The sequence below is a fragment of the Lycium ferocissimum genome, unplaced genomic scaffold (assembly GCF_029784015.1).
Source record: "Lycium ferocissimum isolate CSIRO_LF1 unplaced genomic scaffold, AGI_CSIRO_Lferr_CH_V1 ctg9282, whole genome shotgun sequence".
Lineage (NCBI taxonomy): Eukaryota > Viridiplantae > Streptophyta > Magnoliopsida > Solanales > Solanaceae > Lycium > Lycium ferocissimum.
Window position 1 is genome coordinate 1 of NW_026727660.1, and position 53,026 is coordinate 53,026.

At 38.7% G+C, this 53,026-nt stretch overlaps 2 protein-coding genes and 1 long non-coding RNA gene across 4 annotated transcripts; 2 read left to right on the forward strand and 1 right to left on the reverse strand.

The window, feature by feature from the left end:
• The first annotated feature begins 1,964 nt into the window (after nt 1–1,964).
• On the forward strand, nt 1,965–9,215 carry LOC132046070 (ABSCISIC ACID-INSENSITIVE 5-like protein 5). Of its 2 annotated transcripts, XM_059436614.1 has the most exons (5): nt 1,965–3,304; nt 3,425–3,583; nt 7,813–7,884; nt 7,958–7,987; nt 8,850–9,215. In XM_059436614.1, the coding sequence occupies exons 1-5, from the start codon at nt 2,555–2,557 to the stop codon at nt 8,922–8,924; spliced, it is 1,086 nt and encodes a 361-aa protein (XP_059292597.1). In that variant the 5' UTR covers nt 1,965–2,554; the 3' UTR covers nt 8,925–9,215. The 2 variants fall into 2 exon arrangements, with proteins under 2 accessions (XP_059292597.1, XP_059292596.1); XM_059436613.1 differs by having other exon boundaries at nt 1,966–3,583.
• A 583-nt stretch (nt 9,216–9,798) lies between these two features.
• Nucleotides 9,799–10,992, forward strand: LOC132046071 (uncharacterized). The gene is made up of 2 exons (XR_009412592.1): nt 9,799–10,155; nt 10,672–10,992. It is a non-coding gene; the product is annotated as an uncharacterized LOC132046071 (long non-coding RNA).
• Nucleotides 10,993–15,905: 4,913 nt separating this feature from the next.
• Nucleotides 15,906–19,766, reverse strand: LOC132046072 (uncharacterized). The gene is made up of 6 exons (XM_059436615.1): nt 19,643–19,766; nt 18,892–19,533; nt 18,747–18,838; nt 18,181–18,657; nt 17,055–18,131; nt 15,906–16,685 (listed from the first exon to the last, which is right to left on the reverse strand). Exons 1-6 carry the CDS (start codon nt 19,764–19,766, stop codon nt 15,906–15,908), a joined length of 3,192 nt encoding a protein of 1,063 aa, XP_059292598.1.
• Nucleotides 19,767–53,026: the final 33,260 nt, after the last annotated feature.

Sequence of the window (53,026 nt, forward strand, 5' to 3'; positions counted from 1 at the left end):
CATTGTCCTTAACTTGTCTCACAAAATCCCAAGGTGTCCAAAGGTGTAAAATACGAGTTATAACATTTCTTTCCATCATCCGGTACACACACGTTCGGACATTAACGAATCGTGACTCGTGAGGGACTCGCGAGGTCCATATACCACCCGTAATATTAGATCTCCCAGATCACATCGGGTCCTTAGCCATATTAGGCTTTAAATCCCATAACTTTGCCCCGTAGGCTCCAAATACCTGTCTCTTAGCCAATCGGCTCAAAAATCATCATCACTCCGTCTGGAACCAGTTTTCCACGGACCCACAATTGTACCCTCAATAATAATAGGGATGAGATAGAAAATAAGCATGAATATGACATGTAACACAATAAGAAGCAGGAATATGCAACCAAGATTCCATTTAGATTAGCATAAGTCATAAAGGTCCCACCATAGCTTCTTATTCACTTTTAACAAGTATTTAGGAGTGATGTACCACACACATATCAAATAAGACAGGCATATAATCAAAAGACAGTAAGTACTGGCTTCAGAACCCAATCACATATCCATAGGATCGTACTATCTACCAGCTAGTGCCCAAAGTATGGCATTCAGACCGACTATGCAATTTAAGTACACAATTACCCATATCATGGCACCGGTACCCGATACGGGACCCCCTTATTAACCCATTATCCTTCTTAGTTAGATTCATTTAGACCAACATGATACTCTATATAACCTACAAAGTCTCAACTTGCTTGGAATATAGGAGTCTGAATCACAAAGCCCACTTGCCTTTTCGTACGGCCTCCGAATGGTCCCAATCTGGTCAAATATGGACTACACATTAGAACATGAGTCTATCAGTACCCATAGTAACATAGTATAAATTCGGACCCAAAACGATACCCAAAATAGGATTCCGAGTCAAAAAGGGCAAAATAGGAAATGTAGTCCAAAATTGGTCTACCCATGATCTATAGAACCTATATACCAAAAATCAATCAAACTCTTCCACCAAATCATGCTTAATTGAAGAATCTCCTAATTTAAGCCTAGGGTTTCAAATCCGCAATTTACCTCTTTTAAATCGAGAATCTTAGCATGAAAAGCTTTACTAAACTATGGGTTAATCATAAATAGATGGTTAGAATCTTGCTCACGAGATGATCCTAAAAAGGGCAGCCCGTTATACTAAGCTCCCGCTATGCGCGCGGGGGTGCGGGTAAGGCGGACCACAAGTGGTCTATTGTACGCGACCTTACCTTGCATTTACGCAAGAAAATTTACATTTCCACGGCTCCAACCCGTGACCTCTCGGTCACGTGGCGACAAAGAACTTTACCGCCTACGCTGCGCTCCCCTTCACCCACGAGATGATCCTAAAAAGTTATTTTTCTTTTTTTGTTGTGATATCTCTCTCTTTCCATTTTCTTGTATGTATCTACCATGATTAATACATTCCTTCAATTAATAAGACACACAATTTAAGGAAAAAATAATTTGAAACTTACAATGTAAATATGCCATGATATTTTAGTTAATATAAAATTATATTATAGGAAGTAAATGAAAATAAAATGAAATATTTTTTAATATAAAAATATGGCAATTTAGAATATACTACTCCCTCCGTCCCATAATAAGTGTCACCTTAGAAAACCAGACATAAATTGACTAGTTTTTTTCAATTCTACCCTTAGACAATAAAGTAACATCTAAATGTTGAAAGCCACATAGTAACTTGGTATCGTTGGATTCTCAATGTCAAAAGGTTTACTTCTTGTGCATGCTCTAATTAAAAGGTAAAAGTAATTTATTTTTATTATATAGGGTAATTTGGTAAACTTCACATTGCATTATTAATTTTTTAATATGTGTGTTTTTTTTATTAAAGTGACACGTATTTTGGGACGGAGGAAGTAATAAGGAATTATAGTAAGTATTCAAAGATTAGCTTATCAAGTGGGTATCTTTCCTTCAAATCTTCAGATAAGCATGTAAGACACTCTAGTAACAGTAACCATTCAAAGATTAGCTTTTGAAGTGGGGTATCATTCCATCAAATCTTCAGATATGTGCTTGATTTTTGAGTTTTTGTACTTTGTGAATGTGGAGTAGGTACTTATGTACATGTGAAAAGCATGTGCGCAGCAGCTACGTCTACATGGGTTTCTTGTTCTTATCTAAAACTGCATCCAGCTATATGGAAATGAAGTGAATTTCAACTAGAGTTTTTCACTTTTAAGAGAATTTTCTGATCTTGGGTTGGTGAATTTTAGCTTCCATCTGATTTTCTAACCTTTCCAAGTGTTTAGCTATTTTCCACGAAAAGCTTAAGGAGCAGTAACCACACAACTTATTGATCTGAATAAAAGAGTGAACTTTGAAGTACTATTGGTGGAGAGTTAGCCATAAAAGTCAAGCCCGTGAACTAGTGTTTGTGGTTTAAATTTAAGATTAAATTTAAGGCTAATTTTGCAATTTCAAAACTGAAACAGCTATATAGTTTTGCTAGAACTTTGAGGCCCTCCTTATAGCTTGAAGCAAAGATTAGAGTTTGAGGTAAATGGGGAGTAATTTGCATTTACAGAAGTATGGAAATGAGCCACCAGGGGAGGATGGACATCCGTTGGCACGACAATCGTCTGTTTATTCATTGACATTTGATGAGTTTCTAAGAGGGAGTGGAAAGGATTTTGGGTCAATGAACATGGATGAGTTGTTAAAGAACATATGTAGTGCAGAAGAGATTGGCGGACAAGAATTGGGTGTTTCAAGTGGGAATTTGCAGAGGCAAGGGTCATTAACTTTACCTAGGACACTGAGTCACAAGACTGTTGATCAAGTGTGGAAGGATATATCAAAAGAGTATGATGGTGGAAATGATGTTGGGATATCGTCGAATATGCCTAGTAGGCAACAGACTTTAGGGGAGATTACACTTGAGGATTTCTTGGTTAGAGCTGGTGTTGTGAGAGAAGAGGCACAGTTAGCTGCCAAAGCTAGTAACTTTAGTGATAATAATCTTGGAATGGGATTTGGATATCAACAGAGCAATAAGAATACAACTCTGATGGCTAGTAGGAACATTGATAATAATAGTGAAAGTGGTATTCAGTCTGCTACTTTACCAGTGAATGTGAATGGGATCAGATCTGTGCAACAACAGCAAGGAACAATGCAACAGCAGCAACCCCTTTTCCCAAAGCAACCTGGTGTGGCTTATGGCGCTCCGATGACCTTTCCGAGTAGTGGTCAATTAGGCAGTCCAGGGATGAGGGGTGGTATTGTTGGTATATCTGATCCAGCATTTAGTAGTAATTTAGTACAGGGTTCGGCTCTAACAGGTGGAGGAATGAGTATGGTTGGTTTTGGAGCTGGGGGTGTAATCGGTGCGACAGCATCTCCAGCGGTTTCATCAGATGGACTCGGGAGGAGTAATGGAGATACATCTTCTATATCTCCAGTTCCTTATGTCTTTAATGGTGGTTTGAGAGGAAGGAAAGGCGGTACCGTGGAGAAAGTTGTTGAAAGGAGGCAGAGGAGAATGATAAAAAATAGAGAGTCTGCAGCACGATCTAGAGCTAGGAAGCAGGTAAATCCCTTACCTCTTACAAATAAGCTCATAGTTTTTTATTGTCTCTGTGCATTCCTGGCTTATTTGAGAAACAATTGGTGAGTGATCTTTCTCACTAAGTGTATACAAGTGGCTCATAAAATCTGCTCTTTTAAGAGTTCATAGAGAAACTACTATCATTTACGCAGGATTAGTCAAGATATTTCTACAACTTCGTTGGGGTTTCCACTTCTTAAAGTTTATATTTTCACCTAATCTGTTGAAGATGGGTAGTTAGGTTTTGGTAACCATAATGGTGTGAGTGAAGAAACGTTTGTTCGTTTGTTCTTTTTCAGGTAGCTGTGTGCTCCAGTTGAGAAAAAACACTTATACCCTTTTATGCTTCCATCTTATTTGGTTCCATGATTAAATTGTCACAAACTTGCTTATCCAATATTTTTGAACTTCCTGTTTTGCTGACCATATGCAACTTCCTGTTCTGCTAACCATATGGTATTTGTATTTGGTTCTTTTGATGGATATAACTCGCTCTTCCACTTTTCTGATGAAACTCAATTTAGTGTCTAGACAAATCATGTTAAGAAAATCATGTGGACGGTTATTTCTCCTCAACCGCCAAAATTCAGAAGGGAAGGACTCAAGTTTCTGATCAAGGAATGTTATCACTTTTTCCTTTGGTGTGTACAATATTTTGCTCATCAAAAGTTTAGTCCATAATGATTTCTGAGGTTCTGGGGCTATGATAGACGGAAAGCAGTTCCTTGAGCCTACCATTACGCAGATACATATATCTGCTCTGTAGTAGTTTGTGATACTAGGTACTGCTGTTCATGATCTGATGCAATACCATCCATGGTTGATAATGACTATGAGCAACATGAACAACAAAATTTGGTTCTAATTTGCATTTGTTTCATTAGCTGGTAGGCTAGGTTCTTTTTCCATTCTTCTTTTTATTTTTTCCAGGGTAAGAAAATAGGAAGGAGGAACTTAAAATTGTCTCTCAAAGGCAACTACTGACATTTTCCCCTGGCTAGCTTTTTTAAAACATCAAATTTGGCTTGTGGTTGCGACCATGATTGACCGGTTACTCTGTGACTTGTTGGCTTCTCCTGGAGTGCACCCTTTTTTCACTTTGATGACTGGGAAGAAATGCTAGACTAGCATATAATTTGGTTAGGGGTGAATTACAGGGTATTCTACCTGTATATATAAGTGGTCTAGGTCAGATTGCAATTATAGGCTGGTAAGGATATGATTACTGCGAACTGATTGAGTGGGTTGGTATGTCGGGGCTTGGTATTGAGGGTGCAATCTCGGGTTTCAGGCAGAGGTTTGATCAACGGTCTTTAGTGAGCTGACAACCTTTGGTAGTATCTTAAAATATAAAACATCAATAAAACATATACATGAGTAACACTCAAAGATGGCTCATCTTCACTTGACTCCACAAAATATCTTTTTGTCACTGCATCTAGGGGTGTGACCTAGTGATCAATGAAGTGGGTTGAGAATCATGAGGTCTCAGGTTCAAATCCCGGCAGAGATAAAAACACACTAGGTGATTTCTTTCCATTTGTCCCAGCCTTGGTGGACAGAATTACCTGATACCTACTGCTGGTGGGAGGTGATAGGTATCCCGTGGAATTAGACGAGGTGCGCACAAGCTGGCCCGGACACCACGTTTATAAAAAAAATCCTGTTTGTCACTTTCAATGTGTTCGAAGATTTCTGTATGATCACACAATTTAATCCCGGCTTTTCGTAGAACAATATATCAAGAGGAGATATGTCCATTTACCAAATAGTGAAAGGAGAAAAACACCCAAGGCTGTGGATTAGTGGTTAATGAAATGGGTGCAAATTTTGGAGATTAGGGTTCAAATACAACAGGGACAAACACTAGGTGATTTCTTCCAATCTACCTAAGCTTGGTGGGTAGATTATCTGGTACCTGTATTGATGGGTGGTATGAGGTACCTGATGGAATAGTTGAGGTGGGCGCAAGTTGGCCCCGAAATAACCATTATTAAAAATGAATATATAACAAGAAGAGATACATCCATTTACCAAACTATATTGGAGTACTTCCTTTTGTACACTATTTCCTTGCAGAAGCAATATCCTATAGTTAGTATTCCTTTTGTCTCATTTTAGGTGATCCCTTCCATCTGCCTAAACCTTGGTGAGTAGAGTTACTCGGTCCCTATGTTGGTGGGTAGTAACAGGTATCCGGTGGAATAGTCGAAGTGCAGGCAAGTTGACTCAAACAACATTGTTATAAAAGAATATATAGCAAGAGAAGGTAGAATGTTCTTATTGATGTCATCCAGTTTACTGTGTGAAGTACAACCTCCTAGGAGAACGAGCTGAAGACAAGCGATATCTAGAGGTTTTGTGTAAAATAGGGGTAAGAACAGTCTTCTCTATCCATTTACCAAATTGTATCGGAGTACTTCCTACACTTATACACCGTTTCGTTGTAGACACAATATCCTATAGTTATTATTCCTTTTGTCCCATCTTAGGTATCACTCTTTTCTTTTTAGTCCCAGAAAAAATTGGCTCGCTTCTGTATCATCTTTCATTATACTCTTTTTACTAACATGACTGTTATAACCTCTCATTTAATTATTAAGGCAAAGTTTGGTAATATATTTAGCTTCTATGTCAAAAGTCTTCCGTTGTTTCTTAATCTCCATGTCAAGTCCAACACCTTCACATAAAATGGGATATAGAGGAGTAGTTCTCGATTTTCAATTGTCTTTATCCGGAAATAAGAGAGCAGAGCATAGAGAACAAACTAAATTGGCTGAATATTATCTTATGACGAAGGAGTACCATCTGAGGTGCACATAGGATTGCTTATGCTGTGCATTTATAGAGGTCAATGTAACTATGTTTCAAGTTTCTTGTTATCTGGTATGGATGTTACAAAGTCCTAAACTGGAAATATTATACCTTTCTTACCTCTTGTGGAGTTGTGGTGACTACTGTTACACACAAGAAAGAGTTGCAAGCATTAGATCATAAGTGAAGACGACCATATGTCTATTATTTATTCGATTTACTGGGAAAAATGACTAAAAAGTCCATTCATTTGGAAACTTCACTTTGTCCTCTTAAGTTTTATTGGAGGAGAGAATGGACTAAACCATATTTCCAAAGAAATTATTCATTTCCCCATATGTAGGAGATGAACATTTTATTATTTGGAAAATCAGAAATTAGATAGTTTATCCATGTGAATTCTGGCACCCCCGTTCATTTTCTTCTTTCAAAGTTTGCACACTAGTTTACTTTTCTACATGCCAAAGAAAACCATGTCCTCTATTCATTATCCATTGTGTTGCTTGTAAGAGGTAGATAAATGGTCTTAAAAGTGCCTCTAAACCCGCCTTTCCCCCAGAAAAAACGGAGGGTGTTTCTAAACACATATAATGCGCTGAGGACGAGCAGAACGTGAAGGAAAAATAGAATTTAGCTTCATCTTCTTGTCACTTCAACCATCACAGGAGTTAACATTCTGCTTTTATTATGCACGGACATGGTGGATCTTTCAAATACACAAAAAAAAAGGATATCTTAAGCAGCAGGACCGTAATATGATAGCGATCTAACATGACAAGACATGGAAGATACACTTCATGAGAAGCTTTAGAGATCTCGTTCAATACAAGGTAATGTTGGGTTAGAGTCTCATAATGGTTGGGGAATAGACTGGTAGTCTGCTTATATGGACTTGGGCAATCCTCCCCTCTTGATCTAGCTTTTGTGGTTGAGTTAGGCCCAAGTGCCATATCTTTACATGATATCAGAGCCAGGTCCTTATTTAAAAAAAAAAAAAAATCAAAGATAGAGCCAGGTCCATCCCTGTTTGGGCTCCCGGTCCACGCTCCAGTTGGGCCTGGGCGTCAAGGGGGGGCTCTTAGAGTGGGTTAGATTCCCACATTGGTTGGGGTCTGGACTAGTGGTCTGCTTATATGGACTTGGGTAGTCCTCCCCTTTTGAGCTAGACTTTGGGGTTGAGTTAGGGCCAAGTGCCATATCTTTACAGGAGCAATCATAATATGTGGGTAAAAAGCTATGACAAACTTTGAATAACTCAAAACTTTGTACACTATGTAAATATAGGAAACATTGAAAACTACCCCCACAACAGTTCCTTTAGTTACAAGAATAATGCTTATTTGAATATGGTCTTTACTTCAGTTTTTTGCTGATTCCACATGTTTAACTTACTGTAGGCCTACACTATGGAGCTAGAAGCAGAAATTGCAAAACTTAAAGAAGAAAACGAAGAGTTGCAGAAGAAACAGGTGATGTTTTGTATAGCGAATTCATCGGTGTTATTCTTAAAGAGGCATCACTAACTAGACTGTGTTGCTGCAGGCAGAGATGATGGAAATGCAGAAGAATCCGGTACTTCAAACTATTGTTTTCCTCTACTTCTACGTCAAACCCCTCATGCTCTACTATCTTGTTGACGAGAAAAATTACTGTCTTCATGTAGCTTGTCTGTATAAAGTTTGAACTCACAGATATAGTTGAATGATTCCGTCAAATTGGTACCAGAGCATACTGTGTTATATCCATTAGAAACCTGTCTGTACATCTGTGCGTAAGACTAGTATTTTTTGTGTAATGTGTCAAACTTCCATTACAATTGTCCGAGTTACTTACAGGTGTACCAAGTTAACATCTTCTTCAATCAGCAAGTATTTTTTAGGTGTCAGTAACTTTAGAAACGTTTCCAAGCATTTTTGTGTGTGAAAGATTCATTGTTGTTTCCTTGCTCACAAAGAAAAAACAATGTCACTTGACCATATCCAGTTTCTTATGGTTTGCCATTTGCTAAAACTAGTGGAGGTAGTAGGTACACAGCGAAATAGTCGAGGGAGGGCACAAGCTGATCTGGTCACCACCATTAAAAAAACTGATGATAAACGTTGATTTCACTTTGTATTTCCATGCTAGACTTCAAAATTATCCTATTAAAAGGTTGAAGTGGCTTAAAAGGTACTATTTCTGTTGGTACATGAATTCCATCCAAATATCTTTAAAATTTATCTACCTTGGCTTTTCCTCCATATCCCGAAAGAATAAAACAGATTGTAGGTTTAATTACATTAGCTCCATTTCTCCAACCAGCATTTTTATGTATCAAAGCTCAACGATGCTTTGCTCCTTCTGCGAGTTATTAAATTTCGAAATTGAGTTTGTACAGGCATTTTGGCTGCTTCAGTTCAATTGACACCTGAAATATTTGCATTTGATGTTACAGGTTCAGGAGATGATGAACCTTCAACGAGGAGCTAAAAGGCGATGCTTGAGAAGGACACAGACAGGTCCATGGTAAAAATGGGGTTCAGGAATTAGTGGCTTAGCTGCGGCTATGTTTTGGTGTAGTAATTAGTGCCTGTACATAGAGGGAACATATTTCCATTGTAGATCAGAAGAGAAGAGTTATCTTTTTGCTATAGCCTTTTCCTTCTATATTTCCAAAGCATTCTCCCTTGTTGACAATGTCATGAATAAAACTACAGCGAAAGTAGAATACTTACATGCTTTGCACAGATATACCTATTGTTTGTTTGTAACTGTAACTCTTTTTATGATGTAACGACCCGTTTGGTCGTTATTGCGTTTTTACCGTTTTTGCCCCCGTTGACTCGTCCCCCAGCCTTGTTAGTACTATTTTGATCCGCGGGGACCGGTGGCACAGTTCCCTAGGCATCGTTTTGGGTTTTGGAGTGACTTTTAGAAAATTTGGTCTTAAAGCGAAAACCGTTTGGCTCGAAGTTGACTTTTGGGTAAACGTGCCTGTAATCAAATTCCGACATTTCCATGAGGTCCGGAGGGTGATTTATGACTTAGAGGTGTCATTGGTTTGGTTCCCGAAGGGTTCGGGTGTGATTTGAGTCATTGGTTGAGAAACTAGTTAAGTTAGAATTGGAGTTGACCACGGTCAACATCGGGTCAAGATGATCCCGTGTCAATGTTTTGAAAGTTCCAATAAGTTTGCATGATGATTTTGTACATGTCCACAAAGTTTGGTTAGATTCCGATGAGTTTTGGATAAGTTTGGGTTGTATGGTGATTGTTTTCGGTTTCGACGTCGATTTGAGCATAAAGGGTACCATATTGAGCAAACGGTTTTTTATTCGTGTTTCCATTAAACCATTATATCCCTAGTGTAATTTCGAAACCATAGTAACTGAAATCATCAAATTTTGACATCGTATAAGGGATTTATGGTCATTTTTCTAAGAATTGGGTTGCCAGGCTTTTCAGATTAATTATGAAATTGCCACTGAATTCGTATTTAAAAATCTGCGCTATTCCAAATATTGAAACCAACATATCTCATTCATTATAAGGTCAAATGGAGTAATTCAAAAGCCTAACTTAACTGGAATTTCACAAGGAATCCATTGGAGGCATCAAAAGCGAGTTTTGGGATCGTTTGGCACCAGAAACGAGGCAGAACAGCTGGGCGTTTTTGCTATTTAATGTTGTTTGGGTTTCTCTCATCTTGAAAGCTTGGGTTTGGGAGAATTCAAGGATGTTCTTCAAGTTTCTTCCATGTGGTAAGGTCTAAACTATAATCTAAGTATTTCCCTTTGATTCATTCCCTTGGTTTAAGCTTTAATCCATGATTTCTAAAATAGGAAATTGGGGTTTTTCATGAAAGTGGATTTAATGGGTCTTTCTTGAGAAGTTCATAAAATTGGTTAGACTTCATAAGTTGCTTTAAATGATGAAATTGATTGGGTTTATGTTAGATTATGATGTATTTAAGGTTGTTAATCATATACCTTCCATTATTAGTGATGAATTCTTGAATTTAAAAGTTAGGGTTTATATCCAAAATTTGGGGTTTTGATTGGATTTTGAAATTGGATGAATCTTTGAGTTAATTTAGCAATTAGTTGATGGGTTTTGATCACCTAGTGTTTAATTGGATAATTTACCCCCGAATTTTCCTTTTTGCCCTTGTGGGCCCCGTTTCCCCAAATTCTAGGGTTGGTTTTGACCCAATTTGAATGATAGCAATATAGGTATCGATCTTCATGATTTCTAATCTAGATTTCGAATATGCCTAGACTTTCTTGGTCTTAAGGCTCAACGGGAGGGAAAGGCTAAGGAGTGATTGTTGGTGTATTGCTGTTCGGCCATCCAGGTAGGTTATGGCTTACCTTTGGTGAGACTTCGTGTAGCGAAGCATATATTTTGATGATATTGTCGGAGAAAGCATGTAAACCTTCGTGTATGAAGTTGGGTTGGATATTGTCTTAGGTTGGGCCTTGTTGCGTGATTGGGGCTAGCCACCCCGTTGTGTTGTGACTTGATTGCTCTATTGTTATTGGCTTGATGCTGCGTGGTAATAGTAGATATTGGAGACTATTGATATATCTTGTTCATGATATTGTGGTACCTTACTTGTTGATGTTGATACGAGGATAGTATTCCATATGACTTGTGTAGTCTTTCATGATATGGTTGGCGTACCCATGCTTGGTACTTGTGATATTGACCTGATTATTGACGTTGATTCATTTATTGCACGCATTCGCTTCTCTCATGATATCTTTTGTTGATACATTGTTGATACTTGATGAAACACTATAATGAGCTGGGCTCAGTTTGCATGAGGTGATGTGAGAAGTCCGATATCCGATAGTTGTCCCAAAATCGTGGATTGTGTGATATGATGTGAGAAGTCCGATATCCGATAGTTGTCCCGGAATCATGGATTGTGTGGAGTGATGTGAGAAGTCCGATATCCGATGGCTGTCTCGAAATCGTGGATTGTGTGGAGTAATGTGAGAGTCCGATATCCGATGGTTGGCCCGGACTCATGAATTGAGTGAGTACATGGACTTCGCGGGTCCCCCATGGGTTGTGCTACCGAATACTTCGATACTTGATACGTAGTACATGTGTATTTGACATTGCATTGCATTTGCATTCATACATTATTGCATTGCATTGCATTATGGCTTATATTGTGATGATCTGGTGATTTACTTGTGTTGTTGGGTCCGGATTGGATATATTAAGACTTGGTACACTTGGGTTTAGATGCTTCCACCTAGGTGATGACATGTACTTGGTTCTGTTGTGGTTGACTTATACTCGTTGATTTATCTGCCTATCTTGCTTTATTGTCTGAATTATGTTAGCTATACTTAGTCGGTCTATAATACCTACCAGTACTATGGTTTTGTACCGATCTTCAGTTGCTGCATTCTTTTATGAATGCAGTGTTCCAGGTTAGATCTACTTCTGTTTCTCGTGGATGATAGTCGCTCCGAGATTTGCTTAGAGTCTACAGGGTAAGCACGAGACGTCCGCCGCCTTGAAGATTCTATTTTATTTATGTCTTATTTTCTATTCCAAGACATAATCAGTGTTGATGTATTATTGATATTCCAGACTTGTAGATTCTAGTTAGATGCTCTTGTATGGATTAGATCAGACTCTGGGGTGTATTTTCTTATTTCCGCAGTTGTTCTATATTATTATGGTCAGACTTACGTGATTTATTCTCTTTCGCTTATATAGTTGTTTATTTACTTTTTTACTATCGTTGGGTTCAGGGTTGGCTTACCGAGGTGGGAAAGGTAGGTGCCCGCACGACTTAGCTAAATTGGGTCGTGACATATGAGTTCTGTAGTAGTAGTTTACAGAGTATTGTCTTGACTTTCTGAAAGTCCAAATTTTTCCTATGTTAAAATGTATTTATCCAAATTTTTCCCATGTTAAAATGTATTTACTCCCTCCATTCCAATTTACGTATCTTAGTTTGACTAGACACGGAGTTTAAAAAATAAAGAGACTTTTGAATCTTGTGGTCCTAAATTAAAGATGAGTATATTGTACTAAAATGTCTTTGAATCTTATGGTTATAGATTTGAAATGTCAATTCTTAAATATAGAAAGAGGCATTCTTTTTCGACAGACTAAAAAGAAAAGGAAGTCACTTAAATTGGGACGGAATGAGTAATTTTTTAAATGGGGAGTACATGTTTTTGGCACTAGGTACATATACAAAATGTATATTACCTATAACAAGATCACATCCACTCTGAAAAGTGAAAAAGATGACTTTCTTGTCTCGTGTGTGATTCAGTGGCTTGATGTGCTTTCTAATTCAAAAGGGACTCATTGCTGTCGAGTATTGGTTGGAAAATAAGAGGTATACTCTGGAAAAACATGGTGTCGCATGATAGATGCTTCTCTCAAACTTCACGTGTTGCGTCATTTCTTTTATTTTCTTTCTTTTTAAACATTTGTTTTTTTCTTTTGAGTTAAAAGCAGCTCTTGATTTGGCTGGGAAATTGTTCAAATATTTCTGTGAGAAAGTCGAGGTATTACTCCCATTAGCTTTTACTATGTGTTGAATCTGGGCTGGCAATTCATTTATTTTCGCCAAAAAGTTGCAATAAATTGCAAACTAGTTAACAACCAAAGCCACGCTTAAACTTGTAGATACCTTATTATTCATACTGAATGTATTAATATCAAAGTCCTGGACCTGTTTTGCCACTACTGTGAGATCATGGGCAGATCCGTCCTTTTAGGCAACAATTGTGACTGTCCCAACTGTTTTCTGCCCAAGCTAATATCAGTATTCTATCTGCCGTAGGATTCGAACATGTTTGTGTGCTCTTACGGCCATTTGGATCAAAATCCTAAAGGATAGTCTTGTTTAGGGATAAAGGCATGGAAACGTAAACCTAAACTATGGTGAAATTGTCAACTACACATCTAAACTATGCGAGGGTCCTATGACCCCCATGAACTTATTTTTTCATATTAGCACCCCCTTGAACTTATTTTTTCTTATTATTTACTCCCGTCACTAATTACCTGATTAAAAAAAAAAAAAGAGTTAAACACAACATGTGCAAACACGTGTTTATTTAAAACAAAAATAAAAAGGTCTTAATATCTTTTTTCATTTGATCTTTCAAACTAAACAACCAAACCCTCATCCTTTCTCAACCCCTTTGTCGTCCTTCTTTCACTGTTACGATCTCCATCTTTTCTTTTAATTCTTTTTCTTTTTTGATCACATGATCAAATTGTCGCCCTTCATTACCTTTTTGTGTACTCAAGCTTAGTTCTTTATTTGCAGTTGTAATTTCGTCGAAACAGTGAAAGGAGGACGAAGGATTTGAGAAGACGAGGGTCCGATTTTTTGAGTTTGAAAGAATCAAATGGAAAAAAAAGAAAAAAGTTAAAGACCCATTTATATTAGTTTTGAATAAGTGTGTGTTTATCATGATGTGTTCTAACATATTTTTTAACGGGTAATTAGTAAAGAGGGTAAATAATACGACAAAAATAAGTTCAAGGGGTAGATAACACGAAAATAAGCTTTAATGTGGGGTGGGGGGGGGGGGTGTTATAGGATCCTTTAATAGTTTAGGTGTGTAGCTGGCAATTTCACCATAGTTGGGTGTGTTTCTTCGCACATGGTATGGACAATCTCTTCACGTCGAGCATGAGTCCTTTTTTTTTTTTTTTTTTTTTTTTTTTTGCAAGATTTAAATTATGAGTCTCTTTTGTAAAATATAAACTTATGGGTCAAGTTTTAAATTTTTCTAAAAAAATTGAAATCACAAACTTGGAATTTGAAATACTACCTTTTAGGAGAATTTGAGTTTTGAAATTAGAATTTCAAATTGAAGTTGAAGTGTTATTCAAATGTCATAAACAAATATTGATTTCAAATCAAAACTTTAAATTTGAGCTCCAAATTGCATAGCCAAACACCTACTAAATCATACCATCATTGTTTGTCCCTTATATTATAGTCAGGCCCGTTTGGATATGATTTGAAATCATGATATGAAATCAGGTTGATTTGAAGTTGAAGTTTTGTTTGGACATGCAATTTGAATTTCTTAATTTATATTTTTTCTCATAAACCTGAAAACTCCACAAGTTGTTAAAACTATCAAAACTTTCCCATCTCTTATACAATCTTACCAAATGAGCAAATCACAGTTTATAAGTCATAACAAAGTTAATACGCTACCAAAAGGCCTTTCTAAGAAATACAATATATATTGATCGAACTTTAGTTCAATAAAAAGGAAAATTGAACATGAGTTGTAGCGTAACTACACTTTAATATAATCCTCACATATGGTACGGACAATCTCTTGACTAGCATGCATTTTCGATCAGATGACCGAGTAGACGAGCCAACATTGTTACTTTGAGTCAAATTTTACATTTAAAAAATATATTTACCAATTTATGGATCTTCTTACAAAATAAAAACTTATGGGTCAAGTTTTACATTTAAAAAAAATTTGAAATCATGATTTGAAATCCCAAATCATGTCTTTTTGGAGAATTTGAGATTTGAAATCATGATATGAAGTTGAAGTTGAAATTTTGTGCTAATTGCATAAATAAATGCTGATTTGAAATCAAAATAAGAAATCGCATACAACGCCACGAGATGGTGCAAGTAAGGCAGCCATTGCAGACAATGCTCCAGTGTAACTTTAGCGTCTATTTTCATGCAATTAATTTTAGTACTTTGAACCCACACAAATTGTCTGAGAAACTTCAGTCATTACAACTGTAATTTGAACATGCAAGAACATCAAAAAAGCCTAGAAATTTGATGAAGACGACGAAGTAGAGAGAGGGCTAAAAGAGTATCTTACTTTTTTTTTTTTTAAGACCATCTAGCTGGATGCTAGTGATATTTTATTCCAAAATCAAAGTATGTACAAAGATAGGAAAAAAGAAGAATAAAGCAACAAACTATAAAAGAACTACTCTAAGCTAAAGAAATTGTAATCAGGATCATAGTTTTGCAAACTGAATGCTCATGTTGCAAGATCTCTTGTTCTGGGATGATAACACTATCAGACACCTCAAAGCTCTCACCAGGTGCTATGTTATCAGACCCTATGATCATTCAAACAAGAGTGTGGCTGCATATGCAAACTGCTATTGACCATAATCCTGTGTATCCCGGATGAATCCAACTCACTACCTTTATTGACCATAACATGTCTTGTAAACTCCTAATCCAAACCTGCTAGAAGAATGAGCAGTAGCACTGCTAATACCACTATCTAGCTAGGCCAGTTTTAGTAGTTACTATTCATATTACAGTCTAAGGAAGTAGTGAACTTGAATTAGAGTGCAACATCCTTCTTCAATCTGGTTCCCTTTCCTTATATGTTTTGAATCTGAAGTTAGGCATCATGGATTTATCCATATTTAGCAATCTTTTCCCTGTAGGTGTGAGCTCCTGGAAATTGTTAACTTCTAATGTACCTACATAATTGAACACCTTTGTTAGCTAAAAAATCTGCCATTGTATTGTTTTGTCCTCCCTCAGAACATGGACAAACTGGACTTGTCCTCTCTTTCTCCATTCTTTAATCTTTTGCACCTCCATACTAACTTTCAAAGGAGTTTCCCAGTCTCCTTGAATGATGTTCACCGTATCTAGAGAGTCAGTTTCCATGATCACAGGTAACACATGGTTATTAACACAATATTGCAGACCATCATGAATTGCAGTTGCTTCTGCACATATATTTGTTGTGTTGCTTAATCTTCTAGCAGCAGCATGAATCAGATCACCTCTTTCATCTCTAATGCAAAATGCAGCTGAACTTTGGCCTGGATTACCCCTTGATGCACCATCAGTATTACATTTATACCACCCTGCACTTGGGCATCTCCATTGTACCATTTGACTTCCTGATCTAGGATTGAGTCCTTCTAAAAGCTGTACCATCTGAGGCCAAGTATGTGGAACATTCTTCAACCATGGATATAGGCTACTTATCAGGTTGTGAATGTTCTGATTGATGCAGTAGATGACTTTACTCTTACTCATCTGTGCTCCATTCATCAGTGCATTTCTTCTCTTCCACAACTGCCAACAGATGAATGATGGCATTGCTTCAAAAATCGGTTTTAACTTAACTGCACACTTCATATTCCACCATTTTACCACTGCTTGATGTAACTGTATTAGAGGGTCTATGATACATGCTACTGTGGTATAGTACTGCCACACTTCTGCTGCACAATTACTAGTTAAGAAAAGATGTTGCAATGTTTCCTCTGACTGTGAATTTAGACAACATCTGCATCTTGATACAATGGAAATATTCATTCTTTTGAGTACATCATCACTTTGGGATTTTAGCTTTCCACATCCTCCATAAAAAGAATGAAATTTTGAATGGCACTCCTTTGCTCCATATTCTTTGATAGTTCAATGACTCTTGCTCTCTTCGCCTCATTAAGTTCCATGCTGCTTACTCGCTCATCGTAAATTTACCAGAATTAGTTAAGGTCCACCATGGTACATCTGCATACTTGTTGATTGCCCCATTATGCTCAGTTCAGACTTAACATGATTCGCCACATGCTCTGGTAACACTGCATTCATCTTTTGTAAGTCCCAACCTTCTTAGTTCATGAGTTCAGTCACCTCTTCTAAATTGTGATCTGAGCTTGAAACCTCCCTGAGAGGCCCCAACCTAGTCCAGTTATCTTCCCAGATATCACATGAACCACTTCTAGGTTCCCACCAAATAAAGTGATCCATTTGATCCCTGGCTTCCAACATCTTTTTCCATACTTGTGAACCACCCTTCCATTGTACCTTTGTTGGTTTAAGCTTCTTACAATATTTATTCCATAGAAAAGTAGACCATAAGGAATTTGAAGTCCTAAATCTCCACCATAGCTTAGCAAACAAAGCTTTGTAAATATCAAAAAAGGACCTAAATCCTAGTCCACCCTCAGCTTTAGGCATGCAAATCTTCTTCCATGATACCCAATGTTTGCTTTTATCCTCTTCCTTATTACTCCAGAAAAACCTAGCAAAGATCCTATGGAGTTCATTTAGAGTGTATTTAGTAGGTACTACAGCAGATAGCACATACACTGGCACACTTTGAAGAACACTCCCTATCAACACAGCCTTACCACCATATGACAGCAACTTGCCCTTCCAACTCTGCAATTTATCCTTCACTTTCTTGATGAGATCTTGGTAGTAGACTTTCTTCCTTCTAGCATGAAAAATGGGACACCCTAAGTACTTGAAAGGGAATTGTCCCTTTGTGAAACCTGTCACCTGCTGCACATCCTGCATCACTCTATCTGCCACTTTATGGTACATGTAGAAGGCACTTTTTTCAATATTAATCAGTTGACCAGATATAGCTTCATAGTCTCTGAGAATATCCATGATCATCTTTAAGGAATTCCTCTCAGCAGATGCAAATATTATGGTATCATCTGCATATGCAAGATGATTGATGTTGGCACTCCATTTAGGCAATCCATACCCCACATACAAACTGTTGTCATGCAATGAGTTCAATGCCCTTGAAAGCACTTCTGCTGTCAATATAAACAAGGCTAGTGACAAAGGATCACCTTGTTTGACTCCCCTTGTGGAGTGAAAGAAACCTCTAGCTTTTCCATTAAACAAAATTGAATACCAGTTGTTTGCTATCAGTCTCCATATCTTATCAATGAACCCTTCTGAAAATCCCATCTGATTTAGCACTTTTGTCAAAAAAACTCCAGGAAATTCTATCATATGCCTTTGCCATATCTAGCTTTAGGACCACATTAGCTGGTTTGCCCCTCTTCCTAATATCTGTGACAATTTCTTGTGTGAGCAAAACATTTTCAATTATACTCCCACCCTTCACAAAACATGCCTGATGAGGAGAGATTAGAGTAGGAAGGACCTTCTCTAACCTGTCATGCAGAACTCTGGATAAGACTTTATTAATGAAGTTACTCAGACTTATTGGCCTTAAATCTGAATAACTTTGTACCATCTCTTTCTTAGGAATCAGGACCACATTAGTATGTGTGATTGACTTTGGAAGAGTAGCACCTTGGAAAAAGGCAAGTACCATCCTGATCACATCTGCTTCTACAATAGACCAACAAACTTGATAGAATAAACCTGAAAAGCCATCTGGTCCACTGGCACTAGAACCACTGAGGTTGAACACAGCTGCTTTCACTTCCTCATTAGAAGGAACCTTACATAACATTTCATTACTCTCCTAATCCAGCAAGCATGGAATATGTTGTAGAATATCCTCATTTGTATGGCCCATTTCCTATGAGTAAACAGCTTGTGATAAAACTTTACTGCTTCATTTGCCATTTCCTCTTCATTATCTAACCAGTTGCCATCAAGATCTTGAATTCTCTGGATTTGTAGCCTTTTCCTCCTGCCTTTCACTAGATTATGAAAAAATTGGTGTTTCTATCACCCTCCACAAACCAATCAATACCTGGCTTTTGTCTCCAATATTCCTCCTCATAGTGTAAGTACTGTTTGAGTTCAGCTTGGGATTGTTGAAGCACACTTCCGTTCCCACTACTAGGACATTCTTCAAACAAATTCTCCTTAATTCTAACTATTTCCTCCCTGATGATTAGTTGCTTGAAGATATCACCATAAGTAGCTCTACTCCATTGAGATAACACCCCTTTCATATGCTTCAACTTCAGCTTGAAACTGATAAAAGGGTCTTCATGCATCCAAGTAGGCCAATTCTGCTGAACTGTGTCAAGGAATGATTCATGTTCCACCCAAAACTTGAGAAATTTAAAAGGTCTGTATTGATTCTGAGTGTCTTCCCCATAAGTGCATAAGAGTGGAGCATGGTCTGATCCAGTTCTAGCCAAGTGTTCCACCTCCATATGACTAAACCAGCTTTGTAACTCTGTATTCACCAGCATTCTATCTAATCTTTCAAAGATACAGTCATTAGATGCTCTCCCATTCCACCAAGTGAAAGGGCTGCCCTTGAACTGAATTTCCTCCAATTCACAAGAGTTGATACAAAAAGCAAAATCTTCAATATCTTGAGCAAGAACAGGTATCCCTCCAATTTTCTCTTCCTCATTCAACACCACATTGAAGTCTCCCCCTATCATCCAAGGAAGTGACATACCATTTGCCAAATTATAAATGTTATCCCATAGTTGCAATCTCTCCACTACATTTGGCATAAACTAAGGTAGTAACCAAAGTTTTACCAGTATCTTGAAAGAGCAATTTTAGAGAAATATGTTGCTCACTATCTGAAAGAACTTCCACCTCTATATTGTCTGCTACAAAAAACCAGATCTTTCCATTACAATTAGCTCCAGCCTGACTCATTCTCAGTCTTCTCCTATAAAACTGCAGGTGCCTAACATGCTGGAATGGTTCCATAAGAGCCACAAGGAAAAATTTATGATGTCTATGAAGCATTTGAACTCTTTGAAAAGCCTTTTGAGTCCTCACTGACCTGATATTCCAAATTAATGACTTTATCATCATTTAAAGTAGGCTTTAGTTGCTGTTCTCTTTGGCACCACCCTAGTAGGCTGTTGAATATCTGCTGGTACAGTCTTACCACTCTTCTTCTGACTCTTATTAGTAACAATACCAGCTGATTTTTTATTTCCCTTTTTATTACTGCCTTGATCCTCTTCATTGACTACTGCTTCCTTTTCCACTTCCCTCCCCTTATTTGGTGACAACATCTTTGATATATCTGTATTCTCCACATTAGGAGATGGCTCATGACCTGGATCTTCTCCATCTTTAATCACATTATCATCAATGTTTTCCTTCAATAGACTACTGTGATCATTTACAAGATTGTGTGAAACCAAATCATGTAAATTTCTCATAGGAGAGCTCTTTTTCATTGAAGACACCTTCCCACCACTTTGACTAGATTCAATCCCTTCTATAGACTCCACCAGCTTACCATCTGAAGATTTTGAAGGAAACCATTGTACTGATGAACCAACATTTATCTTTTCCTGTGACTGATCTGCATCTAGATTCTGTTGAGGAGATACCACTATAGTAGCATCTTGATCCACCAACTCACTCTCCCTCTGGATAACCTCCTCAGACAATGCTCTTTCTTCCACTTCTCCCTTCTCTAATTCATCTTCCACTCTATCACCCCATTTAGAAGGGGATGATGCTTTTTCAACTTTAGATGAATCAGTATTCACCAACTCTTTCATCATAGCTTGTTCTTCTTCTTGAGACTTCACCTTGTCATCAACACAACTATTCTCTTTGACTTGATCACCACAGTCCTGAACATCAACTGTGTTGTCTTCTATATCCTTCTCCTCCACTTTCTCCATCATATCATTATTTTTAACCACAATTTTTGCCCTTTCTCCTTCTGTCATCTCTTCTTCATTGATCAGAACAACAAATTTGTTTTGCATAGTAATTCTTTGGTTCCAATCCTTCCTTGTCAGCATCATTGGACTTCATTGGACTTTTCTCCTTTGTTACCACTCTATTATCTTTGACTGGATTAAATTTAACAGCATTCCCAAACACCTTTCCCCTTGTTAAATATTTATCATGTCTAACTTTATTCCATGCACTCCCATCAGTCTTGAGGATAACCTCTCCATTTAGTTGTTCTTCTACTTTCTCCTTCTCTTCAAAGTGATTATTCTTTAATTCAGGATGCAGAATTCTACACCCCTCCTCATTATGACCTTGTAGTTTACACTTTTTGCAGTACTTTGGTAAAACATCATATTGAATCTTGACATCCACATCCCTAATCTTCTTATTCTCTTTGTCCACAATCTCCATAGTTATAGACTCAGGGAGTTCATCAATTAAATCAACTAGAACCTTAACCCTAGCACAACTAGGTCGTGTTTTATTAATGGTAGCCATGTCCAGTTGTAGTGGTTTACCTACAGCAGATGCCAATGAAAATAAGGACTCTCGGACAAAGAAAGTAGGTAACAGATGTGGGAATGAAATCCATGCCATGGCTTTCGTAGTTTCTTCTTCCACTTTAAAAGTTGGATCATAAATCAAAGGTCTCATTGGATAATAATATCCATCCTTTGACTGAATATTATGTACACCTTTAGATGTCATGGTGATAAAGTCTTCAAGTCTCTCCAATCTCATCAAAATATGATGATGCCTAAACAAACCAATTCTACAATCACCTTTAATACCACATTGTTTAGGAATTTGAACTCTCAATTCTTCAAGTTACGACGACCATGAGAGAACTTTCCTGTTTGCATAATCAAGTTCTTCAATAGAATTCATACGTAAAACTTCATCCTCTGTCCAAGTAACCACTTTCTTTCCATCTTTTGTTACTACAGGCTTGATCTCTATGGGTTGAACATCTTCTTTTTGGTCGTGTGCATGGCTAAATCCCGCGGCTGCATGTTAACAAGATTGACATACTTTAGGGTTTTATCTAGGGTTTTGTTTTGATTCCCTACTGTTGAAGGATTTGTGCGCAAGGTTGAAGGTTGTAATGGAGGAAATTGAGATGAGGAAGCAATATCATGACCAACCACCGGTGGTGGGTGGCCGCCGGCCACCATCATGAAACTAGGGTTTACTCTCTTTTAGGGTTTTGCATGGAGAGAGAAGAGAGCGATATTATTCGTTACTGTGAATTTCGAGGAAACCCATAAGAGTATCTTACTTCTTATTCAATGTTACGATGATATAATAGTTTATGTTGTCACCTATATATTGGAGAACCAGGTTCCTCAGCAACTATGCAAGAAGTAAATTGTGGAATAAGAAATCAACACAAGGATTTTACGTAAATATTCTTTGCTCAGGGGTGGCAAAAACCATGACCTATCTTCAATAGGATTTCCCAAATCCTCCCCTATAACTCGAGCAATTTTAAGGTCACAGTTGACCTACTTTTCACTGCATAAGACGCGTATTTTAATTTTCAAAATTCTGAGTCAAAGACGGAGCAAGGATGCACCTTTAAAATTAAAAATTTAAAAATCCCGAGAAAATTGCAAAAATTGACGTTTAATTATTATTATTTTCATAAAAATTAACAATTACAAGAAATTACGAGTTATTTACTGTCACAAACGTAATTTGAAAAAAAGATACATATCCCGCTCCGTCCGACTTGGGAAAATTGTTAATTAAAGATGATGTATAAACTACCGCTCATTTTTACTGCATTTGTTTCCATTTTTAAATATTTCTCAAAAGTATATCAATATTGGGCTCGTTTCGAAGCTCGTATTTTAAAACGACGTATTATGATTTTTATTTCGTCAAAATGTTATTTTACGAAGGCATTTTAAGCTAATTAACTTAAATTATGTGTTATATTTTTAAAGTTGTGTTATATTTCATCAAAGGGAGGGAGTAATTAATATACTTACCCCCCCCCCCCCTTTATCATTTACGCGTCATTTTACCCCCTTTCTACCCTAATTTTATTTCTCTCTCTTTGAGAGATTCTGATGGCGGCGCCAGGGTTTTCCACCACCAGCCACCGTCTCTCCGCCACGTTCCCACCATTTCTAGCCTATAACGGGTATTTCACCACCCCCTTTGTGGTGTGGGATGCCATGGGCGAGCCTTTAAGGCTTTAGCCACCTTGTGCCACCACACCACCACAAAAAGAGGGTGTGTGGTGATTGTGTGTGTGTGCTGTGTGTGTGTGTGTGTGTGTGTGTGTGTGTGTGTGTTGTTTGGCTACATGTACGCATGGATAAGGTTTTTAACGGTCATATTTGTTTGTTTGTTGATATGATTTTGTTGTTTTGTGATCTTTGGCGTATTATTTTTCCATATGTTTGTACAATCTGATTTTATTTTTGTTATTCCTCGTACAATATGTGAAAAAGTAGGGATTTAGTACTGTTTAGTACAATGTGCTGTATTTTTTTTTTTTTGTCATTATTCATTTTTTGAAATGGAATATGTGGAGGATTTGGGAATTTAGGAGGGAAATCTGGTTGAAAAACCTAGAACCTTTCACATCCTTACCCTAAGATGATTGGCATGCTATAAATAGAAAGTATGAGTAGAGGAGGAGAGACTTTTCTTTTCTCGAAAAACCTGTTAAGGCACGACTGCTAGGGTTTGAATACCTTGATAATTTATCCCAAAAAATACACTACATATAGACCTATCTTACCAAAATATATAGATATATTACAATATATTACCATAATACATAGGATATTTACCAAAAGTAGTATATTATACCTCGAAAAAATCAAAGAGAAAAGGCTGAAAAAAGGTTTTTGGGTGTTTGTTGTTGAAGGGTTGATTCAATCTCTCCATTTGATCTTTAGGTTGCCTTTGTAAGAGATAATACTCCTATACTACTATCTATTTCAATTCCAATCTTCATATGAATTTAAGTGATTACATTGTTGTTTAAATGTGTGTTTGAAGCTTTATTTCACTAATTTGGATATATTTCTGCCTAGTTTAGTTGATGGTAAATTGTTGATGTTGGTTGTTTAATTTGATATAATGTGATGGAGTCTGCATTTGAATCATGATTGAGGGTTTGTTATGTTGTTTTCTTCTTGGAATTTACAAGCAAAGTGTGATATAGAGAATGGTGTTTTGAGGTTTAGTTTTATGGTGCTAGGTTGTTTAAGGCTTTAGCTTTGTTATATGGTACTGTTTTATTGGAAGTTTAAGTGTTTAGTCTTGTTTTGGTGATTCCTGCTCATAATGTTGTAAGGATGGTTTTGTCTGATAATAATGGAACAATTTAGTCTACTAGCTTATTTGTATGATATGGCTGTGATTCTAGATATAACTTCAGATTGATTTTGTTATAAAAGTTGAATCTTTTCTCTAAGAAATTTGTCAAGTTTGTGAGTTTAAAAGGTAAGATTTGACCCTGTTTCATCATTTGGAGGTTTTGAATTACCTTTAATAAGTTTAGCATATTTTAAAAGAGGTAACTTAAGGTTTTTTTTTTGAAGTCTCATTGTTAGTTGAATCCTTTGAAGTCTTAAGCTTACTTCTGAACCAGTGTACTGCTAATGTTTGCCTAGAATCTCTTTAAAAAGGAAAGTAGGAGGTGTTTTGCTTAAACTATTGTGTGTGGACCTCATTTTGTGACAATAAGCCTCATCCTCTTTTCTTAAGCCGTTACCTAGACTATCATGGAAAGGCATTATGATCCTAGTTTGGATTTTGAAGTGTTAGATGGGCAGACTTTACATATTCTTGTTGTTGAATAAGTAGGAGTATAAAAGGGGTTAAACTAAAACAAAAAAAAAAAAAAAAAAAAAAAAAACTTAGTAGTAGCTCAGTTCCCTGTTCCTTCCCTCTATGTGTGTCACACCCCGACCTTACTAGGGTGTGATGGGCACCCGACTCTCCTCAGAGTCGAGCGAACCCTCAAACGTTCGCGTTACTAAAACCTGTCATTTCAAAATTTTTTAAGAAACATGAAACTTTTAGAAATAAAGATCACTATCTTTTTACAGATTATGAAAACCTTTAGGCAATCACATAATTTTTACCAACTGATAACATCTGAAAATGCGCACTCTTTTAACATCTACAACTGTTTCGCGCTTCCCGACACCCTATCCACAGGACACTGTCTGCAAAGTCTCTAGGATGTATAAGTACCATGACATAAGTGCTTGGCTCGGCAACACTCCGAACTGAAATGGAGCTCGCCCATTCCGCGGGAACGACTTCTAGTAAAGTCTTCTCTTCGTCTGGGTGTACCTGCGTGGCATGAAACGCAGCCCCCGAAGACAGGGGGTCAGTACGGAAAATGTACTGAATATGTAAAGCATGGCTGAATCGTAAATCAGAAAAGTGCAACAGTAAACAAGTGTGGAAGTCAAGATATAAGTAACCTGAAGCCGCATTCCGAACCAAGTCCTGTAACCTTTTACCCAACTCCTAGCATACTTCAGATAAAATAGTCCCTTCGGACGGCCGCTTCCGGCTTTACAATAATAATAACATTAAGTAATAGCAAAATTAATAATAATACCCCCTTCGGGCGTTCCGGTTCCGACATACGTCTATCCTGGCCCCTTCGGGCATGCCAGTCCCGGAGTAAAATGATGGCCCCTTCGGGCATGCCGGTCCAGAAGATACGTCTATCCCCGGCCCCTTCGGGCATGCGGCCCCGACTTAATAATAGTAGTAATGGCCCCTTCGGGCATGCCACCCGTGACATACGGCTATCCCGGCCCCTTCGGGCATGGGGGGGGCGACATAATAATCGTCCTAGCCCCCGCCGGGCATGCCACTCGTGACATACGGCTACCCTGGCCCCTTCGGGCATGCCACTCGCGACATTAATACTAACGAACTTAATCCACAAATATCAATATAAAGAAATATTGCTATGGAGTGTAAACATAAATCGTTATCGAAACAAAGTAGAAAAATCTCGCCCCCCCTTCGGAGTGGTTTTGGGAAATCTGAATAATAAAATATCGCACTCCCTTCGGAGTGGTTTTTGAAAGTTTAAATAATAAAATATCGCACTCCCTTCGGAGTGGTTTAAAATCAATTTTATGCTTCTTTGTACAAAACTAGTTCTTTAAAAATCATTAGTGAACTACAAACGCGTTTCCGAAGCCATTTTTGGAAAACCGAAGTAACAATTATATTAGTAACGTTGTTACACAAAGAAAGTATACTATAGAACATAATGAAGTAGTTCAACAACTTTCGTCCTTTAATTATTGTACCAAAATAAGTCGAACGAAGCAATACAAGAGTCTCGGGACTGTGGGCCCACCTCGGGTCAAGTCGAGGCGGCGAACATAAATTACAAGGATTAGGCTCCCTAAAGCCATCCAAAGGAGTTTCGGAACGATCCAGATACGTTTGCAATGGTTACAAAGGTTTAAACTTTCTTTTAATCAAATATAAGGATTATAGTTCAATTGCGCTGAATGAATAGTACGCAAAATCAAACTCGGATTTCTAGGAGCAGGATTATCCCCAAGGTCCCGTTTTCAGCCTAGTAGGTCTAGGACATGCCATAAAAAGAATAGGTAAGCTTTACATACCTTTTCCATCTCTCACGCTTCTCCAAATCCAAGTTCAAAACTCTCCAAAATCTATAAATGGTCACATTTACCAAACATTGATTAGAGCCTTTAGAAATTAAATCTTAAAGTAACACTTGTCTACAGAAATTTCGGCAGCATTTCCCCTGTAAATGCGCCATCCCCGAGAATTAGCTCGGCCCAATATGTCAACAACAACAACCCAACAACACAAACAATGCCAAGAATAGCAATAATCGTCACAAAACACACTATAACATAAATAGTCTTCTTTTCTGCATAAGGCAACAAATTTCATTCCAACTTGACAATATCCAACTAATATCATTATTCTCATATCCACTTGCTAACTCAAGGTTATTCAAACATATTTCAATAACTTTCCGAACAATATTCACGAATTCGAATATTTCTACTAATTCCATATTCTATCCAAAATTTCCACAATTGCCACAACATTAACAACTAGCATCGTTTCCTTCCAAATTCATTCACAACAACATAGTTTGCATTCTAACAAGTCCATTCCCATAATTACATAAATTTCCCATAACATTACTAAACTTCCTACAACAACTTAACAACGATTTTCATGCAAGTTTTGGCTCATATTCTTCCACTTACACCACAAAACTACATCAACACCATTACCATACTAAATAAAATAAGTTCATGCCCTCTCCAACCATAATACCACACGGTCACATATACATAAAACACATCCACCCGGCCATGCACACACATACACACCAAAATTTCATGATTTCTATGCACTTTACACATGCTACATCATATAAGTAATTCTTCCAACATAAAAGAATAAAGTTCTTACCTTTTCTAATTTTTCCACTTGCCACCAAAGTCTCTTGCTTGCCAAGATAATTATACCACCTTGAAGAGGATCTTGAGCTTGATAAGAATACAAGAGAATTACAATTTTTGGACCAAGATTGAAGGCTAGAATTTTTTGTTGTTTTTTTTTTTTTTCTCTTTCTCTCTTGGCCGAATGGCCTTCTCCTTTGCTCTTCATCTTTCTTCTTTTTTTTCTTGCTTTGTCTTCAATTGAAAGATGAACAAATATGTATATATACATATAATTCTCATGCATGTGAGGGGCACATGCCCCTCTCTAGAAATTTCCCTAATTTCTCTAGAAAAGATGACTAAATTTTGTCATCTTTTTATTATTCCCTTTTCTTTTTCTTTCTTTTAGTCACATGGCCAATATGGGCTCTTTGGAGGTTTCATGAAACTTGGGTGAAATTCCCATTTTGCCCCTCGACTTTTCGCATTATTACCGTTTCGCCCCTAGCCTTCCACATTATTTCCATTAGCCATTTTGCAAATTCCTCACCGTTTACCCTTGGCCTTTCCCAATATTTTCATACTAATAATGTTCATAAGCAACATTCATAACCACTGGTGTATTAAAATAATTTTTGAAAATCGTCTCGCCCGTAACTTTCCACGACAGCCTTGAAATTTCCAAACGTACAAGATGCGGGCTATAACAATGTGTTTGAGTCTTGGAACTGGATCTCTGATTAAAACTTCCTTTCCAAAACAATGCTATGAGTCTGATTGAGATTTGAACTTTGTTGAGCTTAGTATCATGCTAAAACTGAGACTAAAAGTTGCTCTAAAAAACAAATAGAATACGTGTTTGCTTATATCTGTTTTGCTACTTGTTTGGGAATTCCACATACATACATGTATATGATTCCTGCTCCTTTTTGTTTTGTTCAAATTAAGTTTGATGTTTTGTGCTTAAGGGTAGTAACCCTTTTTGGTCACAGTTTAAAGCTTCTTTGAACTTGCATTTGTTCCATGTGAGCCTCTCATTATCTGTGGCTTGCTGTGACTTTAATTGACTCATATCTGCACCTAGGATAAATTCATGCTCCCATGACCCTTATGGACTTGTTTAATTTTGTTTTGAGCACCCTCTTTGACTAAGTAAGACCTCTAATGTCTTCTTTACTTTGTTTTGGACTTTTGTATGTAAGCTTAAATAAAAATAAAAAAATGTAGAATTCTGTTTGTTTTATAAAGTTGACCAGGATGTAAAATGACTTTGGTAAATAGTTAAGACCTCAAACAGGCTAAGATTAGAAATTTAGAAGCCATGACCTTGCACTAGCTACCTGATCTTGTAGTACCTTGCTTGATATAAGTATAACCAGTCAACTCCCTGCTATTTAGTTAGTCTAGGAGTTGGTCAAAAGAGGTAATCCTTATAAATTATGTGGCATTTGCTTGTTTTGATTAAGGCCAGAACTGATTGCTTGCTTTTTTGCTTGTTTGCTTACCTTGCCTTGCCATTTCTGAACCTTGCTAATTTATGTGAAGACAAAAAGGGTCTTTCTTGGAACTTGTTGGATATATTTGGGACTACCTAGATAGAAGGTTAATAGAAATGTGAAAGATGTAAGGTTTGTGGTTGATCCCTGATCCTAGAAAGAGTGTAAGGGACATTTTGAACACTATGTGTGCTTGTCAATACCTACTCTGTTGACTTATCTAGGAAAGGTTGAAGTGTAGGGGGTTTACAGATTAGATTTCTGTCAAAACCAAGTATAAAAGTCTAAACTAGTTCTTAAGATTACTGAGTGACTTGTTTTCCCCTATTATCTGCTATTTACCCAAAATTTGATGCAGTTTATTCTTTCTTATAAAATTATGCTCTTTGAGTTGGTTATTGAATGTGGTTTTCTGGGAATTGTTATGCCTAGTATTTCAAACATAGAAGAATGAATATAGGAGGCTTAAAACTAACCAAAAATTGTAGGAAAGTGTTAAAATCAGTCTGTGTAGTTGTCTTTTTGTTTCTTTGCCATTTACTTGATCAGTTCTTGGATTTTATGACATTACCTTGGCTGTGCTTGTTGCTTGGGAGTACCATGACCTAATTCATTACTTAGAATTTAAATAAAGCACCACAAAATCATTCTATCTCCCTTAACTGGAATAAGATTTAATCTCCTCCTAGAAAGTTCAGAAAAGAGGACCATAAGTATGGTCCCTGGCTTGTTCTCTGTCTCACTTGCTTCAACCTTGAACTGCTTTACTTCCTTGCCTTTCTACTATCACACTACTTGTCTAGCCTTCTAAAAGTGTGCCATGACTTCCTTGATTATGCTATGTGTGGTTCTAAATTTTGGTACTCAATGACATGCTAAAACTAAGATCAAAACTGCTATTACTAGAATAAATATGATACCTGCACACTTGCACCTATGGCTGATTTGTGAATATCTATAGCCTATGTATATGAGTTCCTACTTCTGCCTGCTGGTTGGTGCCCATACTTATTCTAGTATAGTATTTTGAGCCTAGGACAGTGTCATGAACCCATTTTGGACACAGTTGGGATTAAGTGAATCTGTAATTGCCCTCATGAAAGTCTTTTTGTTATTTGAGATTTGTCATGCCTATAGTTGAACTATGTTTGCACTTATGATGGTTTCACCCTCCCTAGAAATTTGTTGACCCTGCCTTAGCCATTCTTTATGCTGTAGTTAAGCTCTGTTGGACTTTTTATTCATGTTAAACCTTCATGTTCTTCCTAGTTATGCCATGGTTATCTTCTGAGCCTTAAATACTTGTTGTCCCTCACCTTGAGTTATCTTTGCATTGCCTAAAGCTATGTATTTCCTTCCTTTGTGTCTGATGGACCACCCAGTGGTATTTTGCTTTTGTGTTTTACTGTTCAAACTTTAGGCAGTAGCTAGAACTTGATGCCTGCAATTGTGTGGATTTCTGGTAAATTTGTGGTTTGTGCATGACTTGAATGTGGTGTTTAGAGTCAAGGTTAAACAGAATATATAGTGTATATCAAGTGTATATGGAGGGTATGCCCTTTAAAGGGTTTTGCTCTTCATGTATAAGTGATACATTGGTAGTATATCCCGTATATTAGAGTCTTGACACGTAGAAAAATTTGAGAAAATTAGAGCAGTATACCTGTGGTATATCATGTATAAAACCCCTTAATACTTAGGAAATTTTCAGCCTGGGCTAATCATTTGGGCCTGTTGCCTGTGTGGCTTATTATTAATGTTATCTCTGGGCCTATTTCATATATGGGCCGTTTTCGTTATTTGCTGTCACAAAGTATTAAGTGGGCTAAGCCCAATAAATTGTAATTAATTTTTTGGCATTTTAATAGTTATTGTAGCATTTAATTCTTGTACCTAGTTTAATCCATTGATGTATTCTAATATTGAGTATACCCTTCTATGTCTTTGTCCACCTAAACCCGTTGGTGGGCCCCAACGGGGCTCACTAACATGTCTAGATCGAGTCAACTCAACTTGAAGCGAAATGGAACATACATTGGAATTAAGGCGAACCCAATTGCATAAACATTCTCCTTTTGGGCTTGGTTGGCCCAAATTCTCTATCTCCCTTGATTACGTGCTTTAAATTATTATTTGCGCAATTATTATGTCAATTGGAACTCTTATGAGATTGTCGTATTTTAAAGTTGCCAAAAGGGAATTTATTATAAAAGTCAAGACTAATTTTGGGGCATTGATGCAAACTTGGGACTTATGTGAATAAAAGGACCAAAACTGCTGATTTTTATGAAATTTGGGATTGATTTGAACATTTATGAAACCTGTGGACTTATGACATATGGACAGATTTGGACCAATATTCAAAACTTGTGGGAATAATTGTGATTATTTAGACTTAGACTAAAAAATAATAAAATTTGACTAAAACTTAGCAAAAGATAGAATAAAAATGGACTATATATGTAGAATGCTATATGGATTATAATAGTATGCTTAAATTATTTTCTCAAAAACTATTTTTTCTATACCTTAAAAATACTTTTCAAAAACTATTTTTCGGGTGGACTTACGTAGAGTCCTACTTAGGCTAAGAGCCTTCGGGTATTAGCCTAAGTGTTCTAGTCCGACATCCTAAATGCCCAATTTTGGATAAAATTTTACCACTTTTGATTCTTGAACGGGGTTATATTTTGCATAAATGACTAATTTCTGTTTGCAGAAATAAGAAACAAAAACTGTTTTTATCACAATCAATTTATATCCACATAGACATATTATTAGAACCCATAGGTCAACTGTATTTTACAGATCCTTAATACCAGGGTGCCTGACACCTTCCCCGGGGGATCACGTAACCCTTACCCATACTTTAGTTAGATTAGGATTCTTTTAAGACCTAACTGCTTTAAATGAACCCTTTTCGAGCTGGTTTTTCCTAATTTCCTAAAAATTAGGTGGCGACTCTAAAATAAGTCCATTTTAAGCACCATCCTCATAGAAGTATATTTTTTTCCTTTTTTCCTGTACGATTGACAACCGTACTTTCCCGGGACACTTTTCTTTTCAAATGAGGCAAGTGCAAATACGAATCGGAAAAAATAGAACCGCTACAGATGGTGACTCCGCTAGCGACAATATAAGGTTTTAACCATAAGAGTTCCAATAATTTGTGTGTTTATGTTATAAATTGTCTAAGTGATATAAATTGTTTATGTGTTTAAATTTTCGCAAAATATAACTGTCATTCATGCATGCATACTCCGCCACTCCTGGCATTTATTTTTACATTTTTCTAAGGGTGACGACGCGGGATGAGCTGCGGTCATACCTTCACTAAAAAACCTTTAATATATTTCTTTGGAGGTCTCTAAGGTCGAGTGGGCATGCGGTCATCCCACAGCCTTAGAGAGCCCACCCCCAGCTTGTCCGCTTGGGTAACCTATGTCATTCATTTGAAAATCACTCTAGAATAATTAGCGTAGAGCGAAGCCAAATCCCTACTGATATAGCGCATGCTGACCATAGACCGATTTGGGTATCTCAGACCTACCTGAATCGGACAGGAAAGACACCTTACTGTGTCCAGATGGTGTAAAAACCTGAAGACACTGCATCCCACTATTTGCTATTTGGAAGCATTATTGTGCCATGTGTGAAATAAATGCATGTTCCTGGGGGATGGGGAGGGGGGGGAACTAACAGTGTTTTGCTTTGTAGATGTCTCCTGATGTACAGTTTGATATGGTTATGGGTCCACCACCAGGTTTAGTGATATGGTGGAAAGGTTTGACTAATGATCAGAAGAAAAAGATAAAAGGTTGTATAGGGCATCTACCTTCACTGATGGATATGACTGGGGATTCGGTTCTGCTGGAGATTATTACTAGCTATTGGGACAACGACAGAATGGTGTTCAGATTTGGAGAGATCGAGATGAATCCCACTTTAGAGGAGATTAGAGATGTCCTGGAAAGCATTGGAAACAGATCCAAAAAGAAATTAGCCCAGAATATCCTTATCCCTTACAAACCTACCCCAAAAGAAATCAAAGACATGCTTGCTGTCAACAAAGCCGATTGGGCACAGGGACCTATTATATCCTTTAGAGAGTTATATGGGAGGTATTCATCCAAACAGGGGTACGAGAACCACATTCTTGAGTTTTCCTCACCCCAATCCTGGGATGCTAATCAAACACTAGCCTTTATCACCTGCCTATTAGGAACCATGGTATTTCCACAAAATGCCTCCCTAGCTATTGATACCCGAGTTGTCGTTATTGCACATGCTGTTGTTAGGGGAGTTATAACAAATGGGCTTACCAAATATTTTGACATCATCCCTATCAGATATATATCGAGATTTGGGGGAATACCGCAACAATTATTATTATTTCCAGGGTTGCAATCTCTTAGTCCAATGGTGGATACTTAAGCATTTAGATAAGAGCGGCTTATCTACCCACCGAGATCCAGCCCTAAGAGAGGATGATTTAGGAGTCGTTGCTGTGCCTTATGGGGTTCAAAATAAAAGAGGATGGGCTCACATCTTTTACATCGAGAGAAGAACATATCAGGTGGAGGGTACCTAATTTTCATTCCAATACTATTTGTGTTAAAAGCCGTAGACATCCATATCTCTTGCTTATGGGCATTAGGGGAATCAGACCTTACGTACCATTGATAGTACTTAGACAGTTTGGTATGAGATAGGTTATTCCGAATATAGGTAATATAGGAGAGTTTGTACGAGATTATGAAGAAGGTCGCATCGAGGATATAAAAGATGCTCAGAAAGATTGGAAGAATGTGATAATGGAAGATAAGTTGGATGAAGATCCAAACAATCCAAGTCATGATGAAAACCACTACGAGTGGCTTACGGCTGAGATAATTGGTATTGCCGCTCCAGGACCGTACCTGTACAAATTTCCTGAGGATAGGGAAGCCGCGAATGCAATTCAAGTTAGAAGAATGAAACGACGAATAGAAGGAAGAGAAATAGATCATCAAGCAAAGATAGAATATGATCAAAAGATAATTGAGAGTTTGACAGACGAGGCAGATGCTTCATTGAAGAGCTTGGAATGGCTTGACACTTTTGTTAGAGGATCCATGGATACAGGGACGTCATTTCCTGATGATCAGAGGGGTCAATGGATTGGGACAGCATTGATGCCAGCCCATGTAGCCATTTAGACTGCCATTCGAAGGGTAAAGAAGGCACGAGATGATAGAGAGCAAATTTCTGTCCGTGGAGTGGAATTTTTCAGATTATTGCATTTACTTTAAAAAGCCTTGTAATCCCACTTGGGAAAATACTATTAATAAAAAGCATTGGGATTTTTATTTTTGGGAACAATACATGTGTTTTACATATGACACAATTTTGCTTCATACGCTAGTAGCCTCGGAGAAACAAGGTATAGGAAAGCGAATTATACGTTGTTTAAATGCTTATTTGATATAACTTCTTTGTGTGAAAATCATATATATTGTTGAAACTCTTGATTGGTCCACATTCCGGTCACTACCCAAAAGAAAAACCAAAGAAAATAACCACCAAAACAAATTTAGCTCCACTTTTAAAAGGTTGATTTGCTAATAGGAAATGGAGACTCCAGACAGCATGAGTGCAACTTCACCTTACGTCAACCTAGTCAGTGACGACGAGAGCGCGGAAGCAACAAGTGAGAAAAATCGACAATGGGACGACAGAATGGCCCTAGCCACTGCTAGAATGAAAGAGGCTGTACAAACCACTAAGGCAGCCAATGAAAAAATGAAAGAAGCAGAAACTCTCCTGGCTTATGTTGAAGAACTAACAAAGCAACACCCGGCCAATCGGGTAAAACTGGGAAAGTGTAACATCCCATAAATCCGTTTAGAGTGTGAAAGCATTGTATGAGTCCTTTGGAACCTTATATGTTGGGTTATGTGCATGACTTTAGGCTAAAGACCCAAGAGGAGATGGTCAAAATGAAAATTCTCTGCAGTTTCGCAAAAAGGAGGTTTGACGATCGTCCTTTGTACCGTCGATCTGTTCGACGCTCCGTCCTTTGCATCGTAGAAAGTAAGGAAGAGAAAGTTGCTCACTGGAAATTTCATGACATTGACGGAGCAGATCGACGCTCCGTCGATCTATTAGACACTCCGTCGTTTGTACCGTAGAATTGACCTAACACAAAGACCATTCGACGGAGCAGATCGACGCTCCGTCGCTTGTACCGTAGAATGTGCCTGACGGGCTAAAATTATATAAGTTGCAAAATTTTAGTTTTCTTCCATTCCTTTCACTCTCAAAAATCCTAAGGACGAAAATCTCTCTCTGGGGCTCCAACACTAAGGTAAGGACCTCATCATTGATTATCAATCCTAACATCAAACCCATGATTCTTAACATGATTCTTGTGACTAAAACCTAGGGTTTGCAACATAATTCTTCCTAAAGTGATTCAGGCTAGGGTTTGAGTGTTCTTCACTAGAAAAGTGAATTGTTAAACTTTGTTTAACATATTAAGGTATGTCTCTCCTTTGAAATATAAATAACCTTTTGAAACAATTGTTGGGAGTATAAATTGCATTCAATGTTCTTTAATGAATAAAAAGGTAACCTTTTCATGTTTCTTGAACTCTAATTCATGTCTAAACGGTGGTTAATATGTGTGAGGGGACAAACTCACATTAAACTTAGTTTGTAATATACTCTATATATGTATATGAAATCATAATTGTTTTCCTCTATAAGAGATGATCATAATTGAAGGCTAATTGTTGATAATGGTGTTCATGATGAAACAATGATAATTAAATCTTGTTTAAAGAATTGCAAACGTTTTCAATGCTAACCATGAGATGATATAATTTCATAATGTCATAATGAACTTTAATGCAAATTGATAAAGTGACTACCTTGAGATGAAATATGATTCGGCTTCTATGCTATGAATTTCATTGTTGCGTTTGGCCTAGCTACTCGGGAGGAAGGGTAGTCACTATGGATCCTAGTGTGATAATGCCTGGCCATTCGGGAGGAAGAGTGGCCACTTCCGGGTTCACTACCTGGGGTGTGATTATGCCTAGCTATTCGGGAGGAAGGATAGCCACCGTTGAATTTCATATTCCGGTGTGGTGCGCTTTGACAAGGGAACCTCTACGGTCACCCATTCGATGTGCTTGATTCTTGGGCCTGTATTGGCATGTGTGATATTCTTATTTTCTCATGGAATTGTTTTTCTTAATTATGATCAATTGAAAGGCATATTTGAAGTTGTACCTTGACAAGAGGCCTTATAATCGGTTTTGATAATTCTTATTGAGAAACGCAAACTGAATAACTGTTCTTACATTGGTTTCACATGATTTTCAGGTCTGATTTCTTTATGTATTATTCTACTCTATTTTCTTATTACTTATTGTCCCTGAGGCACTCATTGAGTACGAAGTACTAAAGCATACCATTGTTGTTTTTGATGGTATGTTAGGTAATGGAGAAGAGCAAGTTCTTGATACTCCGGGCGTGTTGGAAGGACTTGCTGTTGCTGTTGATTTGGTGAGCCCACACGTTCATTCGTGGGACACTCTATTTATTTGTTCATTCATTTTATTAGTTTTCCGGGCTGCATCCCGATGAGTCGAAGTATTATTCCTTTATCTTAGAAGCTCCATAGTATACATTCTTGTGGGTTGTTGTTGAGTTACTGATTAACTCTCGGGCACGTATTACGTTTGACTAAGTATTTGATTAATAAAGAGTTCCGCTGATTTAATTCATATATTCATGATTTGTTTACATTTATTTTATAAACTGTTGGAGGCGAATATTGAACCTGGCGGGTTCAAGTACTGTTATTGCATCTTTTAGGTTCTTCCGATATTATTCATAACGTCGGATGCCGGTCGCGTGTAGGGTGGGTTTTGGGCCGTGACAAGTTTGGTATCAGAGCCTAGATTTAAATACGTCCTAGGATTATTGTCGGTGTCTGTGGAGCTGTGTCTCGTGGAGTTTTCCTTGTGCAGCCTAATCACCTGCATGACTGAGAAACCGCCAGGACATTTATAAGTGTTTCTCATTCTTCTTGATTCTAGATTGTGCTATAGACCTTGAACTTCCTTTAGGATCATTCTAACGTGTTCGTTGACTCGTGCCTCGCGGTTCTGGCTTTAACTCGTCTTTTGAGTTTCTAACCTAGTGAACAATGGTGGTATGAGATGCACATTGGTTATGATTTATAAGTCGATAGATGGTGCAAGGTCGCTTGGAATTCTGTAGTAGTGTTTGGTGGTGATTGTAAGGTATGGTCGTTGATATTTTAGACAGGTATTCCCACTATTTTGTCACGACCCAACCCCGTAGGCCGAGACTAGTGCCCGAGCTGGGCACTCGTACCTCTACTAACCATAATCAGCTCATAGCAAACATACTAAGAACTGAACCTTAAGCTGGCGGCTCACCCAAACGAGTATCTGTACCTGCGCGGCATGAAACGCAGCCCCCGAAGAAAGGGGGTCAGTACGGAATATGTACTGAGCATGTAAAGCATGAAATACAGTAAACAAGATCGTACGGAAATAAGGAGGACAGAAAAGTAGTACAGTAACCAGAAACTCATAAAGCTTACCTTGAAACATAAATCATGCATTTCAAAATCGTAAATAGACTGAGTGACATAAATGGAAAATCATCATGAACATATGCAAGCATGACGTGCCCGGCCCTCTAACGAGGGACGCGGTAAGTAAAATCATCATATGCATGTACATGTAACGTGCCCCGGCCCTCTAGTGAGGGACGCGGTGAATAGAGTCATCATATGCCATCCTGGCCGCCTCCCCCATATCATCATATCATATATATATATATATATATATAACGTGCCCCGGCCCTCTAGTGAGGGACGCGGTGAACAATGCAGTGGAATTGCACGAATACATGCCCTGGCCCGGGACGCAGTGAAAGAAGTAATAATAGCTCGTACGAGCAGAGTAGTGAGAAACCGTGCACATAAAACATCATTACAGACTCGATGGAATGATCCAAACGAATTCCCAAGTTAAAGCCAGGATAATAATCAAATCAAGTCTCCCCGAATGTCATTCGGGAATACATCGAATAGAACTTTAGACATCACGAGTACGTATCAGAATCATGTAAAATAGTTTGCGGAAATCAAAACATGATTATCATTACAGACTCGGTAGATAAGTAACAAATCAACTATCGAGTATCAAACGAGGGTCACGGCAAGTCCGTTCTGAATATCATATCCTTAGGGCTGCATTAAAAGAAATCCGAGGGACCGTAGACCTATACTAAACCAATCCGAGCCCGTCCATATAAGTTACGGGCATTACTCGTCATAGAACTTCATACGAGCATATCGAAGCGATCCGAGCCCTTTTGTGAAAGTTATGGTCGTTCGTAGTTTCAGACCCTCTTTTTTAAGAACAAAATTCTTTATGTAACACTTGAAATTCAAACATACAAAGGACACAAGGATCATAACATGACTACATTAAGAAGGTTAATATCAAGAGGTGAATAAAAGTCGTAAACACGCTCGGATCATAAGAATAGAATTTCCCCGAGGCTCGTATGACATTTCCCTTACGTCTAGGACATGCCAAAGAAAGAAAGGGTGAGCTTTACATACCTCGTCCGCTCTCCAAGCTAATCCAAAATTACGTCGTGGACTTCCCAAGATCTACAATACGTCATTAAATACCAAACATCAGCTAAAGGCATTTAGGAACCCGATTCCAAGTGAACACCAAATTCTACAGAAATTTGGGCAGCATTTCTCCTATAAATACAACAACTCCGAGAATTCAACTCGGCCAATTTCATCAACAACCATACCAAAAACATACTAGCAACATCAATAATCAATTCCAAACGTATTCTAACATTAGCAACCCTTTACTACATAATTCAACAACATTCATTATATTCAATTTAACCACTTACATTCAAACCAATATTCATGCTCATACGTTCAATTACTAATCCGAAACCATTCAAACAATATTGAAGAACACTTTAAACAATTCACACAATATTTCCAACAATCCAACCATACCACCCTCCTACCCGAAACCTCCTCACCTCAACATAAACAACACTAACACATTTCTTTCTTCCAAAACTCATGAACTACACCAACCATCCACACATTAGCAACATTATTCTTATAAATGCAAGAAACTATATTAGAATTCCATCAACTTCGACAACAAACTACAACCGAATATAACTTCCACTTAAATCATTAAACCTTCATTTCCACCATAGAATCCACAACACAACATTCCAAACATTCTAAATAAAATTGGTTCTTCACTTCACACAATACAACATATACACGGCACACACACACACACCGCTACACTTCAACATCCACATTTTCATGAATTTCATTCATTTCCACACTTCACAACATACACAAACCATGCATAACATATAAAAAGGAAGATTGAACCTTACCTTCTTCACTTGATTCTTCAACTTGGCTAGAGTTTGTTCTTGCAAAATTGAATGCCTTGTTTGCTCCAACAACTACCCCAAGTTATAGAGGACCTTCCAATTGGTAGAAAAACTAGAAGAAAATATTTTTTTGTGATCAATTTTTGGAACTCAAATTCCCTTGGTCATGGCCGAATGGCCTCTTATTTTTTTCTCTCCAAATTTTCTTGAAATTTCTAGATGATGAAGATGAGAATTATGATGACTTAGTCATCCTTTTACTACATATATTAGCCAACCATGTGGCCATGGCCCACACAACATGTGGCCGGCCACATGGCCCACACAACATGTGGCCGGCCACATGGCCCCTTATTTTCATGAATTAAAAGTTTCCCATAATGCACTTTTGGCCCCCAAATTTCCTTAATATTCCATGCCACAATATCATGAACAACTTATGTCTTAAAACACTCTTGCGGTTAAAATCTCGACTTCGTATTCCGAAATAGTCTTGTCCCTAACTTATCGTGGTTGACCCGGATTATCCCGACGTACAAAATACGGGATATAACATCCTTCCCCCCTTTAGAACATTCGTCCTCGAATAATGTTCAACTATTCCCGTTAGATCTTGTAGGGATCTCGGCGGGGGGGGGTTCCCTTTAGCGCCATAACGCACAATCTCATTTGTTAATCATATTTCCGCTTCATCTTCTCTTCAGCTGCTCAAGTTATCTCCTCCCTGTTATTGTTTCGCCGCACTATCTTAACGGGGCCACGCCTTTATTACACACCCTTCTGACCTCACGAACAATGTGATAAGGTCCAATATGTCTCGGGTCGAGCTTCTCCTTCTCATCGAATCTCGTTACCCCTTCCAAGGGTGATATCTCCAAGCGTATCCACACGCCAATCTGGGATTCTAAGTGCCGACGCCGTTGGTCGTCATATGATTTCTATCGTCTCTGAGCTGCCAATAGCCATTCCCTGTTTTATAATTCCGCCAGAGGTTGGCGTATAAATTCACCTTCCTTCAGCAGCCCGCCAGTTCCAATCGTTTCGCCTAGATTATCTCATAGTCTCCTTTACTCAATTCATGTCATTCCTCTATCTTTAATTCCATCTCTTCTATTGTCCCTTTGTTCAGGTCTTGCTTTCAACTTTCCGATTACGCGTTGTGTGGCAGTCTTAACAAGGATATGCAAAAGTGCTCAATTTAGCCCAAAATATCTTAGCATGGCTTCACTAATCCTTACGTTTTACTTTGTCTTCGTCCCTCTCTTTTCTTACAACCGGTATCGGGATAGATCTCTGATACCCCTGTTTGTCCTCAGTACCCATTCCATCTCAGTAATTTAGCTTAAGTCATCTTTACCTCTTTTCTCGATGCACTCAAAGTCTCGTAACCATATTGTTATTATTGAATTCAAACTTTTCTCATCAAGTATTTGCTTGATTTCATCCCTAGCATATAAATATTCACAGATACCATAACTATTCTTCCTACTTTTCCCTCTTACTACCCTTTTGGTCGGCTTGGAATCCTACTGACTTGTTTCGGCAAGGAATCTTACTTGTAGCCCGAGTACCCGTATCCCATATCTGTGGTGTTAATTGTCTCTATATGACACTTGCATTTCTTGCACCCGCTTCCCCCCTTTAGGGGTGTACTTATGCTATTACCCGATTATATTCTGCCCTATGTCCGCATTTCCCAATCTCGATTAGGCGGCACTTTTATTCCGACATTCTGCTCCCTTTTATCGTCCTTCTACTCGCTTCCTTACTTTTCCAAATATCGTTATGTTAATGTTTCCCAAGCTTAACCTATGGTGAAATAGCATCAGCTTGCCTTGTGATATTTGGGCCATTTATTTTTCTTTTCACTTGGACTTCGTTACCCTGTCCAATTAATGCCTTCCACATACCATTACATTGGTTGCCAGAATGCACATATCCGCTGGTATAGCCATGTACGGGATATCTCGTGCATACTCATGTAGACATAATTGCTACTATCTTGCTTACAAAATATTCCCAAACGCCATTCGAACTCACCCCTATTCTAAAACTGTGACGCCCCCCTCCTATTCTTTTCTTCCTTTTTTTTTTTTCACCGGTCTAGTCCACCTCGGCCTACGCGACTTCCTAAGGCTTCCGCCCACTCTGTATATTCTAATTTCCCCTTTAGACTACTCTAGCTTCCCATTTGCTTCTTACATCTGAATTTGTAAGACTCTCAGAAACTTCCCAGGGGTCACCCATCCTAAAATTTCTCCCACTCCAACACGCTTAACCTCGGAACTCCGATGAAATACGATGCTCTAATGCTAGTATAATCGCGTCCACCTCACCGCATGACTTTCATCACATAATTTGGGGCAAATTGAAGTCTTAACAGATTTTGAAACGTTCTCGTAACACACTCCCCTCCGAATTAGAAAGGGTTTCCCACTCTTCTGACTTCACAATTATTATTCTAGTCCTTTTTCAATCCTTAATATTCACTTTTCACCCCCGGAAAGCGCAGCTATTAAATAACATTCATACAAAGTAAATATACATACATAAAAACATTACGGAAAAGGTTCACATGCATCCGCATTCATTCGGTCGCCTCCGGATCCTGTCTACTCGCCAAAGCATATATGCGGTTCGAAGGACCGCTAAAACTGGGAGCTCCGCCGTGGCCTCTACCATGGCCTGCTGGTGCCGGCATATCCTGCCCCGTAGGGCACATGGCTACCGAAGAAGACGAACCAGCACCCGACCCAGTAGGCTGAGCTGCACCACCTGACCTACCCCCATACGGGCACTCCCTCATGATATGGCCTTGACGGCCGCAAGTGAAACAAGCACCTGTAGTGCGACGGCATTCCCCTAGATGGTGTCTGCCCGTGACTGAGGGCACTGAGGCATAGATGGCCTCGTCTGGCTCAAACCCCTGCTCGACTGTGACCCCGAAGCCCTGGAACTCGGACCGGCTCCCGAATACCCTGTGCTATCAAATCTCCTGCCCGGGAACCGTGGGGGTGCACTCCGTGCTGGCTGAGACGAATACCCAGTATACTGAAACTCCCCAGAATATCCAGCCGATCTAGCCCTCTTGGGCTGGCCCCTATCATAATCTCTGTCAGGCTGGCGCCCTCTGTGTCGCTCTTCCATACCCTGGGCATATGCCCGTACCCGTTCAATATCTATACCGGGCTGAGAGGCCATCGCCATACAGCTATCGATCAAATAAGGATCCAGCCCCATCACGAACTGATGCACTCGGTCAGCCATATCAGCCACGATATTAGGCGCATATCTAGCCAAAGAGTCAAACTCAAGACTATACTCCCGAACACTCCTACCATCCTGCCTCAGATGTAGAAATCTATGGACTCTGGCTCGCCTCATCTCCGGCGGTAGAAAGTGGCCAAGAAAGGCCTCCGTAAACTCATCCCATACGGCTGGAGGAGCACCCTCGCCCCTTGACAACTCCCAGGACTCGTACCAGTTAGCAGCTACATCATGCAACCGATACGACGCAAACTCGACAGACTCAGTCTCGGAAGCCTTAATCAACCCCAACGTACGCTGCATCTGTTCGATGAACTCGGGGGTCCTCTCGAGCTTTGACCCGAAAAAACTCCGGACGGATTACAGTCAAGAAATAGCGGCCCCTTCCGACCGTCACGTCCGTCCGCACGATCATCTCCTAATCCATGTCTATGAACACGCCCCGCCACCAATCTGGCGAGCGTGGTCTGAACCGCGTCTCTCATAGCCCTATCCTCCGCCCCGGCCGAGGAGCCCCGGAGGCTCGGGCCGGAATCTCGGGAGCCGGGCGGTGGAGCCGCCCTTGACTCGCGGTACCGCGGTCGCTCCAAGTCCCTCTGACAGTGGTAGCATAGCAGAACTCGCTGTCGGGGGCACAACTTCAGGCTCAAGCTGGGCACGGGCCCTAGTAACCATCCGGGCCCGGCTAGTCTCCCCCGCTGCTGTCGACTTGCCCTTCTGGGCAGCTGTCGCCTTCCTCGGAGTCATCGCTGAAAACATAACAATTCGTTAGGGTGGAGACATCCTGATAGCACAGCTCTACCGCACGATCTAAGATCAGAAGGATAGATAATATCCTAAATGTCCTGTAGCCTCCTGTTTATAGATGTGGTGCATAACACACCGATAAACAGGACTCTACTAGACACGGCCTGTAGACACTCCGAGGACGAAACGCTCCGATACCACTTTTGTCACGACTCAACCCCGTAGGCCGAGACTAGTGCCCGAGCTGGGCACTCGTACCTCTACTAACCATAATCAGCTCATAGCAAACATACTAAGAACTTATGCATACAGAAAGGCACGGTGACGCATATACATACATATATATATATATATATATCATGCATATAACCTGGAATGTACAGAACGCAAACGCAACTGAACGATACCACCCACAACCCACATATGTGTCTACAGACCTCTACGAATAAAAACAGAATCACATGACGGGACAGGGCCCCGCCGTTCCCCTGAATAGACATAAACATATATACAACAAAGAAGCTGTACCAAAATATGGGCTCCGGACAAGGGAGCACTCCAAAATGGCTGAGTAGGAACCTTAAGGCGGCGGCTCACCCAAACGAGTATTCGTACTCGCGCGGCATGAAACGCGGCCCGAAGAAAGGGGTCGGTACGGAATATGTGCGAGCATGTAAAGCATGAAATACGGTAAAAACGGGATCGTACGGACATAAGGAGGACGGAAAAAGTAGTACGGTAACCTTAAACTCGTAAAGCTTACCTTGAAACATAAATCATGCATTTCAAAATCGTAAATAGACTGAGTGACATAAATGGAAAATCATCATGAACATATGCAAGCATGACGTGCCCCGGCCCTCTAACGAGGGACGCGGTAAGTAAAATCATCATATGCATGTACATGTAACGTGCCCCGGCCCTCTAGTGAGGGACGCGGTGAATAGAGTCATCATATGCCATCCTGGCCGCCTCCCCCATATCATCATATCATCATACATATATATATATAACGTGCCCCGGCCCTCTAGTGAGGGACGCGGTGAACAATGCAATGGAATTGCACGAATACACATGCCCCCGGACGCAGTGAAAGAAGTAATAACGACTCGCACGAAAGCGTAGTAGTGAGAAACCATGCACATAAAACATCATTACGGACTCGATGGAATGATCCAAACGAATTCCCAAGTTAAAGCCAGGATAATAATCAAATCAAGTCTCCCCGAATGTCACTCGGGAATACATCGAATAGAACTTTAGACATCACGAGTACGTATCAGAATCATGTAAAATAGTTTGCGGAAATCAAAACATGATTATCATTACAGACTCAGTAGATAAGTAACAAATCAACAATCGAGTATCAAACGAGGGTCACGGTAAATCCGTTCTGAATATCATATCCTTAGGGCTGCATTAAAAGAAATCCGAGGGACCGTAGACCTATACTAAACCAATCCGAGCCCGTCCATATAAGTTACGGGCATTACTCGTCATAGAACTTCATACGAGCATATCGAAGCTATCCGAGCCCTTTTGTGAAAGTTACGGTCGTTCGTAGTTTCGGACCCTTTTTTTAAGAACAAAATTCTTTATGTAACACTTGAAATTCAAACATACAAAGGACACAAGGATCATAACATGACTACATTAAGAAGGTTAATATCAAGAGGTGAATAAAAGTCGTAAACACGCTCGGATCGTAAGAATAGAATTTCCCCGAGGCTCGTATGACATTTCCCTTACGTCTAGGACATGCCAAAGAAAGAAAGGGTGAGCTTTACATACCTCGTCCGCTCTCCAAGCTAATCCAAACTTACGTCGTGGACTTCCCAAGATCTACAATACGTCATTAAATACCAAACATCAGCTAATGGCATTTAGGAACCCGATTCCAAGTGAACACTAAATTCTACAGAAATTTGGGCAGCATTTCCCCTATAAATACAACAACCCCGAGAATTCAACTCGGCCAATTTCATCAACAACCATACCAACAACATACTAGCAACATCAATAATCAATTCCAAACGTATTCTAACATTAGCAACCCTTTACTACATAATTCAACAACATTCATTATATTCAATTTAACCACTTACATTCAAACCAATATTCATGCTCATACGTTCAATTTCTAATCCGAAACCATTCAAACAATATTCAAGAACACTTTAAACAATTCACACAATATTTCCAACAATCCAACCATACCACCCTCCTACCCGAAACCTCCTCGCCTCAACATAAACAACACTAGCACATTTCTTTCTTCCAAAACTCATGAACTACACCAACCATCCACACATTAGCAACATTATTCTTATAAATGCAAGAAACTATATTAGAATTCCATCAACTTCGACAACAAACTACAACCGAATATAACTTCCACTTAAATCATTAAACCTTCATTTCCACCATAGAATCCACAACACAACATTCCAAACATTCTAAATAAAATTGGTTCTTCACCTCCACACAATACAACATCTACACGGCCACATACACACACACGGCTACACTTCAACATCCACATTTTCATGAATTTCATTTATTTCCACACTTCACAACATACACAAACCATGCATAACATATAAAAAGGAAGATTGAACCTTACCTTCTTCACTTGATTCTTCAACTTGGCTAGAGTTTGTTCTTGCAAAATTGAATGCCTTGTTTGCTCCAACAACTACCCCAAGTTATAGAGGACCTTCCAATTGGCAGAAAAATTAGAAGAAAATATTTTTTTGTGATCAATTTTTGGAACTCAAATTCCCTTGGTCATGGCCGAATGGCCTCTTATTTTTCTCTCCAAATTTTCTTGAAATTTCTAGATGATGAAGATGAGAATTATGATGACTTAGTCATCCTTTTACTACATATATTAGCCAACCATGTGGCCATGGCCCACACAACATGTGGCCGGCCACATGGCCCCTTATTTTCATGAATTAAAAGTTTCCCATAATGCACTTTTGGCCCCCAAATTTCCTTAATATTCCATGCCACAATATCATGAACAACTTATGTCTTAAAACACTCTTGTGGTTAAAATCTCGACTTCGTATTCTGGAATAGTCTTGTCCCTAACTTATCGTTGTTGACCCGAATTATCCCGACATACAAAATACGGGATATAACATATTTGCTCTTTTGATGCGTATTCATTGATTGATCCGGGTTCAAATCTCTCTTATGTAACACCTTATTTTTCTTGTGATATGGGTATGAAACCCGAACCTTTGTTGGAACCCTTTGTTGTTGATACGCCTTTTGGTGTTCCTGTTATTGCTTCTAGAGTGTATAGAAATTGTGTTATTGTGATTAAGGGACGTGAGACCGTGGCTGATTTGTATGAACTTGAGATGGTGGATTTTGATGTAATTATGGGGATGGACTGGTTGTCCATGTGTTATGCTAATGTGGATTGTCGCCATAAGTTAATTCGCTTCGCTTTTCCCGAGGAGCCTGTTATCGTGTGGGAGGGTGAAATTGCTAAGCCAAGGGGTAGATTTATTTCCTATCTTAAGGCTCATAAGATGATTACTAAGGGGTGTATTTACCATTTGGTTACTGTTAATGATACAAAAGTTGTAGTACCCGAATTTGCATCTGTTCCCATAGTCAGTGATTATCCATAAGTTTTTTCTGAAGTTCTTCCTGGTATTCCTCCCGATAGAGTTATTGATTTTGGGATTGATGTTATCCCCGACACCTAATGTATTTCTATTCCACCTTATCGTATGGCTCCAGCGGAGCTAAGGGAATTAAAGGATCAGTTGATGTGGAAAACTAACTAGTTCATGTGGACTAGATTCAGGTTTCAGAAACTGTTGACATCAAATCCAAATACAAGCACTGAGCACAAGCATTCTCTTAGTCACAAAATAGGTGGGATCAAACTAATCAGTCTTTAACACTTCTAAACTGAACTAAGAAAAGGCATGGGGGGGGGGGGGCTCTTGTTTCTAATGACAACAGAATTCAGAAGAGAGGACACGATCTCTTAGTTATTAGAATCAAGCCACACGAGTAAGATAGAATCCAACATCAAGTGGGACATGGAGGCTAAAAGATGATTTTTGAAGATTTTGAAAAGCAAAAGGAGTCAAACAAAGAAGGGAGGCACTCTCAGTTTGAAGAATGTAAATCCATGTGACACAAGGAGGAACTTTAGACTGAAAACAAGCAAAGTAGGAGAAAAGCACAAGCCAAGCACATAGTTTTATTCTAGAAAAATGCAAGAACTAACACACCCTTTGCTGAGGCCAAATGGCTTTCCAGCCTGAAGTGTACACACAAACACCTCAATCAAATTCCAAGCAAGGTCAATCATCAGGAAACCTCAGCCTAAGTGGCTAATTTATTACAACAGTGAGGTCAAGCAATTGTAAAGAAAGAACACTAAACTACATGACACAAAACAAACTTGGACCAAATCACAAAGCTACAAGACTTGCCAGTTTTCAGAAAAAACGGAGAAACTTACAGTCTATGCTAGGCCTATGGCAGTGAGGACCTATTCATTTTTTTATCAAATTTATCTAAAAGGGAAGTCTGGAGTGAAACAGCCTCATAACTCTAGACTAATCTATAGGTAGGTTCAAAGAACACAGATATCACAAGAAGGTCTGTCAACCAAACAAGTTTGAAGGAAGCAACTTCTTTTTGCAAGTTCAGTAACAAAGCAAACATCTAAGAAAAAACTATTTCTTGTAATTTTCAAACTTGATCAACATTTTGACTTAGACTGCCTGATTATGTTGTGGATGCAGACTAAATGAAAGGGCACAAAAGGGGAGGACAAGGACAGACAGTGAAACAATCAAGGAACAAAACCAATTCTCCTAAACTTATAGTATTAGCTAGATGATCACAACAAAAGAAAATCAAGCAAAATGACACAAAAATCTTATCAGGTCCAATGTTGCTCACAGATCTTCAATGCTAGTGGCTACATCTAAAGAGCCATACTTATCACATTCAGGCAAGCTGGGGAGGGGACAAGCAAGACAAAGGCACCATTGAAACAGTGGTCCAAACCACACACACAACTTGACCCTTTTAAAGAGAATTATCCATCTTAGGTGGTCACAGCACACATGAACAAAGATCCTCCTCTTTTAAAGTCTATTTATCCCTTTATACTACTGTTTTAGTAAAAAATAAAAGACTAGGTACTAAACTTATGCCAACTCTGTCAAAAACTCCTCAACACTTAGTAAAAACTCCAACAAAGAAAAATAAGAAAACAGGTTTGACTCTTCCCCTTTGGCTAAAAGAATGATTCAACCAATTAAGTAAAACAAAACCAACCAGAGTTCAATCCACATATCAAATCCCCTTCCTCAGTCTCCCCTTAACTCTATGTCTAGGTGGAGCAAGTTGATAAGAACACCCTAGGCTACTCAGAAGAATCACAACAATTCATGGATGAATCATATGCCTTTGAACAAATCTCAAGTAAGTTCCCTAAGTTCACTTAGCATGGTTAAATGAATTCAAGAGGAAAGGGCCTGAATCCCATCATGCACAGACAACACTCCAAGAAAAAGGAAAGCAAGCAAGCAAATGTAAATACAGTTTTGAAAGAGAGGAAAGAAAAGATGGACCATGCCTACACTAGGCACGTCCCAATCTTAATTTAGATCACATGATTCCAAAACTGAACAAGGAACTCCATAGCATCACAGATGACTAATCAAATGTACCAAGTTTAACATACATGAAGTCAAACCAGGGCGAATCGACAAACGAACTAATTCCTAGGGGTCAACTATCACCTAAGCTAAACTATAATCATAACTACCCTAGCCATGGACCATTAGTTGCAAAACTAAAGGCAAAGGCTATAAACATTTCAAGTTAGAACATAAACATACCTCTAGTACAAGCCTCAGTCAAGCAGAACCAACAAAGACATAAAACAGATATCATAAGAAGGAACCTCATGAACCTACTGTTCTAACTAAACTCCAACATAGTTCTCATACTCACTAATCCAAGAAGAAAGGCAAATACTTAAAATAGGTTCACCTTTTCACAAAATCCCACTTTTTCTATAAAAGAGAACCAAAGACAAACCTAGGGAATACAATGGTCCAAGTTCAAACAAATTCTACCAACATCCATATCGAATTAAACATAAACTAAGTTGTAAGGATACAAACAGATATCAACTTAAACAATGTCATTAAATAATTAACACCAGCTCCTAACCTAAGCAAACTACCATTTACAATCATAACTAGCTAACAAAGACCACCATAACTACAAGACATAACTAAAACAGGTATTAAAAGGCTGAAATTACAATGAAAGCAATAACAAGAGTAAGTGTTACCTTTTGTGGGCACGGCCTAGACCAAAAATGGATTTGGACAACACCTCCTCCAAGACCCAAGCCCAGAATGCCAAAGAAAGTAAAAAAACAAGTTTTAGGACTAGGTTTTCGAGCAAATCGAAAGAACCTTAAAAAAAAACTTTGAACAAACTTCAACTTTAAAGACTAGTATCTCAAAGCTTTAATGTTTTCTGATTTTTCCGACCTCTTCTTTCGTGAATGGGGTTTTCTATTTATAGAAACCCCAAAACGTTGAAACTGCCCAAATACTCGATATGGGACTTGCAAGTTTTTGCAAGTCTCACACATAAACCGCAATTAAACGGCTCGGATTTAACACATAGACGAAATCAAAGGCTCAAAACTCGAATCTACAGATATATAAAAATAAAAAGGGGGTGGGTATACCTTGGGGTCTGTTTGGCCTGAATTTAGGGGGGAGAAGGACAAAGCATTGAATGCTTTGCCTCCTCCCCGCTCCAAAGTCTATGGGACACGATGTTAAACAGTGGGGAGCAGGTGGTGGAGGGCAGGAGCGGCGCTAGGGTTTCACCCTAGCCGCCCCCTTTCTCCCTAATTTGCACCGAGGCCCTCCTATAGGGCATGAAATAAAATGAGCGGAGGGTGGGGGGTGTAATAGACTCTCCCCTCTATTTTAATTGCCGAGGTGGGCCGGGTCACGGTCTCTTGGACTGGACCTGGTCCATCCGTTTTAATTGTTGTGTGTGTGTGTGTGTGTGTGTGTGTGTATATATGCACCATGTATATTGATATATACATGGTGTATATACATACATATATGTAGAGGGTAGGAAAAAAAAACCAATTGTTAGTCCATTAGGACTTATATAGTTTAAGAAAACAACCCTTAGAGTAAAAGCAAAAATCATTTTGCAGGCACCGGTCTTTAAGTTAAGAAAATAAATCGATTACGCAAGCGCGCGCAGGAAAAGGTAAAATGGTCATCCTTTTTAATTACACAAAATGCCTTGGACAATAAAACTAGAATAAAGTCGCTCATTAATCTAATTTTCCTGAACAAATAATTATTACGAAGGGGTTTTCTTGCCCCTCCGAGTAATTGCAATTTCTTCAAAATAAATCTCCAAAAAATTAAAATACTTTAAATGTTTCTTTATCAACTCAAAAGGGTGATATGTTGTTCCAAATAATTTTATAAAATTACCTAGACCCCCTCAGGGGTAAACAACTGATTTTATTATTGTCCAAGGACTCCAAGCACCTAAAACAGATCTCGGGAGGTAAAAATTTAGGTGTCAACAACTTCCTCTTCGGTGTTCGGGGATGGCGGGACCATCCCTGGGAAATGAAATTTGACTAACCCTAATTTTTTGACGGACCAGACGCATCTTACCCCTTAAATTTCAAATAATTCACACATGTGTGGCTGGACCCTGGCTTCTGGGTTTCCTACATATCTCGAGTTATACGAGAATTCAAGCCACTAGTAGTTCAACTCGACTAAATATTTCACGTGCATAGCAGAAAGGTCCCGTGATCACCGGTGTTGTGATTTCTTTGAGACTTGTGGGAAGGTGACCGACTCTCTGGTCTTGAATTTGCCTACATATCCCTGGTCTTAAGGAATCAGGCCACATGTAATTTGACATCACTGGAGAAGGGTATGTCCCTTATGTGGGAATACCTTCAGACTTCCCGGTGTGTACCCGACCGGTCGCAATTTTTATTTTTTTAGTTAAAAGAACCACAAGCAGACAAACTTGGCTGAGTCCGGGAGTAGGTCCTCCAAATCCTGGCTGGAGAGCTAGACTATCATGGGCACCCTTTTTTGGTCGGCCACGTAAGAAAAGTTCCACGTTTTCCCTACAATTTGTCCGGACCCAGTTCAGCAGGTTGGCTCTCTTTCAGAGAATGTGCACCCGCTCCCGAAATCTAAACATATTGCAGATGTCTTCGCGATATTTGCATGAATGATTCTTTCTACAGCAAAAGCAAACATGTGATGGCAGTATGTAATGAAATGAATGAATAGCCCTCTCGGCAGTATGAATGAATGCATGAATGGCCCTCTCGGCAGTATGAATGAATGCATGAATGGCCCTCTCGACAGTATGAATGAATGCATGAATGGCCCTCTCGACAGTATGAATGAATGGCCGTCTCGGCATGGCCCTCTCGACATGGCCCTCTCGGCAGCAGAAAATAAATATGCAATGGCCCTTTTGGCATGGCCCTCTCGGCAGCAGAAAATAAATATGCAATGGCCCTTTTGGCATGGCCCTCTCGGCAGCAGAAAATAAATATGCAATGGCCCTTTTGGCAACAGGAAAGTAAATGATTGAAAGGATTTTAAGGAACGAAAGAATTGAAAGGAATTAAAGGATACAGATATGGCCCCTGCAACCGGATGATTTTTCTTTTGTTTGTAATGTAGGTCGTGACCCTCGTGGCCGGATATGACTCTTTATGTCTTGACCCTTTTGGTCGAATATACCTTTATGCTTGTTCATTATGACACCTTTTGGCCTGATATGTTTCTACCGTTCATTCCTTTGTCATTTATCCCTCTCGGGACCCTTTGGTTATTATGGCATGTGTTATTTGTCCCTTTCACGACTCTTTTGGCCAGCTCTTTTCCTTCAAAACTAGTGTCTTTTCTTTACTAATTGAGCCTCTTAGTCAGGCATGCCTTTTATTCTTCCCACGCGCGATCCGTCTCTTGGGCGGATGTATTGCCTTTCGTCTATCTGCTTCTTAGCGCATATGCTAGTCTAACAATAACATATTCGGTGTTGGGCCAAGGCCCAATGAAACATCACTCCTCCCTCTGTCCAGATCTGTCCGCAGCAGTCCGAAAAAATGACTGGGCCAAAGCCCAACAGCAGCCTAGTCACAGCAGTCCTAAAATGGGCTGAGCCCATTTAACTTATTTGCTTTTCCATTTCATCTTGTGCATTTAATTTGTGATGTGTGACTAACATTTTCCTTGTTTGTTAATTTAGATAAACCTTAGTGACATTAAGGGTTTCAGTTTAGTAATGGGTAGTTTATTTCATAAATTACATTCACTTCTATTTTCTAAACTATTTATAGTATCTATAACATTTATTTGGAGTAATTGATTTTTCAAATAGCATGCCTATACATCCTTGGGTTGGAGGAATCATTTTTTTATCTTAGGATTTTCAAAACATCACGATTTATACACTAATGTTAGTTTATTTTGAGAAATAAAAGGCAAACTAGTTTCAACAGATAACTCTTTCACTTTAGTTCCTTACCAACACTTGAAATACATATTTGTTCAAGACAACCTTCGCATAATATACATTAAACTAATAGTCTTTCTATGAAATCTTTAGAATTTATTTAATGTTAATCTTACATTAACTCCTTTTAAAAATGAATCGGCATGACTCATTTTTTTCTAAATACATATAAACATTACATGTT

Excerpts from the sequence above, each read along its gene's own strand:
- LOC132046070 (XM_059436613.1), top strand. The coding sequence starts at position 2,555 with ATGGGGAGTAATTTGCATTTACAGAAGTATGGAAATGAGCCACCAGGG. Across the intron at positions 7,885-7,957 it reads AAGAGTTGCAGAAGAAACAG|GCAGAGATGATGGAAATGCA; the intron begins GTGATGTTTTGT and ends GTGTTGCTGCAG. Across the intron at positions 7,988-8,849 it reads TGGAAATGCAGAAGAATCCG|GTTCAGGAGATGATGAACCT; the intron begins GTACTTCAAACT and ends TTGATGTTACAG.
- LOC132046072 (XM_059436615.1), bottom strand. The coding sequence starts at position 19,766 with ATGAGTCAGGCTGGAGCTAATTGTAATGGAAAGATCTGGTTTTTTGTA. Across the intron at positions 18,132-18,180 it reads TAAAGCTAGATATGGCAAAG|ATGGGATTTTCAGAAGGGTT; the intron begins GCATATGATAGA and ends GTGCTAAATCAG. Across the intron at positions 16,686-17,054 it reads CAGATCACAATTTAGAAGAG|TCAGAGGAAACATTGCAACA; the intron begins GTGACTGAACTC and ends CTAAATTCACAG.